The sequence below is a fragment of the Vicia villosa genome, unplaced genomic scaffold (genome assembly GCF_029867415.1).
Source record: "Vicia villosa cultivar HV-30 ecotype Madison, WI unplaced genomic scaffold, Vvil1.0 ctg.001848F_1_1, whole genome shotgun sequence".
In the NCBI taxonomy this organism is placed as follows: domain Eukaryota; kingdom Viridiplantae; phylum Streptophyta; class Magnoliopsida; order Fabales; family Fabaceae; genus Vicia; species Vicia villosa.
In genome coordinates this window covers 183,767-255,855 of record NW_026705750.1, presented here as the reverse complement: position 1 = coordinate 255,855, position 72,089 = coordinate 183,767, and the positions used below count along the sequence as shown (strand labels likewise).

Here is a 72,089-nt window from a genome sequence, read left to right as displayed (position 1 = left end):
ATGCATATATTTGGGTTTCAAAATTGGTATCAAGTGACATATTCTTTTTTATTTTCATTCAAAGGAAAATTTTCTTTCAAGAGATGTCATATTTTTTCGGACATATCTTTCCTTATCAATCTAACTCACATGAAGAAAATCCAAAATATAAATGCATCTCAGACTTATAATCATGTTGTCTTAGATGATTTGTTTGATTTAATTTTCATGCCAAAATCTCATTCCCATATACCTATTTGTTTCATCTAAAAAACATCAACACCTATACATGTTCAAAATTTCCAAAATGAATTATCTCCAAATATCTCTCACAACTCTAAATTACCTATTCGCCATAATTCCACAAATTACAGTGATACACATAATTCCTTCAGTCCTACATATATTCTACCTATCAATGATCTTCAACTCAGAAGATCAGGTACAATTACTAAACCTCCATATTTACAAAACTATCATTGCAATCTTCTTGATGGTATAATTAATAACTCATATTTATATTACTCAAGCATTTTCACAGAGTAAGTATCTTATATATTCTTTTAGGTCTTACACTACTATAAATAATATATTTCATGACAAAACTTTCACCTCACTCAATAAAAAATTGAGGTATAATACTAAGGCACGCCATGTTTTATTTTTTTCAAAATAAAAACGACACTAAAATTGAGGGAAAAAACAATTCAGGACATGCTTTGAATCTCAGCTAATACAATTTATGTTTTTATAAATGGTGCCTTTATTTTTATTTTATTTTATGTTTGTAAACTAAATGATTTATCCCTTCGATTTCCATAATAATCGAGAGATTAAATAATTAGATTTTACTATAAAAGCACACGTTAAACACATTAAAGAAGACAAGCAAACAATGGAACACAAACCTTCCTGAAACTCTAATCAATTCTGGCTACATGCAATCCAAATCTAATTACTCTTTGTTTACCAAGAAAATTTTGCATAATTCATTATGATCCTAGTCTATGTGGATGATTTGGTCTTAGGAGGGGCTGATATTGCTGAAACTGCATATATTAATACTTTATTAAATGACAAGTCCAACATCAAAGATTTATTAATTCTCAAATATTTCCTAGGTTTTTAGGTTGTTAGAAGAAAGATGGTATTTCATTATGTTAGAGGAAATATACTTGGTATCTTTTATAAGATACTTGTCTAATTTGAGAAAAACCATGCAATACTTCTATGCAACCATACTTGCAACTTCATAAAAATTACGATCAATTACTTTTTGAACATACAACTTACATAAGATTAATTGGAAGACTTTTATCCTTTATTCACTATAGACTAGAAATTTCGTAGATTGTAAGTAAACTTATGTTAGATATTGTGTTGGAACTGCGCTGCAAAACATGGACAAGAAGATGAAAATAGTACGATAAAAGTTGCACAAAATATATTCCAAAGCGTATGTTTACACTAAGCTTTAGGTTCGATTCACCCCCACCAATTTAGGCAAATTGGATGTAAATGGGTTAACCGGCGAATCCTCTTCAGGATACTTTGGAACCCTTAACATGAATCACACATTCAAATTAAGCATATCAATGAATAATATTTTACCAAATAAAGTTCATTCATTTATTCTCGTGCACTAGTAAAATAAAGAAATGACTTAGATTTGTTTTTGGCACTTGAAACAGGTTAATTTTTGTATGTTTTTTATGCCTACAAATATCTCTATTTATAGAGAAATCCATGCCATTCGGTGAAGGGAAACAACCATTTGAAGGATTTTGTTCATGAATGGTTACATTGCTTCAATTGTAAAGCATTACACCTTTTCTATCAAAGGTCTTTTTTAACCATTGCAACTTTCCTAATATATTTTAGAAATTTCTTTCACAACCCCCCACCATTTTCAAAATATATCTAAATCCATTATTCAAGAAATTTCATGGTTTCAGGTAAAGGTATCTTACGATTTGAACCATTACTTAGTAAGTCAAGTTTTCACTCATCCCCTAATAGATTGATAGACAAGCTTTGAACCAATTATTCATTAGAACAAGTGTGCATAACTCACATATGAAATCTCGATACCATTGATCGAATTAACAATATGACACGTTTAATAAGGCATTGTGTCTCATATCTCGATGGTGATTTTATTTATTTCATCATCTACACTAACTCTAAAATGATTTTTTGATTCTGATTTGAGAGCAGATCTAGTTACTAAGAGATCCACAACAAGCTTTTTTTTATTTTCCTTAGAATGTTATCAATTAGTTGGAAAATAAAAAAGCAAATAGTTGTATTAAGATCCTCATATGAAGCTGACTATGGAGCATTGTCACAAGCAACATGTGAAGGACAACGACTTCTTTACTTATTTCAATACTTTCATATCACACAATCATCACCAATTATCATTTACTATGACAATAAGTCAGCTATACACATAAAAACTAATCTTATTTTCCATGAGAGGACAAAGCACATAAAGATCAATCATCACGTAGTTAGAGACAAAGTACAAGCAAAGATCTTAAATTTACAGCCAATATCATCTAAGGATGAAGTTGCGTATATCTTAATTAACAAAATCATTACATTTAGGTCATTTAAATAGTCCGCGTGACAAGCTTGAAATGATTCACATATATTATAACTTGATGGGGGTGTTTAATATAAATATATGAAGCACACAAAAAATTACATAAGAAACAAATTAACTCTTTTTAGCCTAACCAATTAGTTTGTTATAAATAATTTCTATAATTAGTTATGATTAGTTATAGTTGATTATTGTAATAACAAATATTAACTTTGTAAAACTTAGATATATACGTTAGCTTGTTAACTATCTACGAGGGTAACGACTATCTAACTTAACACGATCGAGGACTGAGGTATCTGATCATGCTTATTAAAATGGATCAACTCGTCACATGCATTTCAAATCAAAATTCAATTAAACAAAAATGCTTAGTAATAATTAATCATAATTTATATTAATTTTAATTTATAATAATAAATTATATCAATCTAAAATTTATTAGTTAATAATTAATCTAGCAAAATTTTATTTCAATAACATGACCAATTATTTTAAGTGAATTTTTATAAAGTCCAAATGTAATGTAGATACAGATTTGGTACAAAATGAAAACGTGGATATTAAAAAAAATATTAAGATATATTAAGATCTAAATATTTTAATAACTTTAATATGAAAAAAGTTATGTAAATGCAAAGTAAATGTAAGGAAATAGATAAAAACATTTTTTAAAAATTAAGTAGATGCAAAGTATATATAAAGAAATAATATAAAAATATAATGATTTCATTTTACACAGACGAATCTTTCAAAAATGAATTTGGTAACATTTCAAAAATTCTATAAATAATCGAGTAAAAAATTATGGAAAATAATTTTCAAAACGCAATAGTATTTTTAATGATCGACATTAATAGCGACATACAACTATAGTAAATTCTAAGAAGCCCAAGGAAAACAGTAATATCAACTTCAAATTATCCTACTCTCATTTTTTCTCATTTTCTTTTTTTCTCTTTGTACTTTGCATATCTATTTAACCAAATAATAGACATTTTTCCAATTTTCATTTCAATTTTCAATATCTTTAAAAAATGAGAGAAAAACGTTTAAAAAAACTCAAAACAAGTTTCATCTCAATTCACAAATCCAATGGAAAATTAGGGTTAGGTTTTTAAAATAAGGAATCTCCACAAATATCATGTGTTAGGTGTGGCACGGGCTACTGTGTTAACGCTCATATTATCAAACTTTTGAAATAAGACATCTACCTTAGTGTTTATATGGTCGAACACACTCACTTCGTATAAGATTCCTTTTTGGAGAGCTTTCTTAGTAGGAACACATACACATCTCCATTGGTAATTGTTTCACGCTATTTCTTCTATGAATGCATAAGAGTCTTCATTGTTCTTATTCATTAATTCCTTGTACAATTAATTTATGAGTGACTCAAACATTTTATAATATTCAAGTAACTCAGACACCGTACTAAGCGGACGACATATTAGGTGAGACTTCACACTTTCTCTCTTTTACAACTTTGAAGCTTCAAGTTCCTTCCTACATTATCTTTGAATTTAGCACTTCACTAGAACCTTTAGGGTCCGTTTGGGAGTTGGTTTTTAGAGGGTTTTGGTGGGAAAGTCTTTGGAGGGTTGCATATATATCTTGAAATGTGTTTTATAGATTGTAGTGGTTAAACTCCCCCTAACAAATATAAAGAGTATAGCCTACTCATCTTAGAGTATACTTCCCCCCTTTCATTATCAAAAGGTAGAAAATAAACACAAGCAAACATTCCTAACTCAGTTCTTATGAAAATGAAATTTTCTTTAGGAAGAGGTTTGGTAAAAATATATACGAGTTGATTATATGAAGACTTGTCCTCAATTAAGCAATCCCTTTTTTCAACATGATCTTTAATGAAATGATGTATAACATTAATGTGCTTAATCCGAGAGTTGAGTACTAAATTTTTCATGAGGTTTATGGCGCTAGAGTTGTTGCATTTTATCGGGATAACATCAAAATTAACTTTGTAATCACTTAGTTTATGTTTCATCCAAATAATTTATGTGCAACAACTACTCACATCAACATATTCTATCTCACTTGTGAATAGTGCAACACTTACGCGTTTCTTGTTGTGCCAGGAGACAATTGAGTTACCAAGTAATTGACATGTACCACTGGTACTCTTCTGATCTAATTTCAACCAACAAAACTTACAGTCAGATTACCCAACTAATCCGCCCCTTTGGGGTACAATAAACTCATATGTGGTGTGCTAATGAGATATCTAATACGTTTTATCGTAGAGAGATGTGATTCTTTCGGGGGTGTTGGAAAATATGCATTAAGACACACATCAAACATAATGTTAGAATGAAATGCAGTGAGATAAAGGAGAGAACCAATCATACATCTCTATTTTCTTTCCTCAACTTGCTTTCCTTCCTCATCTTGGAGTATCGATTACTTTTTACTTCTTCATACCAAACCTATTAAGAAATTCCTTGTAGTACTTAGCATGATTTATGAAAGTTCCTTCTTTTGATTGATGAATTTGTATTCCTGAGAAGTAGTGAAACTCCTCCATCATGGATATCTCGAACTGATATTGCATTATCTTAAAGAAATTCTTGTACAAGAATTCGTTAATAGCACCAAATATAATGTCCTGAGCTATTTTCTTCAATTTTCTAATCTTTCTCCTATGTTCTGTGCTTTTGGTTTCAACGACTTTACATATAACTTATATTCACCTAACAACCACTTTTTTTTAAATACCAAAAAAAAAACAAATCAAACAATACAGAAAAAATAAATTAATTAAAAAAAACACAAAAATTTACATAAAACACGACAAAATAAACTTATCAACAAGTTTGATAAAAAAAAACATGAATATTATGAATTTCAAAATTTAAGATTGAATAAGACATAATATACTAATAAATTTAATAAAAGAAAGTTAGGATCATAGTATACGTAAGGATATAGATAATAATATTTTTAAAATATAAGATAGAATAAGATAAGGTTATAACAAAATTATATAGATGCAAAGTATATATAAAGAAATAATAATAAAATTTTATTGTTAATATAAAAATATACTTATTTCATTTCACACAAACAATCTTTCAAAAATAAATTTGGTAATATTTTAAAAATTCTATAAATAAACGAGTAAAATTTATTTTAAAACGCAATAGTATTTTTATTACCGATAATAGTAGAGACAAATATAGTAAATTCTAAGAAGCGCAAAGGGCAACACAGTAACATCAACTTCAAATTATCCTCTTCTTCTAGTTTTTTCTCATTTTCTTTTCTTTCTTTCTGATACCCATTTCACCGAATAACAGTTTCTCAAAATTTTCAATTCTCATCTCAAATCTCAATATTCTTAAAAAAAAAATGAGAGAAAAACGTTAAAAAAACAATCTCATTTCAATTCACAAATCCAATCGAAAAATTAGGGTTAGGTTTTTTCAATTTCTTCCCCAAAAAAAGAAACGCGTCGAAGAAAACTAGAACAAGAATCAATCATTTATGATTCTTTCTTCAATCGGAAAGAGAATTTTGATCGGCGTAATAATCTTGCTATTGTTGTTGGTGGTGGTGGTGGTTCAATCCTCTGCGGCGGCGTTAAACAGTAACACCATGAAGATTCACCCTGCTCCGAGAAAGCGCAACATCACAATCCAATTCGGAACCAACGGCGGCAACCCCGCGTCGGAAGCTCAGGCTCTGTTAGGAATCTCCGGGAAGAAATTACGGCGTCTGCCGCACGTTTTCAGCCGCGTATTGGAACTTCCGTTTCGATCGGATGCTGATGTTGCGATTGAAGAGGCGCCTGATTGTTTCCGGTTTGTGGCGGAGACGGAGGGAATCGGGGAGGTGAGGACTCATACGGTGGAGATCCATCCTGGCGTGACGAAGATCGTTGTGAGAGATGGGGAGTCTTTGGAGTTGTCGCTTGATCAGTTGGAGATTGATATGTGGAGGTTTAGGTTGCCGGAATCGACAGTGCCAGAGCTTGCGAGTGCGGTGTTTGTCGATGGGGAGTTGATTGTTACGGTGCCGAAGGGAGATGAGATGCAGAATGTTGAAGGTGGTGATAATGATAGAGGTATGGGTGGTAGACTTGTGCTTGTACAGTGATGATGATGATGATGATGATGATGATAATCATGATAACGATGATGATGACGGGGATGATGATGATGGTGAAAATTCTTTTGCTTAACACCTTTAAAATGCGACTTTTTAGTATATGTGGGTTAGCTTTCATGTTTATTGTTGTCGGGTGTAGCTAATTTCTTTTGTATGTGAATTTGATTGTTGCTGCAACATTAATGTTCTTTTTTCAATAATGTTCTATATTCATGGCAATGTCAATTTTCACAATTAGTTTTTTCCTAGTTTTCAAATTGTGCTTTTGGTTTATGATTATCAATTACTATTGGTATATATCTGCCTTATAGGAATTAGGTGACTTTTTTGCCTGATGCTTTTGAAGATCCTTTATTTGAGTATTATGATATACTTTTTCTATTTAAATCAAAGTGATTATGATCTAACTTTTTGGTGAATCTGATAATGTATACTCAAGTTTAGAATAATGTTATGATTTTATATTTGATGGAGGAAGGGATAAAGGTTTTGTGATATGCTTCAATATGATAATGTATTTACATGGACATGTATAATTGATCATGTCATGTGTGTGAAAAGGTTTTTAGTCCCCCCTTCACTCCACTCATGAAAATTTGAGGACTTTGTACTTTCATGGGAAAGATGAAGGATCTAATGTAAACTATGTTTTTTCTGAAAAGGCATAGATTAGTTCTACTGCTTTTTCAAACTTCATAAAGTTTAGTTTTTTGAGTGCAAAATTAATATAACTATTGCTGCTACTTTCTTTAGATTTGTTAAGTTTGAATGTTAGAACCTTTTAGAAACTTGAATCACCATTCCTCAACAACGGATTAGTATTTTCTAGGAATGAAATTGAGTCATTTGAAAGTATGTGGGGCTAAAATTTACTGCCATTTTCATATCTACTAGGGTAGTAGTCCCCCATGTCTTAAAAATTACATGCATTTAAATGTCTTGGTTCATGTTTTGGATATCAATTTTTCTGTTGTCTTTATCTGTTTTTGTCTGTCTTGAATTTTAATAAGAGGGACCAGGTCAGACTCACCCATCTCTTGCTTAATTGAAATATGAAATAACTATATCGGTAGCCATAAAAAGTGTCTACTTAAACTAATTTAGTTCATCTCCCATAGAAAAGTTGATCCTTTATTTTAAAGAAACACATTTGGAAATGATCCTCAATAAAGGTTGGAATTATTTGAACAATGGCAAAGGGGTTGTTATTTAATGATTATACCTTTACATCTCTATAGTTAGAGAAAGTATAGAGATATAAAGAGAGTGTTTTTATACTTTTGTTAGTATTTTATATCATTCCCCCTTTTCTCATTTGAGTTCCATCTGATTCATTAGATGAAACGGAAATCCTAATGTTTGGGCATTCCATGGAGAACTAGGCAAAAAGTGAACTCACTATGTTACCAAACTTGTTATTTCCATTGTGTCATCAACTTACACAGATGATAATTTGTATAATAATGATTTACAAACCATAAATAATTATACCAGTAATTTTTTGTAATATATTAGTTTGTATTCTATTTATTTTCTAAGTAGTTTCTCTTCTTCCTCTCCTTAGTTTCACAGCCCTGATTTTCTTATTTGCATTATAAAACTTCCTAACAGCCATGCAAACACTTCGACCATTCCCAATATGGGTGTTCAACTACTTATAAACACATTATACTATGCATTTCTATGGGTTACAAAATTGCAATTTGGAAGACCAGTGATTTCTACTGCGGAAAATGTAACACTAGAAGGAATAAAGTTGTGTTGTTATAGTTTCTTGACGTATTATTTAAGGCAAAATAGGTCAATTATCTGAGTGTATTTTTAAGGCAAAATTATACATGTGATTTACAAATGTTGGTGTTGATTATTCATCAAAACCATTTAATCATTCAGTGATTTCTGGTAAGTTATTTGGAGCTCAAATGATGGCACGAATCTGAACAATGAAGAGTTTGTGGACTCCAGTTCTCTTGTGGCTAATAGAAAATAGAAAAATATGTTGTGTATTTTTGAAAATGGAGTTAGAGTTTAAGGTGTTATTGACGTCTTGGTGCTGTTTTCAATAATTTTGAACATCAACTTAAATATGTTACTCCCTCCGTCTCATAATAAATATCCTATTTGAGCAATGCGCGGTTTTTAAAAAAATGATTGAATGTATTGGTTTTAGTAAAAAAGTTAATGTCATTTACTAAAATACTCCTATTAATAGTAGTTGAATAACGTGAAAGTTAATAAATAGGGGTATAATAGTGGAAAAATAATAATGATTGATGCATTGGAATTATAAATGGACAATTAATTTGAGACAAGAAAAAAATGCAAATGAGACACTTATTATGAGACGGAGGGAGTACCATTGATAGGTCTAGTGTGAAAAATATTCAGTTCAAGCCGTCAATAACCAAGATTTTGGGCTTTTAGTAGGCCAGTTTAGTGAAGAAGTCAAGGAAACCGTTTGCACTGTAATAATTACAAGAATCCATGATCATATGGTGTGAATTTTAGTTGGGAATGGGTTGTTCCACCCTAAATGATGGAAAAACACCATAAAAAATTCAAAAATGTCTCTTAAATTTTGGAAATGCATGTTTATACGCACCTTGGTCACACCAAAACACGTCATAACTAACTCTCACCTCAAATTTTCTCCAAAATTTAGTCTAAAAATGTATCCTCGGACCAATTCCATTATTGTTTTTCTAATTTAACAACTCAGTGACAGATCTGGAAGTATACTTCCGAATTTCAGACACAGGAATTTGAAAACATGCCACTTTTGCATGTCAGCTACAATTTCGAAAATGCATTTTTGGATTTGTCAAACGTGATTTTCAATAAAACATAACTCTGCATGCTTTTCTTCTTCGTGATCAAATATTCAAATTTTCTCTCAAAACCCTTAGAAAAATTCTTCCATTCTCAATTAATTTTTGCACTCCAAAATTTCATTCATGTGTTTCATCACATCAAAATGAACAAAGAAACTGAAATTTAATATAAAGATCAAGTATTGCATTCCTTATTGCTCACTTTGATCTGATTTTTGAGTTGAAAAAGTTATGTTGCGTCCAGAAATGCATTTTCAAATTCTATGTGAGTTAATACAAAAGTGCATTTTCGAAATAGTTCAGAGTTTATTCCAAACAGTTTTTTGATTATTTTTATTATAGTTTGTCTTAGATATGGTGCACCCTAATGTTATTCCCAAACCTATTGTGTCTACGGATGGCAAATGTGTTGATGTTAAGGAGGTAGATGTTGGCAACAAATTTACAAATGGACAAGAGTTATGGGTTTGTGATCATATGCTCCAATGGATTCGCACGAAGGCATCCAAATTGAGGTATGATGCTGTAATCAGAAAGCCCGGTAATGGTTCAGATAGGAGATTTGTATTTGTAGCACTAAGATGTGAAAGAAGTGGTAAGTATAAAACTTCTATCTGAAAGTTCAAACGAGATGACACCGGTTTGAGGAAATGTGACTATCACTTTAAGTTGTGTGTATATCTTATGACAGATAATAAATGGAAATTTAATGTGATTTATGATTTACATAACCATGATATGTGTGACAAGTTAGCCGGCCATTCCATTATATGTCGCTTTATGCCTAAAGAGAAGGAAATCGTTTTGGACATGCCATTGAATATGGTGCAACCCAAAAACTACTTGCAACTTTGAAACGTAAAATACTCGGAAATATCTCAAATATCAAGCAAGTATACAATATTCTTGTCCTTGACAACAAGGCGTTAAGGGGATATAGTACTAAAATGCAACAACTGTTGAAACTTTTGGAGGATAAAAATTATGTATCTAGATACCGAGCGTGTGAGGATGGAGTTAACCATTGGAGATTTATTTTGGACTCATCTTGATTTCATAAAGTTGTTCAACATGTTTTCCATTGTACACGTCATTAAATCAACGTGTAAGACCAACAAGTACAAGTTTCCATTATTGGAAATTGTTGGTATTTCCTCTACCATGAATACTTAATGGCTGGGTTTGCATTTTAGGAGAGTGAAAAAGACAAAAATGTTACTTGGACTTTAGAAGTGTGTCGGACAATGTTGAAGGACAAGGAAAACACTCTGAAAGTCATTTTTATTGATCATGGTACGGGTACCACATTGATGAATTCGATCGCAAAGGTTTTTCCTACTTCATACGCATTACTTTGTAGGTATCACATCACAAAGAATGTGAGAAGTCGGGTTAAACCTACGGTAGGGACCAAACAAATAAAAGGTGAAGACAGAAAATTGGTCAAAGTTAACGTGATATTGGAAAGAATATTGGATGTATGAAATGTTATAATAAATTCTTCTACAGAAGAATTATATGTTGATGATGTTATACTTTTCAAGAAGGTGTGTAAGAAATATTCAAATTAGTTGAAATATGTTAAAAGTGAAATTTTAGACCAGGTGAAGGAGAATATTGTTGGTGTTTGGTTTGATCAGGTTAAACACCTTAGAAATACAACAACTAACCTAGTTGAGTCTACCCACACTACACTGAAGAACTAGTTGGGAAATGGCAAGGGTGATTTGTGTAGAGATTGAGACTCTATGAATCAAATGATCCAAAATCAGCATAATGAGATACAAACATCATTTGGTCGTAGCATCACAATGTTGGAACACTGATTTAAAGACAACAATCTCTATTCACAGTTGGTCGACAAATTATCTCGAGTGGGATTAAAAGGACTATGGAAGATATTGTGACACGAGCATAATGTTACATCAAGGGAGAAGAGAGCAACACTAATAAAAGGACCAAGGACGCAAAAGAAAAGGGATCCCCAAGATCAGAACTCGGCGGACAAAGGAGGTCCAAGGAACAAGATCGTCATTGGGAAAAGGCACAACACGTCGGGCAAACATAAAGAAGGGTGTTCGAACACCTTACCCTATTAATCACCTGGAGGGAGAGGATTCTATAGAAAACATATAATGCAAGACTCATCTCAGAACCCTATCCTTTAAAGGGGGAATGGGCATGAGCACTGAAAAATGGTGCAAGTACCATAAAGTACGAGGGCTCCACACTGAAGATTGTCATCATTTGCAATAAGAGATCGAGAAGATGATATAAAGGAGGCGCCTTCAAAAGTAAGTTCCGAATGGAAGGCGGGAACCAGATCAAGGACGATCCCTGCCCTATGACATCCAAGAAAGGGCATCCCCGACAAAAAGAGCTTTTATCGTTCAAAAGGAGCGAGAACAGAGCGTTCAATGCTACACACTGAAGATTGTCATCATTTGCAATAAGAGATCGAGAAGATGATACAAAGGAGGCACCTTCAAAAGTAAGTTCCGAATGGAAGGCGGGAACCAGATCAAGGACGATCCCTGCCCTATGACATCCAAGAAAGGGCATCCCCGACAAAAAGAGCTTTTATCGTTCAAAAGGAGCGAGAACAGAGCGTTCAACGCTACACCTTAAACATGATCGTCGATGGTTTCACGGGCGGTGGAGCATCTAGTTTGTCACCCAAAAGATATGTTAGGCAAGTAATGGACATAGCGAATGCCCCTCTTACTGAATCAAAATGCCCCAATTTGGAAATTAGTTTTTCTAGGCGAGATTCAGAAGACACAATCCCTCACGAAGACAATCCAATGATGATCAATCTCTATGTCGAAAGTTGGAACGTCAAGAGAGTATAGGTTGATCCGGGCAACTAATCAGATATCATATATTGGGATGCTTTTTAAGGCTTTAAGCTAGATCAAAAGCTTTTGCAGCCTTTCAAAGGATCTCTAGTTGGTTTCTCAAAAGAGCATGTACAGGTGTTAGGCTATGTTACCATAAGAACCAAGTTCAGGAGTAAAGGAAATGCTAAGACAATAAAAGTATGATACAAGGTAATCAACACCCCTCTCCTTATAACATAATTATCGGAAGACCAACTTTCAATGTGTTGGAGACGGTTTTGTCAAGACTATATACATAACAATAAGATATCCCTGGACAACAAATGGGTTGGAGTGGTGAAAGGAAACTAGGAATTGGCTAGGCAATGTTATTGAGACAATCTAAAACGAGAAGAAAAATGACTCTAGGTCAACATCAAATACTTGATTCAAGAGGTAATCCACCGGAAGATAGCGTGACGCCCCTTAAAAAGCTAAAGGTCATTCATTTCAGACCTAATGACTACCTATATTAATAGTGAACATCTGTTCGTCATTTAATAGACAATTGTACGAGGGGAAAAAGAACTCTTCTTTTAGACTTTTCCTATTTGTTCCAATTTTTAGATATTGGTACTAACAAATGGCTACAGAAAATAGATTAAACGTGTGTTTTCTTTGATAGAATATGTAAGTTTTTTAAATTAATTTGGAATAAGAAATTTCCACTCAAAGGATCTTTATGTGCTTGGCATCTTTTAGAGAGTAGATTATAGATCATTTAGCAAGGCATGTAATTTTGGTTAATCAATCTTAGATGTGCTTGAATGGAAGCAACAAAGGTGAAATATTTGCAACGTTTATTTTTTTTATTGTGTTATCTCTGGCAGAGTGCTTCGAAAATTATACTTTTTAGATTAGGAATTTTAATCTCAAATTGATGACAAGGTGAATATCCACTCTGGGTGGTGGTTCAAAGCAAAATATTCATAGTTAACTACATACATTCTCTATTAACGATGATCAAATTTGTTTGATTTTGATCTTGATCGACAGAATTATTATTTTTCTCATATTTCTTTCTTTTTTTTTTTTGCGTTCACTATTTTTTTCAGGTGTAATTAATATGATAAATTCAATTACAATTTGAACTAAATTATTTTCATGATTATTAAAATTTTATCAAATCTATTTAATTTTATAAATTTCATGCAATTTAATAAATCAAATTTATTTAAACATCTTTTTCAATATATATTGGAAAAGTCAATTATTTATTCAAATTAAATACTATTTTAATAAAATAGAAAATATATTAAAAATAGTATTGTTAGATAGTGTAAAATTAATTAATAAATAAATAACTATTTAATTATTACATTTAAATACAAGTAATAATATTAGGGAAATGCTAACAAGTGCCCCAGGGGCACTCTTTAATAGCTTTAAAAAGTAAGTTTTTCTTGGAAATATGCGTAATTAATGCATCGAAAATTGAAATGGTGAACTTTTGAAAGAATATTTTCTTTATTTAGAATGCTTAAAGAGTGCCCCTGGGGCACTCGTTAGCATGACCCATAATATTAAAATACCATTCTAAAAACTAATATCTCCAAACTTGTTATTTCATAGACTCTTTAACCAAAAATAAAATAAAATATTAAAGGAGAATATGAAAAAAAAAAAAAAAAAAAAAAAAAGGACTATTAGAAGTATTTACAAGCGCAATACAAAATTACTTAATTTGCAAAGTATGAATAAGCATCAATATTGCTCAAACAAAATGCATCATTAGAAAACTAACAAAAAAACAGTATTATTTTGAAAGAGTACTTTCTATTTAGTTCGTTGTGTTGGGAGTAAAAAAATGAAAAAGAAAGAAATTATTACCAACCACATCCTCCCCAAGAACCACAACTCCATCAAATCAAACTATTTATCTTTCCAACTTGATTGATGATATAGGCCTAGCTTTTTCCTCTTCAGTAAGCTCATGACGAAAATGGCATCTATCACCAAACGGACAGACAATTCCAGCAAGGACCATCCTGCATGGCTGGCGGATCACTGGGCGAAGCTTCCCATTGCCGTGAGCGTATTGGCAGTTGTTTCCGTAATGGCATGTTCCAGTTTTCTGCCATTTATTGCACAGTTCAGTCTTATTGTTATTCCAAACAGCACAGCTTTCTTTTCCATCGCCAACATTCAAGCGATTGAAATTGTTCAACAGTGTCTGGAAGGAGGAACCACAACCGCCAAATCGATTCTCCAGTGAAGCCTGAAGTAGGACGTTCAGATTCTTCTGCATCTCTTTCATCACGCCACGGAGCTCTCCGATCTTTTCCTTCATAGATTCAACCTCATTGGAAGTCTCCACGAGGCTACTGAGACACATACTCAAACAATTCACTAAATCTTGGCGCTCCTGTATCACGCAAGAGTCGTACTCAGTTCCAGACGAAGCAAACGCGTCGGCGTCGGTGTGCATGTTGCCGGCAGGCTCGAGGCCGTTGCCGAATCCGGTTTGGGAGGAGGAAGAACAAACGCCCTTGGTATGCATTTTGACCGGTGAAATAATGCTGTAAAACCAGAAAAGTATTCAGAAACACATCGATTATCAGAGAATGATTCACGCATTAACTGATGTGTTCATTTTCAGATCAATAAATTGAAAATTAAAGAAACTGTTTCACGATCGAAGAAATAACGATAAACATAATGGATTCAAGAAAGTGTACAATTGAAAATGATAACGCTAACAAATATGATTGAGAGTGTTGGAAGATAAATTAGGAGAAAGCATTCACCGATGAAGATTCTGGATCGTAACAGAAAGGATGAGAAACGAAGAGAAGCTCCAACTTCCAACTTCACAAGCTGAGCTTCTCAATAGAGAGAGAAAGGAAGAGAGAGGTGATAGAAGCAGTTTATATAGTGGTACTAGCAATGCAGAGTCAGAGTGTGTGTTTGGTGCGTGGGAAAATCGTCTTCAACGATTTTTTCTAACAGAATTTTCTTTGGACGTTGTGCGACTTTCGAGGCACGGGAGTTAATTTCCATAACTACCCCTGATAATTTTAAACAACGGTACCGTACACTCTTGCATTACGGTAGGTTATGAAAAGGGTAAGAATGAGAGTTAATTTCCATAACTACCCTGATATTTTCACCGTTGGATTAGAGTATATTATGAAAAGGAAAAGAAATGGGAAATAGTGAAAGAAAACGGAAAAAAATAAGTGTTAATTATTCTTTCAAGTACAATAATATCCTTAAGTTAAAAGCATGTTGAACAAAATTAATTTAATTTTTACTTTAATTAAATTAATATAATAATTTTGATATGTAATAATTTTTATTTTATTAGTTTTATTATAAATTAGACCAACTTATTTAATGATTACTTAGTACTAATATAACATAAAATAAGATGATAAGTTTAATTGCAACCTAGTTTTTTTCCAGAATTAGTTTATTATTTTAATGGTTTTTCAAATTAGATTTTAGTGGATAAAGTATATAATATTACTACACAAAATTTAGTCTATTATTATTAGATTTTTTTTTATGAAACCGTTATTTGATATACGGACTACAAGTTAATAAATTGGACATTGTTAATAAGAGAAGGCCAGTATAGGAACAAAGCAAAATTTAGTTTTTTTTTTTTTTATTTCTTCGCATGTGTGTGAAGAAAAAGAAAAGCATAACCTTCCGTTAAATCAGTTTTGTTTTCTGAGCTGTGCTATATATACCAACAATGACACGTGACATTTACACCATAGCTATTAAATTGAGTGAGACACAAATCCCAAGACATACGTATATAATTAAAATAAATTCTTGTGCCTTGGTATTCTTTAAGCATATTAAATAAGAAAAATATTTTTTATAAAAATTAACATTGTAATTCCCAATATAATTTCAATGCATTAAATACACGTATTTTAATAAAAATTTATTAATTTAATCACTTAAAAAATATCCTAAAAATACTGAAATAGACAGTATAATAATATAAACGTAGGGTGTATGTGTCATATTGTAAATATATCATTTATCTTATTTTTTTAGACTCTCTTCTCCTCCAAACAAAAGAAGTGTCTTCTCTTCTAAAACAAACAACCCTTAAGTGGTTTTTCTAATTCTTTGGTACAGATAACTTTAATAAGTTGTGTTGATATTTGTAGTTTAAATTATTTTAGATTTTAATTTAAGGGTATCGAAGTGTCATTTTTAAAGGGTTACAAATTTTTTGTTTAAAAATTAATTAAATAAAAACTAATTTAAATATTTTTTATAAAATATTATTTAAGGTATTTTATTTTTATCATAACTTATTTTAGATATTAAATTTTTTAAAAATCGTGTAAATTTAAACTTATTTTAAATAATTTTTATAAAAAATCATTTTTGAGATACATATTTTAAAAAAAAAAAAGTGATTTTTACTATGTTTTAGTCTTCAATGATATATATTTACATTATTAAATTCTAAAATAATTTTTTTTAATTATTAATTTTTTTTTACTATAGTTATCAACCGCTTTAAAAAAACTTCACAAAACAAAACCCGTACTTACTAAAACGTCCTATAGGTGAAGAATTTCAATTTTTTTTTAAATTTATGTAAAATTTATCCTGCAATATCAGCTTCTTAGCGTCATTCTACCATAAATATTTTTACTTTTTGCTACCCATGACTCTATAGGGCTCATTCACGTTGAGCCAAGTTTGGATCAGAGACCGAGTAGGAACAGTTTCCCTCAAGCCTACTCCAAACTAGTTTGCAATTTTGTACTGTTCTTGTTTACCTTTTTCTTTTTGAACTTAGGGTTTTCTTTTATCTATTGGTTCTGGACTGCCATTTCTTGTCCCTAAATTTGAGGTGTAACAAGTTTATTTTTTATGTGTTGCATTCCAAATTTGAGTATCAACCGTGATTTTTGAATTATTGCCTAGATTTTTTAGTATTAGTATCTGTTTGTCATTTACCATGATGTATTTCAATCATTTCCCTAGTGCCTAGAGGTAGGAGTAGGAATAGACGGGACCGAGTTAGTCTTTGTCAAGCCTGAGTCTGACTTGTTAAATTTTTTGAAGCCTAAACATGGCTTGTAGCTTATCATATACTTACTTTTAGGCTCGAGTCTCATCTTTTCGAAAGTCTGATTGGCCTATTAACCTACTAAAAAATCTATTTCATTTGAACATTAGTAAATAAGCAATTCAACTAATGTTTCAATAGGCTAACAATTTAAAAGATGAATAACACAAAGTGTTTATTTGCATTGACTTATTTGGATTTGCCTAGTAGCATAAATAATGTCCATTACCTCATTTGAATGTTAATTGCTATCAAGTCTGGTGCTAGCTCTTTTTATGATTTTTCCTCTTTCTTGGAGTTACATTTAATCTTTTCAACAAACATTTGTATGCTCACCTTTAGATATGCCCCCAACCACAGTATTTTGTGCCATTTCTCAAATTACGTGGGAATTCCCTATTAATAAATATGTCTGGTTAATTTTACGTCATTTTCCCTCTCTTTAAGCCTTTTCCTTCACCTGTTGAGGTCTTGTACCGTCGTTTCATAGTTCTTTACTCGTTGTCTCAAATTGCTCACGAGTCTATATGTGATGTTGGTAACCCTTGTCGGTCACATTTTCTTCATTGCTGAGCGAATGATCATTTCATAGTGTTTTTAGAGAAGTTCCATTTCGATCTCGAGAAATTGTAGGATAAGTATTTAGTTTTCTACCAGATGATTTAAAGTTGTTATGATTATTTGTTTGGGCATGTTCTATTTACAACTTCTCAATTCTTTGTTGCATCTTTCCATAATGATGAATAAAGACTCCAACTAACTCTAGAGTGTTTCTACTAATGTGATTTATGGTGCCCCTTATTCTTTTTTGTTACTTTCTTTCTTTCTTGAATCAAGGACGTCTGACAAGTTAATTATTCAAGTTCAAATGGGATACATAGGTGATCTTCCAAGTTTTGGTTCTAATATACTAGAGCATGTCCAGCCTTTTGTTTCATGGAAGAGGGGAAAACACCAAATAAAGCCATGGGGGAAGGGACGCTACCGCCTACCAAGCGAACCATGAGTAATCTTTTTGTGGCTTCCTAGGAGACTATTGCTTTTGTTTCTTCTTAAGATTAGGTGGTTCGACGATTTTCTACCTCGTTTAAATAGGAACTTCCTTAGGATTTGTTTCCAATACGAGCTATAGTCACTGAAGTAGATTTCTCGTGGAGTTTCATATTTAAGGCCTCTCGATTGTCAATCTACACTAGCATCATGTATTCCATATATGTTCAAATTTATGACCTTGATATGTCATTATCTTGCTTATAATGGCACTAAAACATTAAAAAAGGTGCAATTTATTGCCAAATTGGAGCGGATTGGGTCTAAAGCCCAAATAAAAAGTGACATACTCCTCCGAGTTCGAGCTGGACTTGTTGAAGAAAAAAGGAAACACGAGGATGATTTCCTCGATTTTTGCGATGATATGAAGATGGTTGTTGAATATCACTAGTCAACCGAGAATAAGCTCCAAGAGAACATCCAATTTCTAAATGAAGAGAGGAATTAATTTGATGTCTTATTGGCTATGTATACTCAAGAGAATAATATAATTGATGCACAATTTTTAGACTTCTGGATGAGGTTCTTATCCCTTCATCGGAGAAGGAGTTTCTAAAGAGACATTTTGGTCAACATAGATTTTAGGAACCGAACAAGCAAGTTGCTTTGTTGGTCTTGGATAACATGGAGTTAGATTCATAAGTTCTTCACACATGGGTATGGTGTCTTTAAACTTGAGGTGGAAGATGCTAGTGCGGATATATGAGATTTTGAAAAGTGACTTCATTCACAATATGAGGTGAATTATGATATTTAAAAATTGTGATTAATTTTTAAGAGTTTTCTTAATTTTTTTGTGTGTTAGTAAAGGAAAAAGTAGAGAGAAATGCAGCGGAATAAAATAAAGCAAGAAAATAAATGATAAAATTTAAAGAGATAGAGTTAGAGAGACGAACATGAGATTTATACACGTTCGACGAAATATTGACCTAGTCTTGTTCCCAATAGATCTTTTAGAGAGTTCACTAAACTACTTAGGCTTTTATAGGTTATGCCCACAAACCCTTGATATAAGTGAATCGTGAGATTTTACACTGGCTTATCCCCATAACTAAAAGAGAGTTTTTATCACGGGATGAACTGATGAACCAAGTAGAGATTTTACCAGGTAATCTCAATAACAAAACATAAATTTTACCAGACTGAGTTCTTTAACCAAACAAAGATTTTCAATGGTTGATTTCAATAACCAAACTCGAACCTTCAAGAGTATCACAATCTTGAAATAAAACAATCACATGACACTAATACAACACTTTCCTCCAAACAATTTTCACTCACAAGGCATTAAAACAACTTTTGTGAACTAAGTATTTAAAGAGAGAAAGAGAATGATAAAATGTTAAGAAAATGGAAAATTTTGAATTTTGGTGTGATTTCTAATGAGGAGATGTCTCCTTTATATATAATAAAATTAGGCTAATAAAGAAAACAATCCATGAGCCGAATTAGTGAGATAATCAATTAGCCTAATCGATTACTCAAGCAAAAAATGGAAGATTTTGATTTGTAGTCACTGTCAATCATTAAGAGAATGTCTGATACGATTATAGACTCAACCAAGAAAAATAATCAATTTGGTTTATAGGTCTAATATATTATTTAGTGGAAAAAGTCTTCAAATTAATTCACACACTCTCTTAATTAATTGGCTAGGCTTCAAAAAAAATTTAAGTGATTTTATCAAATAAAGAGAGACCTTAAAGATATTTTAGGTGTGTGTCCGAGTTTCCTTAGTATCTCAGGTGTTATTCTCATGGACATACCAGTACCATAACATATATTAAACTGATAACTGCATATGCATAATGAACCTTATTCATATCTAATTGAAAGGGATACTTGAGGTGTCTTCAGTATTCGGTCTTTTACTTGCTCACTAGGGATCTCCAAAACACATTAATGAACTTGGATAGTTGAAATGTTACTTGTTTGTGCATCTTCGATCAAATCTAATTGCATTAAATATATAAAAAAAAAACAAATTTTTTGTTTTATTAATTTCTCTCCAACCTTGCTAGACAGGGAGAAGTTTTGTGCCATTTAATGGCCACCTTCATTCATGCCTCTATCACAACAATCATCATACTACTTTCAACCAAACCAGTCATTTCCACGCCAGTATTTAACAGAGCATAAAAGAAGTCCAATAAAAAGGACCACAAACATAATATAGCCTATTTTTAAGAGGCTATATCAGATAGAGACTTGGTGGTATAAATGGTGAACTTGAGTCTCAAAAGATAATCCATTGTAACTAAAATAAACAAATTCAGGCAGTTTTTGTAGGAATTAGTTCCTACATAGTATTTAAAAACTATTGCCATGGCCCATAGGCAATTTATTCAACCCTTGTCTGTAATCACTATAAATCTTTCATTTTAGAATGCAATTTACAAGCCAAAATGCTTTTCTAAAATTTCTTTGGATGTGCTGCCAAAACCATTAGCCACCTTCTTCATTTCTTCAAATTTCTTCAGTTCCTGCCTTAATTGTTCATTTCTTTCCTCAACAATTTGAAGCAAGGTACTTGAATGAGATGGACCTGCTGCTAACTCAGACTTCTGTTCATCGAGTTGCTGAGAAATATTTAGTAAATAATCCTTTTGTGTATGAAGGCTTTCCTCTGCCAGCTTATATTCATACTTTTGAGATTTTTCCAGATCCTCCATAGCCTTATCAAACTCAGCATCAAGTTTTAATAATTCAGATTGATAATTAAAAGATTTTGTTCCTTTTTGAACATTTAAATTCTTTACAGGACCTTCGTCATCTGAAGTATCCATCGCAGCATTGCCGTTACCGGAAGAACCTGTTGGTTACCAAAATGTTAAACACTTAGCTGAAGTATTAAGCATACAATCAGTGCAAAAGTAATAAGTAATATTAATAGAACATTTACCTGAAGAATTAGCAGTAATTTTGGCATCAACATTCAGGATATCTTCAGTATTAGTCCCATCATGTTTAAGCTGAAGTAAAAGACCGAATTCGTCACGATGTTGTCTTGTAAGATTTAATCAAGGAAACGAAAGAAAGAAATTTTTTAAGTATCGCTTGAAATTAATTTAACAATACCTTTGACATGGCCAATGTAATAAGGCTCATAAGCTCCTTTGCAGCGGTTTTCTCTGAACCGCGCAAGAGACAAATGCCAAGCCCTAGAATTTTTTCTTTTGTAGCATCATCATCAGCATGGATAGCTTCACAAGTTTGTAGAAGCTTATTTGCATGAGCAATCAGTTCAGTCCTCCCATCACAGCGCCAACAGAAATACTCAGCGTCCAATCCAATCTCTCCTCCAACAGTACCAGCCGAATAAGATCGAAGAGCGCACTCCAGATGACAAACATGGCCGCAAATATTATCGCCTAGTTCTTTTTTGCACATGATATAGCTATAGCCGCCATAAGCTGAATCAACTGATTTGTAGCAGAGAATGCAGCAACATTCACGGCAAAATCTCGATTCAACGCAGCAGATATCACACGGAGCAAATGGTGAGTTTTCTTTTTCTTGTTCCGAAATCAAACTGCTGCAGGTCTTATTCCCAGCTTTGCATCCACCAATGTCGGAATCAGATTCAGGCTGCTGTTTCAATTCTAACTGACGAAGAAGTCCATCAGCTGCAGCAACAGGATTCATATTGCCTACAATGCAGAACAACCTTATACGTTACTGAACAAGTTTTACAACAAGAAGAAAATTCAATATTCAAAAGCCCTACAATTTCAGAATCACAAGATAAAATTAACAGTATCATGAAAAAGGCCTTCGTTTTCCGAACCACATGATGAAATTAATTAACAGTATGATTAAAAACAAAATGAGATACCAGGAAGACCAGAGGGAATGCTCCAGCTGAAAGAAGCAAAGAAATCAACAAGACTAGCGTCAGGGAAGAATTCTTTGACGTAGCGTTCAACAGCAAGCTTGCTTTTGAATCCACCGCGGTGAGAGGCAGCAATACGCCGAGGAAGATACAGATACCGGTCCCTAAAGTTACCGTTGGACGAAATCCTCTGGCCAGCTTTCCACCGCCAAATGTCGCCGGGGTTCGGAAAATTTTCTGGTGCATAAGGTAAACCGTCGCCGGATCCTTCGGGTGCCACCGGTGGAAGATCGGAAGCCCCGTCATTATCAAACTCCATGTCTGTTAGGGTTTATAGGAACAGAGAGATTAGATTTCGATAAATCGATATGTGATTTTTGTTTTTGTGAAAAGGGTAAAGTTGAAAACGATTGAAATTGAGAATGAAGCGCCAAGAGAGTACGAGTAGTAGTAAGCTTGACAGCTTCAGACAAAAGTCATAGAGTTGCTCAAACTCCGCTCTTCATGTTTTTCAACATCAGCACATCGGACGGTCTTGGTTTACTTGTGATATTTTTAAATTATAAAAATCTTTTTTTTTCTCATCATCATACTAGATTGATGGTGCTAATGGCTCATGATTGATTTAGAGATTTCGTCAAATTCTCACACAAATTGTCTCACTTGATAAACATAGTATATACAATTTTATCAAATGTATGTAAAAATTTATTTATATATCATTCATAAGAGATATGGAATTCATTAAAATATTTATATCTTACTCTCTCAATAATGCATCATTTAAACTTACTCGAGTAGGACATAGCATTGGACCATAAATAAACAAAATTTATCGATTTGTCATAACAAAGTCTTATCTAGAAAAGAAATTAAAAACTTCACTAATTTTATTTTTTCGAAATTTGTAACCAACCGCATTGCTCAAAAATTAGCACCAATTAAAATTGCCTACACTTTTTGAGTTTAAGAGACATACATTGCACCACAATCCAACATAATCAGGGCACAATAATTTCAACGAGTAATGGTAAAAGACACAAAGGGCAAAATCATTTCAATAACTTCAATGCGCATTCATATAAATCCAACCAAAGTTCCCTACTTAATAGTAATATCTATGGCACAAAGAACAGTGTTTGCAAAATTTCTTAGAAATAAAAGTTGTGTTACTAAGAAGAATTTATCTAAATTTTGCATTATTCAATAATTCTTGTAAATATGCTATGAAACAGTAATTTATATAATTCTAATAACAAAAAAAAAGTTAATTGTGGAGAAGTAGACAGGTGCGTACCTGGTCTCCACCACATATATCGGGTTTTATAAAAATTGTTGGGAAGATTTAATCGAGGCATGAGATCCTTTGTTATTCTCGTTGTTCTTGCTATGACGGTAGGATGAGAGCCTTAATCCAGACTCGTAATAACTCGTCAAAGTAAATACTGAACACCTATCCAGTTGTGATTCCTAACACAAGCGACACCACTGTTGATAATAATATTAATTAATAAAATTCATAAAAACAAATATTGAAATCGATATCTGATGCAACAACACTAAATCGCAAGCACAAGATGAGTGGAAATTAAATTTATAGAATCTTCATATAGATCTATATCTAGAATTTTCTTCTAAGGAGGAAGCCAGATCTTGAAAATAAATCTTTTGTATATATGCCATTGTGAATGAATCTACAAAATCTTCATCAATTTTCGCATGAATGTATAGATATAATGAGAGTATGAATTTCAACTAGAGGCCGCTGAGCCGGAAGGTATGAGAAATGGGAAAATATGGAACTAGTTAACAAAACCTAATCTAAAATGGTATTCATTTTATGTTGGGCTTAGATTTGTCGGGTTCGATTTTTTATTCATAAAAATTGTATGGATTTTTAAAAATGGATCAATTCGGTTCTTGGGTCAATTAAGGATACCCAATTTTTTATGAAGAAGTCCAAAGTTAACCTCAAACATTGAAACATCTTATTGCTCGTATATAAATATATATGAATTAACAAATTAAAGTTAGAATCTATTAAAAAAGAAAATTATTTTGTTTAATTCGTTTATGCACTTGTCTGGATCGTTTCCCCCTGATATCACGCATTAACCCTTGCTATTTGATACAGATAAAGGTGATTTAGAATCCTAGGGTTTGGATGTTCTTGAGCTTCATATGTTTTCCATAATTTTTTGGATTTAAAAATGTGTGCACAGTTTGAGTTTGATTTGTTGTAGTGTTTTAGGTTGTGATTGATTTTTAAAATGTTAACATGATCATTGTTGTTTTGGGATGGAGGAGTTTCTGTGTGGTTGTTGTTGTGTTCTTGAGAGATGGAGAGTTGAGAGAGAAGAGAGAGGAAGAAGAAAAAAAAACACCCATCTCTTCTCTTAAACTCGAATTAGGATTTTCCTACCCTGGCCCCATTCCTCTCAACACAATGTCTCCCTTTTACTTCTACACCCCCAATCCCATTTGATTGGCAGACTGAGCCTTAGGCCCAATATATTTCTCCTTACCATCTTTTTCCACTCACGCACCCCTGCTGATGCTAAGTTAGTAGAGGTTTGGGCCTGGGGCGTGTGCACCACCTCTCTTTTTTTTGTAATTTTTGGCCTTAGACCCAATTTATTTCTTTTTTTCTTTCTTACCAAAAACCCCTATTTCCATTTCTCACACCCGTTTTTGTTCTTTTATTTTCATTTTCTAATTGATTTATTAAAATAGATTAATTCAAAACATTATTAACATGAACATTAAATAATCAACGCCCCACTTTATTGTCAAATAAAATCATATTATCTTCACAACTTAACTAATTTATTTTCACAAATCAAACCGGATGAAAAAGGACTAGTTAGATGTATATCCCTCTTTTCCCCGAGTATTTGGATACATGTCGTATAGCTTGCCTTTTGAATATTTGTCATCCTCTCAAAACTTAATAACGCAATTTAATTCAACTTGTTCCTTCATGGATGAAAAATGATTAATTAGACGTAATATCCACCTTTTCCCCGAGTATTTGAATACAAGTTGTATAGCTTGCCTTTCGAGTGCTTGGCATCTTATAGGAATTTTGACTCGATTCATATTTGAACCTCTTTTTACAATAAAAATCGGATGAAAAAGGATTAATTGGATGTATATCCCTTTCTTCCCTGAGTATTCTAATACAAGTCGTATAACTTGCCTTTCGAATACTCATCTTCTGTTTAAAAATATAATAATTAACCGAATTTAGTTCATTCTTTAGTGGAAGAAAATAAACTAATTGAATATATATCCCTTTTCCCCGAGCATCTAGATACAAGCTGTTTAGTTGACCTTTTGGATGCTTGTCTTCCGTTAAGGAATCGTAACTCAATTCGTCTCACATATTTTTTAATTAAAATCGGATGAAAAAGGAATAATTGGACGTATATCCCTTTTCCTGAGTATTTGGATAAAAACCATATAGCTTGCCTTTTGAATACTCGTCATCCACCTAAAAACAACTTCAACCAATCAAACCAACTTTTTCCGCCTCGGCACAACCAAAAACTTTTTCATAAACAAACGGTGTTTTGTCCATTCCGAAGCGAAGCAAAAATAAAGTTTCATTTCTCCGATTGTTTCATTTCTCCCGTGCGTGAGTACCAAACAAATTTTCTCACCTAAATATGGTTAAAACACGATCTAATGGACTTTCGGATCAAGTTTTATCCATTCCGATGCAAAGCACAAACAACGTTCACTTCTCCCATATGCGAGTAGCAAGCAATGTTTTACCGCTCGAATATGATATAAACATCTTTCTCTAAAATTAAGGGTGTTCATTGGTTCAGGTAAATCCGAACCAAACTATAGTGTTTGGGTTGGACATTTTTTTAGTTCGGGCAAGAACCGAACCAAACCAATGACATCCAATGACAATCGGTTCGGGCATTGGATTTTCAATTTTCTACCCGCAAGCCCAACCCAGACCAACCATAATTAATTATCATGAAAATTACTACCAAGCATTCAACTTCAATAAGAAAAAAATAAAATGTTCTGTGTGGACAAATTATGCTATTTTAATTTGTTATTAGAAAATTGATAGTGTAATATGATAAATGAACATAAAATTATAAAACATGTTCATTATCATATTAATTCAAGTGACTAGTTATAGATTCAAAAGTCTTAATCTTAGATATTTTTCTTGTTAGATATTTTTGAATCTATTACATAAAAATTTCTAGTATAATATTTAAATTTGAACACTATTAATACTATAATTTTTATAATATTATGAAAAATTAATTTTTGTAAATAAGTTATTTTTTAAAAATATTTTTTTTATTTACCCGATCAATCCAATCCAAACCAATCCGTTGTTTCTCAGATCGGTTCGGTTTGGGCTTTATCGCAAAAATTTGTAAATCCAATCCAAACCAATCTATTTAATTTTAATCGGTTTGGGTATCGGATTCTCTCAAAACTGAACCAAATCGGCCCGCGAACACCCCTATCTAAAATCAACCAACCAACAAACTTTTGCCACGCAGAACTACATAGCTTTGAGTTCCCCATCGCACATGGAGATACGTAGGAGCGAGATTCAACTTCTCGTCAAACACCCTAATAAAAAACGTATTTGTGGGGTGCTAATGCCTTCCCTGCGTGTAATTGACTCCCGAACCTGAATTTGGTTGTGATGACCATATTTTTGTTCTTTTAGGGTTTTATCGATGTATTTCCCTTTAAAAAAACTTTGGTGTCGACTTCATTGAATTTATAGCGTTTATTCGCTTGAGTATTTTTCGCGCCGCGACAATAAGGAGATAAATATGACATTGTATCTATAAGCAATAAGGTAACCCATATCAGGAATCGTTATCCATTTATCCATATCTTGCACAGCCATGGTAGCAACTTATAACATACTCCTAATTGTAGAGATCGTGTCATAGAAAAATTTTGGAATACAATTAAGGGTGTTGATATACTTGAGTATCTAATTGCGTCCAAACCAAAGAACATGACTCTTTGCCTTATCCAAGTAGAACTGCAATAGCACAAAAACCACAATTTCCATTGTCAGTAACATCAACAATGTCATTAATTTATGCATGTAGGAAATCAGGAAACTGAGACAAGTAAACATCTCTTGAAGATTAGATGGATACTTTTAGATGCTTACCAGTTTTTTAAAAATTTTCGATAATTTTTTTGTTTTTTCAGAAAATTACCAGACTTTTCAAATTTTCAGGTATTCCTTCATCGGCAATTTCAAAAAATCTGGCTAAATTGCATGTTTTTTTCTAGAATATACCAGATTTTTCGTATATTTTCAATATAAATGCAAAATTTTCACAAAATGCGAAAAAATTGTACCAAAAATTTTAAAAGCAACTATTGAAAATTTGGAAATTATAACTTAAGAAAAGTGAAAATTATTGACCAATTATAATTTTTCGATGGTAAATAATACAAAGTGCATTTTTATTAGTATTCAAATATGTGGGGTGAAAATATAATTAGGGATGGCAAAATAATCTGTACTGGCGAATTAAATTCGTCATAGATACGAGTCGGATGGCTTAATAAATATCTACAGATAAAATAAATTGATATGTAAATATCCGTTATTTAATTAATACGGATACAAGTTTAATGATACTCGAGTCTGCGGATATTCATATTCGTTAATAAATATAAAAATTATATAAATATCATTAGTTTAAATTATTTTAAAAAATAAAATAAAATTGTGATGAACGAAATTAAGTGTTGGCAACTAAACTATTTGTTGTATACAAAATGGTTTTAACACCAAAATAGTTTCCTAGCATAATATTAATTGGTCCTAGTTCTTTTGCTTTCAATTTCTGTTTCATCCATTATGCATAGAGACATATAAAAGTTCTATTTTAAAAACTCCTCCCAGTCACATAGTTTTTAAGAATCGAAATTGGTTACGAATTGTATAGATCCTATGAGATAATTATTTGTGTGTCTTTAAAAGAAGTTGAACAATTTTTTTCAAAAAAAAATTGGAAAAAAATGTTATCCATAAATAAATATATAAATCAGTGTTTTAAAAATCAGATTGAACCGGCTGGTCGGATCGGGAATCGGAGGGGTCACTAGTCTGATATAGAGTAGGTATGCTATTGAACCAGTGAGAACCGGTCAAAACCAGAAAAACCCGGTGAACCGGCGGTTTTAGAAAATCGTTGGTTCAATGTATGCTTTTTTTCTTCCGCACAAAACGACGTCGTTTTCATGATTTTTTTAAAAATATATATTTTTTTTTTATAAACAATGAGATATATTAATAAGAATTGAGTACAAAAAGTACTCAAGACAGTAACATGTTTAACAGCCAGCACCACAAACCACCTACCCTTTACATAAACTTAAGCAAAATCTAAAGGATTGTGGAACCATTCATAGAAATTACAAAGCACTCTCTGTTTTGAACCTAGTGCTAACCACCACTAAGTGAACATCTTCACACTATGAACAATTTCATCTACATCACCTACAGCATTGTTAAATATAATGTCGTTACGTTGTTTCCATATATCATTAAATTTTATTCAAACCTTATTTGGAACAACTTTTCCCCTGTTTGCAATTATACCTGATTTAAAATTTATTTAAATTTATATTTTATAATATTTTGTTGCGAGTGATGATTATATTTAGAATTTGAATGTAAAGAATAAACATGTGAAATTATGATATCTTAAAATTTTAAAATTTTGTAGGTGTTGTGATATTTTTTAGATACTAAGTCATTTGATTCGACTGATTTAATAAATATATAGTATTGCAATAAAGACTGGTTTATTCAACCGAGTTATCTGGTTTAGCCCAATTTAGTCATGCGATTCGATCAGTGACCCAGTGGTTCAACCAATAAACTAGTGATCCAGTACCCTCACCGATTTTTAAAACACAGATATGAATATCCGCGAATAACTTAAAACCCACATAACATATATCCAGATATGAGACAGATATAAATGTTATATTTATCTAAAAGACGGTCACCATATCATACTACCCGTCCTTTACATCCCTAGGTATAATATGGGTGGGAATGGGATGTTAAATTCTCATCAAAGTCCCGTATGAGTCTCTAAGATTATCTATGGATAGAGTAAAATGAACGAAGCGGAATTGAGTGGAGTGGAACGAAGCGGATCAGAATAGAATAAAAATGACATTCCATTGTTTAAGTATTTTATGACGGAATAGATAGATTTTGTCATTCCGCTCAAATCGGAGGGTATAAAAAATGATTGAAAATGATGAAATGATGGAAAATTATTGTTTTTATATTAGGAGTTTTAATCTCAAATTGATGACAAGGTGAAAATCCACTATTAGTGGTGGTTCAAAGCAAAATATTCATAGTTAACTACATTTTCTATAAACGATGATCTAATTTGTTTGATCTTGATCTTAGCATACAGAATTATTATTTTTCTCTTATTTCTTTCTTTCTTTTTTTTGGTTCACTATTTTTTTTCCAGGTGTAATAAATATGATAAATTCAATTACGAGCAACTACCATAAAACAATTTGAATTAAATTATTTTCATGATTTATTAAAATTTTATCAAATCTATTTAAATTTATAAATTTCATGCAATTTAATAAATTAAATTTATTTAATTATCTTCTTTTTCAATATATATTGGAAAAGTCAATTATTTATTCATTTTAAATATTATTTTAATAAAAATAGAAAATATATTAAAAATAGTATTGTTAGATAGTTTAAAATTAATTAATAAATAACTATTTAATTATTACATTTAAATGCAACTAGAAATATTAAAATACCATTCTAAAAACTAATATCTTCAAACTCGTTATTTCATAGACTCTTTAACCAAAAATAAAATAAAATAAATTACGTAATTGTTAAAGGAGAATATGAAAGAAAAAAAAGACTATTAGAAGCATTTACAAGCGCAATACAAAATTAGTACTTAATTTGCAAAGTTTCGAATACGCATCAATATTGCTCAAACAAAATGCATCATTACAAAACTAACAAAAAAACAATTATTTTGAAAGAGTACTTTCTATTTAGTTCGTTGTGTTGGGAGTAAAAAAAGAAAAAGAAAGAAATGATTACCAAGCACATCCTCCCCAAGAACCACAACTCCATCAAACTATTTATCTTTCCAACTTAATTGATGATATAGGCCTAGCTTTTTCCTCTTCAGTAAGTTCATCACCAAACGGACAGACAATTCCAGCAAGGACCATCATGGCTGGCGGATCACTGGGCGAAGCTCCCCAATGCCGTGAGCGTATTGGCAGTTGTTTCCGTAATGGCATGTTCCAGTTTTCTGCCATTTATTGCACAGCTCCGTCTTATTGTTATTCCAATCAGCACAGCTTTCTTTTCCATCGCCAACATTCAAGCGATTGAAATTGTTCAACAGTGTCTGGAGGGAGGAACCATCACCGCCAAATCGGTTCTCCGGTGTAGCCTGAAATAAGACGTTCAGATTCTTCTGCATCTCTTTCATCACGCCACGGAGTTCTCCGATCTTTTTCTGCATAGTTTCAACCTCATTGGAAGTCTCCACGAGGCTCCTGAGACACATACTCAAACAATTCACTAAATCTTGACGCTCCTGTATCACGCACGAGTCGTACTCAGTTCCAGACGAAGCAAACGCGTCGGCATCGGTGTGCATGTTGCCGGCAGGCTCAAGGCCGTCGCCGAATCCGGTTTGGGAGGAGGAAGAACAAACGTCCTTGGTATGCATTTTGAGCGGTGAAATAATGCTGTAAAACCAGAAAAGTATTCAGAAACACGACGATGGATTATCAGAAATTGAGAATGATTCACGCATTAATTGATGTGTTCATTTTCAGATCAATAAATTGAAAATTAAAGAAACTGTTTCACGATCGAAGAAATAACGATAAACATAATGGATTCAAGAAAGTGAACAATTGAAAATGAAAACGCTAACAAATACGATTGAGACTATTGGAAGATAAATTAAGAGAAAGCATTCACCGATGAAGATTCTGGATCGTAACAGAAAGGATGAGAAACGAAGAGAAGCTCCAACTTCCAACTTCACAAGCCGAGCTTCTTAATAGAGAGAGAAAGGAAGAGAGAGGTGATAGAAGCAGTTTATACTTTATATAGTGGTACTAGCAATGCAGAGTCAGAGTGTGTGTTTGGTGCGTGGGAAAATCGTCTTCAACGAATTTTTCTAACAGAATTTTCTTTGGACGTTGTGCGACTTTCGAGGCACGAGAGTTAATTTCCATAACTACCCCTGGTAATTTTAAACAACGGTACCGTACACTCTAGGTTATGAAAAGGAAAAGAAATGAGAGTTAATTTCCATAACTACCCTGATATTTTCACCGTTGGATTAGGGTATGTTATGAAAAGGAAAAGAAATGGGAAATAGTGAAAGAAGACAGAAAAAAATAAGTGTTAATTATTCTTTCAAGTACAATAATATCCTTAAGTTAAAAGCATGTTGAACAAAATTAATTTAATTTTTACTTTAATTAAATTAATGTAATAATTTTGATTTTATTAGTTTTATTATAAATTAGACCAACTTATTTAATGATTACTTAGTACTAACATAACATAAAATAAGGTGATAAATTTAAGGGATAATAGCTATTTTACCCCCTGCTATATTAGCGAGGTTTGAAAAAAACCCCTGTAAAAAAAAATTTAGATTCCATCCCTAACATATTCAGATTCATGCATATTGGCCCCTCCCCCCAACCAGTCACCAGAATCTTCATTATTTTAATAATTTATTAAGTTTTTTTAGTAGCACACATGGATTAGATGATGAGTTGGCACGGTAATTGAAATCAGTCGCGGTAAAAAAATTGGATTAGATGACAAACCTTAATCCCAATCCGAAAACCCTAAAACAATATTCGCAGCTTGTTAACGTTAAACCTAAATGTTCATCTTCCACATCAACCACCTGCAAATCGATATTTGAAGCAAGGCACAGACGATCTTCCGTTCCTAAGGTAAATTTATTTTTAAACCTTGTTTTTGTGTGCGTTAAAAGATTGAGTTGTTCTGAACATTTTTTAATTCTGTTGTGGTCCCAAACCAATTTTGTGGTCCCTAATGCGATTTGTTTATGTTAATTTTCAGAAATGTCCACGATCAGTGTCGTATTTCACCATGGGGGTCAATTTGTGCGTGAAAGGTTCATCTTCTACAAGGGTGGGGACGAAACTACTGTTCATGAACAAGACCTGGATACTTTGAGCTACTTTGAAGCTATTAGTTTAGTTAAATATTGGGGTATAGATGGTTTTAGACTGTGGAGGAAGATCCCTGGTGTTGACGATAGTTACTTCCACGTCACTGATGACAAAGAAGCTATGGAAATTGCCACACATTGTATCGATAATAACGTAGAAGGTCATATATGGGTTGAACACAATGTTGTGGATACCGTAAGCAAGGTTTCTGTGCCAACCATTTGTAACCCTATGCAAGAAAATGATGGCAGCAGCAGTGATGACAGTGATGTTGAAGGAAAATTGTTTGACGATAGTGAAGAAGAGAGAACAACAGTAGGAAATGAAGGTTACGAGGAAGAACAAGCAGCCCCTGAAGTTGAACAAGCAGGCCCTGAAGTTGATGTTGATTATGCTGAAATGGAAGTAGACAATTCCACAGAGGGTAGAAGGCTTGTGGTGAATGGCAATTCAGTTGGTTACAAGAGATGTGCTAGCAAGAAAAGCAAGATGACTGAAAAATCACCCAAAGTCAAGGTATTTGTTCCATCTAATCTGTTTGGTTGTACCTCAAGCAAGAAACCCACTAATATCCCAAGAGATGATGTTGATTATTATAGTGAGGAATTGGACAGTTCTGATCCCGATGATAGTGGTGATGAAAAGAATCCAAAATATGAAAAGTTTAGAAGTGAGTTGATGAATAAAGACTTCAAATTCAAGTTAGGAATGGAAATTAATTCTTTGGTGGAGTTCAAAGATGCTATTAGGGAATGGTCTGTTCTTAATGGAAGAGAGATAAGGTTTGTAAAAAATGAAAATTATAGGGTTAGGGTGGAGTGTAAGGGCAAATGTGGTTTTTTGGCTTTGTGTAGTAAAGTTGGTGACAGACACACTTACCAACTAAAAACATGGGTGGGGACACATAGTTGTGCTAGGGTTTTAAATAACAAATCAGCCAACTCAAAGTGGGTATCAAAGCTAGTGGTGGAAAAAAGGAAGTCCATGGGAAAGGTAAAAGTGTCTGAAATAATGTCTGAAATGAGGATGAAATATGCTGTGGGTATCACTAAAGGCAAAGCATGGAGAGCACAATGCTTGGCTGAAGAAATATGGTGTGGATGGATTCCATCTTAAATCAAAGTATGGAGGTCAACTCTTAGTAGCTGTGGCTAGGGATCCAAATGACCAGTATCATCCATTGGCTTTTGGAGTTGTGGAGACTGAATCAAAAGAAAGCTGGAGGTGGTTCTTGCAATTACTTATGGAAGATGTTGGTGTAGAGAGGAAATATGTGTTTATATCAGATCAACAAAAGGTTTGCTCTTTTATAAATCTTTATTTTCTTACTTCTTGTATATTGTTCTTTCTTTTCCTGACTAATCCACTACTTACAGGGCCTGGTAGCAGTGTTTGAGGAAATGTTTGAGCAGATTGAGAATAGAATTTGTCTTAGACATCTCTATGCAAATTTTAAGAAAAAGTTTGGTGGTGGTGCAGCAATTAGGGATCTTTTAATGGGAGCTGCTAAAGCAACATATTTTCAAGCCTGGGAGAAAAAGATGATTGAGTTGAAGGCCCTTGACAAGAAGGCATGGGAATGGCTTATGGGTGTTCCAACCAGATTGTGGTGTAAGCATTCTTTCTCTTTTTATCCAAAGTGTGATGTATTGATGAACAATTTAAGTGAGTCATTTAACAGTACAATCTTGCAAGTTAGGGACAAACCTATCCTCACAATGTGTGAGTGGATTAGAAACTACTTGATGAATAGGATTGTTAATAATTTAGAAAAGATAGGCAAGTGGAATCACAATATTATGCCAATGCCTAGGAAGAGACTAGACAAGGAAGTCTCAATGAGTGGTCAATGGCTCCCTACTTGGAGTATGGGTGACATCTGGCAGGTGCATCACCCATTCAATGGCCAACAGTTTATAGTTGATCTTGGGAAAAAAAACATGTTCATGTTGTTTTTGGGAACTAGTGGGTATACCATGTATGCATGTTGTGTCTGCCATGAGTTATCAAAGTTTGAATCCAGAGTCATATGTAGACGAGTGCTATACTAGAGAGGCATATCAAAAGTGTTATGAACATAATGTGAGCCCCATCAATGGGATGGAAATGTGGCCATCAGTAGATGTGGAAGATATGCTGCCACCTTTGTTTAAGAAAGGACCTGGTAGGCCAAAGAAGTTAAGGTATAGGGAACAAGATGAGTCTGGTTCAAGAATGAGAAGGCCTGGTATTTCATATAGATGCACCAAGTGTGATCAGTTTGGGCATAACTCAAGGAAATGCAAAAGCAAGGAACAAAACCCTAATGCACTAAAGAGAAAGGTAAAGCACTAAATACATTTACTCAATTTATTAACTTGTTGTAAACACTTGGTTGCTTATAATAAATTGCATGATTTTCAGAGAAAGGCACCAAGAGCCAAAGCTGCACCTGCTGGAAATAATAAAGATCTCCCTGCTGAAAATGATGAAGCTGCAACTGCACCTATTGGAAATGAGGAAGCTGCACCTACTGAGAATTATGATGATCCTGAAATAGATGCTGTAATTGAAGCTATGCTGCAACAAGAAGAATTATCACAATTCTGCAATCCCACACCCTCTACACATGTTCAAGCTGCAGCAGTCAATCCAGTCCCTGCATCACATGTTCAAGCTGAAACAACAACCATAGCAGCTGATCAACCTAAGTCTACTGCATCTGTTGCAAAAAAAAAAGAAAAGAAAAAGGGACCTGTTAACAAGCCTAAGAGGAAAAGGGTTAGTGAAAGGATTAAGATTTTGAAGAATTCAAGGCAAATTAGTGGGCCTGGCTCAACTTCAAATGCACCATTGGTGATTGATGATGCATCAGAAAAATGGGAGGACATTGCAAGAAGAATGACTCAGTAGTTTATTTGTCTCCTATTTTGTAACTTTAAGGACCTCTAATTGAAAGAAATCTGTCCCAATGATATTTTGTAATGAACATGTTATTAGGGGAATTCATTGTTTTTGGTGACTGTTTGCAATGAATATGTAATAGATGCTGTAAGGTTTCTAAGCCTCTTTTTGTAATGAACATGTAATGATCATTGTAATGCAACTGTTATGAATATTATAGTGTTATTGATCATTGTAATGCAACTGCTATAGCAGTCTGTTATGGCATACCATATGGCATTATGGTATTTTGATATGTGGTTCAATTGTTTCTGCATTCCATAGATAAGTTGGTAGAGTTTATTACTTTGAAAACTATACTAAACTAAACTAATATAAACATTGACTGCCAGGTGTGTATTATGGCATTATGGTATTCTGATATGGTATTTTGATATGGCATACCATATGGTTTTGTTTTATAATAGTACCCATCAAAAAGTAATACACTATAGCAGTCTGTTATAGATCAGAAACAATTTCTCTGTTATAGCAGTCTATGGCATTATGGTATTTTGATATGGCATACCATATGGCAGTCTGTTATGGCTCATAAATTAAGCTTCATTCACAACAAGCTGAAATTAAGCTATCATATAAATTAAGCTTGATTCACAACAATCTGAAATAACATTGAGCAACATTGATTTACATTAGAAATTTGAGTTACACGACATTCATACATCATGTTTCTTACATTCTTCCTAAGCCTATAACAGATATCCTTACATTCTTCCAAAGCCTATAACAGATATCCTTACATTCTTCCTAAGCCTATAACATAAAACACCCAGTAACAAGCAACTATTGATATCACAAATTTCACTACTTTTCTAGTGTTGTCAATAGTAATCTTCAAGTCTTCCATCTCCTTCGTGAGCATCTTAATCTGGTGAGCCACAGTCTCGCACGTACAGACCAAACGATCTTCCTTTGAAACGTCCACTCCAAAATACTTATCATCCCATAGAAACAGCTCGCAATCCTCCTCTTTCTGCAAACACATAATACAGTTATGTTCCAAATAGCTGGAAATCAGTATAAGTAGAAGAAATAGAAAATTGGAAAGCTAATGAATCTAACCCCCCAGTGCTTGCACTTCCAGTATTTTCTCCCTGGATTTGCTTTGGATTTGGAAATAAACATTTTCATTGGGAGATCGTGTCCACATTTGGGTCTTGTTCTTCCATTAGAGAGGATGCTTGTGTTTGAGCTTTCTTCCATGAAGACGAAGATGAGAACGCAACGGCGGGAATACGGCAAAGGAAGATCGAGGGTTTTGCTAGTAGAAAGAAGAAGAAGATTGAGCTTTCTTATAAGAAGAAGAAGAAGAAGATGACTTTCTCGGGCTGCTGTGGAAGAAAGGAGAAGAAGAAGATAACCTAATTTGTTTTAGGGTATTCGGTTTGGGATTAGGGTTTGTTAACTCATGAAATTTTTTTACCGCGACTAATATCAATTACTGTGCCAACTCATCATCTAATCCATGTGTGCTACTAAAAAAACTCAAAAAATTATTAAAATAATGAAGATTCTGGTGACTGGTTGGGGGGAGGGGCCAATATGCATGAATCTGAATATGTTAGGGATGAAATCTAATTTTTTTTTTACAGGGTTTTTTTCAAACCTCGCTAATATGGCAGGGGGTAAAATAGTTATTATCTAATTGCCACCTAGTTTTTTTACAGAATTAGTTTATTATTTTAATAGTTTTCAAATTAGATTTTAGTGAATAAAGTATATAATATTACTACACAAAATTTAGTCTACTATTATTTGATTTTTTTTTTTATGAAACCGTTTATTTGATATTCATACGGGCTACAAGTTAATAAATTGGACATTTTTAATAAGAGAGAGGGCCAGTATAGGAACAAAGCAAAATTTAAAGCTTTCTTTCTTATTTCTTCGCAAGTGTGTGAAGAAAAAGAAAAGCATAACCCACCATTAAATCAGTTTTGTTTTTGAGCGGTGCTATATATGTACCAACAATGACACGTGACATTTACACCGTATATATTAAATTGAGTGAGACACAAATTCCAAGGCATACATATAATTAGAAAAAAATACAGTATATAGTAATAGTAGGGTGTATATGTCATATTGTAAATATGTCATTTATCTTATTTTTTAGACTCTCTTCTCCTCCAAACAAAAGAAGTGTCTTCACTTCTAAAACAAACAACCCTTAAATGTTTTTTCTAATTCTTTGGTACCGATAACTTTAATAAGTTGTGTGTTGATATTTGTAGTTTAAACTATTACTTTAATAAGTTGTGTGTTGATATTTGTAGTTTAAACTATTTTAAATTTTAATTTAAGGGTATCGAAGTGTCATTTTTTAAAGGGTTATAAATTTTTTGTTAAAAAATTAATTAATTGAAAATTAATTTAAATATTTTTTATAAAATATTATTTAAGGTATTTTATTTTTATCATAACTTATTTTAGTTATTAATTTTTTTAAAAATCATGTAAATTTAAACTTATTTAAAATAATTTTTATAAAAAATCATTTTTGAGATACATATTTTTAAAAAATTATGTGATTTTTACTACGTTTTAGTCTTCAATGATATATATTTACATTATTAAATTCTAAATAAATTTTTTTAATTATTAAAATTTTATTTTATTTTTTTACTATAGTTATCAAGCGCTTTAAAAAAACTTCACAAAACAAAACCCGTACTTACTAAAACGTCCTATAGGGGAAGAATTTCAATTTTTTTTTAAATTTATGTAAAATTTATCTTGTAATATCACCTTCTTAGCGTCATTCTACCATAAATATTTTTATTTTTTGCTACCCATGACTCCATAGGGCTCATTCACGTTGAGCCAAGTTTGGATCTGAGATCGAGTAGGAATAATTTCCCTCAAGCCTACTCCAAACTAGTTTGGAATTTTGTATTGTTCTTGTTTACCTTTTTCTTTTTGAAGTTAGGGTTTTCTTTTATCTATCGGTTATGGACTGCCATTTCTTGTTTCTAAATCTGAGGTGAAACAAGTTTATTTTTTATTTGTTGCATTCCAAATTTGAGTATCAATCGTGATTTTTGAATTATTGCCTAGATTTTTTTAGTATTAGTATCTGTTTGTCATTTACTATGATGTATTTCAATCATTTCCCTAGTGCCTAGAGGTAGGAGTAGGAATAGACGGGACCGAGTTAGTCTTTGTCAAGCCTGAGTCTGACTTGTTAATTTTTTTGAAGCCTAAACATGACTTGTAGCTTATCATATGCTTACTTTTAGGCTTGAGTCTCGCCTTTTCGAAGGTTTGATTGGCCTGATAACCTACTAAAAAATCTATTTCATTTGAATAGTAGTAAATAAGCAATTCAACTAATGTTTCAATAGGCTAACAATTTAAAAGATGAATAACACAAAGTGTTTATTTGCATTGACTTATTTGGAATTGCCTAGTAGCATAAATAATGTCCATTACCTCATTTGAATGTTAATTGCTATCAAGTCTGGTGCTAGCTCTTTTTTATGATTTTTCCTCTTTCTTGGAGTTACATTTGATCTTTTCAACATTTGTGTGCTCACCTTTAGATATGCCCCCCGGCCACAACATTTTGTGCCATTTCTCAAATTACGTGGGAATTCCCTAGTAATAAATATGTCTGGTTAATTTTACGTCATTTTCCCTCTCTTTAAGCCTTTTCCTTCACCTGTTGAGGTCTTGTACCGTCGTTTCATAGTTCTTTACTTGTTGTCTCAAATTTCTCACGAGTCTATATGTGATGTTGGTAACCATTGTCGGTCACATTTTCTTCATTGCTGAGCGAATGATCATTTCATAGTGTTTTTAGAGAAGTTCCATTTCGATCTCGAGAAATTGTAGAATAAGTATTTAGTTTTCTACCAGATGATTTAAAGTTGTTTTGATTATTTGTTTGGGCATGTTCTATTTACAACTTATCAATTCTTTGTTGCATCTTTCCATAATGATGAATAAAGACTCCAACTAACTCTAGAGTGTTTCTACTAATGTGATTTATGGTGCCCCTTATTCTTTTTTTGTTACTTTCTTTCTTGAATCAAGGAAGACTGACAAGTTAATTATTTAAGTTCAAATGGGATACATAGGTGATCTTCCAAGTTTTGGTTCTAATATACTAGAGCATGTTCAGCCTTTTGTTTCATGGAAGAGGGGAAAACACCAAATAAAGCCATGGGGGAGGGGACTCTACCGCCTACCAAACGAACCATGAGTAATCTTTTTGTGGCTTCCTAGGAGACTATTGGTTTTGTTTCTTCTTAAGATTAGGTGGTTCGCCAATTTTCTACCTCGTTTAAACAGGAACTTCCTTAGGATTTGTTTCCAATACGATCTATAGTCACTGAAGTAGATTTCTCGTGGAGTTTCATATTTAAGGCCTCTCGATTGTCAATCTACACTAGCATCATGTATTCCATATATGTTCAAATTTATGACCTTGATATGTCATTATCTTGCTTATAATGGCACTAAAACATTAAAAAAAGGTGCAATTTATTGCCAAATTGGTGCGGATTAGGTCTAAAGCCCAAATAAAAAGTGACATACTCCTCCGAGTTCGAGCTGGACTTGATGAAGAAAAAAGGAAACACGAGGATGATCTCCTCGATTTTTGCGATGATATGAAGATGGTTGTTGAATATCACTAGTCAACCGAGAGTTAGCTCCATGAGAACATCCGATTTCTAAATGAAGAGAGGAATCAATTTGATGTCTTATTGGCTATGTATACTCAAGAGAATAATATAATTGATGCACAATTTTTAGACTTTTGGATGAGGGTCTTATCCCTTCATCGGAGAAGGAGTTTCAAAACAGACATTTTGGTCAACATAGATTTTAGGAACCGAACAAACAAGTTACTTTGTTGGTCTTGGATAACATGGAGTTAGATTCATAAGTTCTTCACACATGGGTATGGTGTCTTTAAACTTGAAGTGGCAGATGCTAGTGCAGATATATGAGGTTTTGAAAAGTGACTTCATTCACAATATGAGGTGAATTATGGTATTTAAAAATTGTGATTAATTTTTAAAATTTTTCTTACTTAATTTTTGTGTGTGTTAGTGTTAAGAGCCTAAATGTACTTATTTTGTATATATGTTTTGTGGCACTTATCAAGACTTTTGTTGATATTCGTGGAATAATTCTCCGTTTTGTGTATAAATACATATACTTTGTGAATTGTTGTATTTTCATATTATTTTATACCATTTTATAGTTTTTGTGTCTTTTTGTAGGTATTCTTGCGTATTTGGAGCATGAGCAATAACGTGTCGAAGACACGACTTCAAACGCGCGATTTTGAGCAACGGAACCAACTCGTCAACGAATAAAGCTCAAAATCAAAAATAATAAATCATCAATTTGGTTGATATTTTGTCATTGTTAGATAGGAAATTGTATAAGCTTTCCAACGCTTCGAACCGGACGCAAATCGGAGTTACGGTTCTCAAGTTATGGCAAAAACACTAAAGCTGATTTTTTCAAGTCAGCGCGCGGCGCGCCCTCCTGCGCGCGACGCGAGCTACACTAGATCCATAATTGCATAAATAGGGGGAAAAACACATTTTCTAGGTTATGGTTTTGGGGTATTTGTTCCCAATCCATCAAACCTTCATTTTTTGGTCTAGATAACTTAGAAAACACCATTGGAGCTTGTAATCGGATTATCGGAGGTCGAATTTCTCATCGATTGGTGTTGACAAACCAAGAAATGTTTGGTTCCTCTTTTTCTTTTCTCTTTGTATTTCTCTTTTAGTGAGTTTGTATGTAAATTACTCTAAACCATGGATGTTTGTTGCTTTTTCTACTAGTTGTATAAAGTTTGCTTTATAAATCTTAATAAGTGTTTTTCTGATCTTTTTGCTTAATCGCTTCGAATTTATGTTGTTATAGAGATATTCTTCGTGAATCTTGATTAGGAGAATACCTGTTAGTTCTAGATTCTGGACATAGGGTTTGGGGTTAACATCCACATAATATCTAAGTTTAATGTCTCTGTGTTGTTCGATCGGTTGAGACATCGTCGAAAGAGCAATATAGTTGAACTCTCGTCGGTGTTGCAGAAATGGACATTGATGTGAGGGATATGTGGTGATTCTGATGAGTATTGTAGATTGAGTACGGCGAAGTGATAAATCTAAGTTTGTGAGGAGTAGGTTAGATTCAAACCAGATAAGTTATTCTTTATCAAGAATGAATTTATTTTATGTTCATATGTTATATTTTTCCTGTTTACTTAAAACCCATTTAATCCAAACTCAAGAACTCAGAATCCATCGAACGACATTTCAGTAGCACTAATCTCTGTGGACACGATAATTTCCGGGATAAATATTTCCAAAACTTGTGTTGCTTGCCGCTTTACCGTTTCAACAAAATGGCACCGTTGCCGGGGATTGGTGTTTCTATTGAATTCGCATTGCGATAGTTTTTTTGTTTTTGAGTTTTGTGAATATCGTATATTTTGTGCATACATACTTGTATATTTTCTTATATTGATACATGTTTATATTTTCATACTTATACATGTTTGTGTGTTTGATTTTATTCCTCTTTACTTTTGCTATTTAGCAAGGTGATGTTGGCTAAACAAATTTAACTCGGATAGTTCGAAAATTCTAAATCTTCACTTTTCAATTTGTTTAGCCAATTAAGGATTTTGTAAATATTGCGTTTTATGTATATTTGTGTTTTTACACATACTTGTGTATACTTTTACTTTTGATTCGTTTGTTAAGTGTTTGGGCAGGTCGCTTTCTTTAGGTTGCGTTTGAGGCAAAAGCATTGGCTTACCGCGAGGAAGTTACTTACCATTCGCGAAACAATAAAAGGAATCGAGCTAACGACGTAAAACGAGCGCTTGTTGGGAGGCACCCCAACAGTTGTATATTTTTCTGTTTTAATTTTCTGTAAATGAGTAGTATATGTGTTAAGTGGTGGCGCACTAGAAATACAGGTTTTCTGAACTAGTTTGGTTTTTCTGGTGTAGTGCGTGTCGCGCGCAAAAATTGCGCGTCGCGCGGCCTGGGACCTGAATAGCTTGGTTTGGCAGAACTTAGCGCGCGTCGCGCGGTTTTGTGGGCGCGGCGCGCGCGCCCTGTGGCTTTTGGCCAGTGAACTCTTTTTAATGGTTCACTTGACCCGCCTTTTTCCCACTTACACTAAGGCTTTATATTATAGTATTTTATAGTTTTATTTTTTAATTCTTTTTTGTTGTTTAGACTCAAATTTTGGCCCGATTACTCGGAGTCGCAATTGGTAATTCTTTGATTTTGATAGATTCAACATGCCGGTTGTGCGGTAATGATTGTTCAAATTTGTACGTAGTAAGGTACTCGTTTATCGCTTTCTATAGCATCACATATTTATGAGATTTTTCATTTGTACAAATTTCATATTACTCATTCTTTTTGCATAACTTGCTCATGACTTGAATTACAATTAATTTTCCCTTTTTACCAAAAATGTGAGGTGGCTTTCCATTGTGTATATATGAGAGAGACCGACATTTCTTGTTTTAACTGGATATTATTATGTTTAATCTTTCGTTTGTATTGATTTTGTGAATGCGTGAAAGTGATCAAGGCACTTGTTTGATTTTGAGCACAACTACCATAGCTAAATATCAATTCACCCTGTGAGTGTGTGAGCATTAGTAACCTCCTTTGAGCCTTTTTGTCAACATCCATATTGTTTTTGTTTAATTCTTGTTTATGAGCATTTGATTCTCTATTGTGTAGGGATGTTTGATTCTTTGTTTTCTTGAACCCTCAACTATGATTTATAGTTTGAATTTTTGCCTTGCCTTAGAAAGTAGGGAGTATTTGTATTATGATGATGGTTGTATTCAAGTTGGGGAGAGGATCTTTACCTACTTATGTTTTGATTGGTATGAAGTTGTGGAAAGAAAAGAAAAAGAAAAGAAAAAGAAAGAAAATAAAATGAAAGAAAAAAGATAAAAAGTTTTGAAAAACAAAAACAAAACAAAAAAGAGTATGTAACAATTGTGCTAATAAGTAGTATGTATTGGTTTGACAATTTGTGATAAAGAAGAAGTTTGATCGAGATTTTGGTGCGTGAAACCTTGTGGATTGATCACTCCCTTAGGTTTAGGCAAGTTTTTTGTTTCGATTAGCTTTAGGACTTATCACTTGTTTGTTAACCGAGCCACATTACAACCTTGAAAACCCTTGTGATTTGTGTCGTTGTATTTTCAATACTATTTTTGGATGAATGCATAATTTTGGATTCTTTGAGTGTTTGGCCTTGTTTGAGTATAAAGAGGTTTAAGTTGGGGAGAGTTTGTTAAGAGCCTAAATTTACTTATTTTGTATATATGTTTTGTGGCACTTATCGAGACTTTTGTTGATATTCGTTGAATAATTCCCTATTTTGTGTATAAATACGTATACTTTGTGAATTGTTGTATTTTCATATACTTTTATACCATTTTATAGTTTTTTTTGTGTTTTTGTAGGTATTCTTGCGTATTTGGAGCATGAGCAATAACGTGTCGAAGATACGACTTCAAACGCGCGATTTTGAGCAACGGAACCAACTCGTCAATGAATAAAGCTCAAAATAAAATAATAATAAATCATCAATTTGGTTGATATTTTGTCTTTTTTAGATAGGAAATTGAATAAGATTTCCAACGCTTCGAACCGGGCGCAAATCGGAGTTACGGTTCTCAAGTTATGGCCAAAACACTAAAGCTGATTTTTTCAAGTCAGCAGTCAGCGCGCGGCGCGCCCTCCTGCGTGCGACGCGAGATACACCAGATCCAAAATTGCATAAATAGGTAAAAACACATTTTTTAGGTTAAAGTTTTGGGGTATTTGTTCCCAATCCATCAAACCTTCATTTTTTGGTCTAGATAGCTTAGAAAACACCATTGGAGCGTGTAATCGAATGATCGGAGGTTGAATTTCTCATCGATTGGTGTTGACAAACCAAGAAATGTTTGGTTCCTCTTTTTCTTTTCTCTTTGTATTTCTCTTTTGGTGAGTTTGTATGTAAATTACTTTAAACCCATGGATGTTTGTTGCTTTTTCTACTAGTTGTATAAAGTTTGCTTTATAAATCTTAATCGGTGTTTTTCTAATTTTTTTGCTTAATCGCTTCGGATTTATGTTGTTATAGAAATATGCTTTGTGAATCTTGATTAGGAGAATACCTATTAGTTCTAGATTCTAGACATAGGGTTTGGGGTTAACATCCATATAATATCTAAGTTTAATGTCTCTATGTTGTTCGATCGGTTGAGACATCGTCGAAAGAGCAATATAGTTGAACTCTCGTTGGTGTTGCAGAAATGGACATTGATGTGAGGGATTGTTAGGAGTAAATTAATGGTAAATTCATGTGTTAATAGAAGTGATTTAGTCTCCAAACCAATGCAAAATGTGATGAATCCATAGGTTTTTATGAAGAATTGAACTGAATAAGTTTAGTTCATGTATAAAGCAAATCGAATCACTTGTGGGTGTTATTGTTGCAGGTTTTGAGCTGAATTGGAACTTAAGAAGAACATGAGGAGGATAGAGAGCTTGAAGTCTCAAAGGCAAAGGAAAAAGTTGGTTTTTGCAAAGGTCGCGCCGCGAGAGTTCTTCCTTGCGCCGCGAAAATATCTCTGTTCGAGGGGCGCGCCGCGCCAGCCCGTTGCCGCGCCGCGGCCTCGGCGTTAAAAGCCCAAAAATTCTGTTTAAAAGCCCTAGCTTCCAAGAGAAAAAGGGGTGGTTAGAGAACTTTGTGAAGAGCGAAATTAGGAGAGCATTCTGAGTTTGCAATCAAGAACAACAATTGAAGGCCAATTCTTTACCAATTGAAGACATTCCATTGATGAAGATGAATCCTTCTATTAATTCTTGTGTGTTCTTCATGTCTATGGACAGCTAAATCCCTCTTGTTGAGTCTAAGGTAGTAGTTAACCTATGATTATACATTACCATTGATTAATTTCTGTGAACAATTATTTGAATTCATTATCAATAAGAAACCTTGTTTTTATTCTTAAATTATCGTTGAATCTTTGATCGAAAGAAAGGATTTAACTTTTGCCCTAGGTTACTATATTGATTCAATTGCAATTTGCAGAGATGGAATTGGAATTGGGTTTTCATAATTATCGTTCTTAATCACTATTATCGATATTGATATTTGGAGAGATCGAATCTCATACCGGTAAAAGTTTATCTAATTTGATTTGCAGACATGGAATCTTATTTGAGGATAAGTGAAGATAGTGATTCAAAGGATTGTTCTATTGGGAATTAATTGATAATTGTATAGGATTAGGTTGATGAACTCTAAAGGCTCAACATCTTTCTTTATTTGTTAACACAAAGTCCTTTACTTACTTTTATTTTATTATTTGCTTTTGATATTATTAGAAGTATAAAACAAACCAAACCAAATTTCCTAACTCAAAATAAACAACTATAGAACGGCAGTGATATTAACCAATCCCTGTGGATACGATATATTACAGAAAATATTTACCCACAAATACTTTCAACAAATTGGCGCCGTTGCCGGGGAACAAATAAGGAGGATATAATTAAAGAAGTTGTGAATGAGTTAGAAACTTCAAAAGTTGAAACTTTTTCAAAAGAGAAGATGGTGGACTTAGAGTTGAAGAAGAGTAGTAATGCAAATGAGCATAAACTCTCATTGGAATTACCTCCTCCACAAGTTCCTAATAAAGAAGGGAAGGAGAGTCAGTGCTTTCAACCAATGAAAATGTTTAGCCGTTTACAAATCACCATCCCATCGTTAGAAGGTTTAGAGATAAAGCCAAAATTTGTCAAATTCATCAAGGATAAGTTTTCACCGAAGAAGAAATTAACGGATAAGGAGGTTATCTCTCTTGAGGAGAGGAAAAAACAAATGAAGGAAGAGAGATCGCGAGTTGAACTGGTAAGAATTAAGGATGAAGAAACCAAACAAGAAAACATGAAATACTTTTGGGGTTTCACATTGGTAAGAAAAGTACCAAGGAAACGAGACAATGGTTGATGATTCAACCATGAACCGTCGAGCCATGCGACGTTAAACGAAGCGCTTCGTGGGAGGCAAACCACACTTCTAATGTTTTATTTTGTTTTGTTTATTTTTATTTCAGGAAATAATAAGGGAACCTTTCTGGTGAAAGCTAGGAAGAGGCAATTGATATTGCAATACCCTCTGTGAGTCAACCCTCTCGGGCTTGTTACGAAACATTGAGGTCAATGTTTAGTTCAAGTTTGGGGGTGGATTTACTCTTTTGCATTTTTCAATTTTATGCTTTTATTTTTGTCATTTTATCCCTAGTAGAAAGAGTAGTTCCACAACATAATGAGAATCTCAAACAAAGCACCAACAACGGAGCAACATGCGTGAAAGTAGTAGTGAGTGAAGTGAAAATTTTTGAAATTTTTTAGTTCACTTACTTTTTCAATAAAGTGACAAAGCAGGTATGAATTTTCAAACTCAAACTCTTAATGTCTGCAATGAAACTTAAGGTGTTAGTAAATACTGTCAGAAGTTCTTTATGGTACATTGTTTATTGGATCAGCTTAGCCTTAACCATTGTGAGGAAAGCTTTCCATTGTTTACTATATGCAGGAGACCATCAATTGTTTTGACTTGTTTGTATCATGCTAAACCGTTTGTTGCATCGTCTGTGGAAATCTGTGGAAGTGATTTAGGCACTTGTTTGAATCTGAGAGTTCTTTTAGCCTATTCCAATGAAAAAAATTATTTTCTTCTGTGAGAGTGTGATCCTTTGCTAACCATTCTTTGAGCCTGAGGTCAAGGTAAGTATCATAATATGCACCAAGGAAATAGCTGGTGAGTTTTGATCTCAATAAAAAGTTTTGTTTTGGACCATCAACCATAAAATTTGGTGATGTGTTTTCTCTTTGACCTATTTTAGAAAGTAGGGGAGCATTCATATAATCTAAATACAGGTTGATCTCCAAGTTGGGGAGAGTCACATTTAAAAGAAGAGTAAGTACTTATGGTAATCGGTGAAAGATAAAAGAAGTCGTAGCTTGAAAAAAAAAAACAAGAGAAGTAACAACGTTAGAATATAACGGTTGTTGAAAAAAAAAAGTGAAAAAGAAAAACCAAGCTACGAATGAAAAAAGATGGACAGGTAAAGGAAGTAGAGTTTTAGAGAAAAAGAAATAAGTTATGAATTGGATGCTTCCCTATATTAGGAACAACCCTTGATTATCTTCTTTTCTTTGAATCTAAACCGCATTACAACCATAGAAAGACCTTCTGATTCTCAGATTCCACAAGACTTGATGCGAGCAATTTGGTGAACGTATGATATGGATCTTTGTTGATTTAATTGTTTGGATGAGTGTTTAACCCCTCTTTTATTCATCATACTTTTTGATGAGAGTGATTAGTGCTGATTCAATTACAATTGTGTAGTGTTTTGAACTTCTGGAGGTAATTTGCTTTCAACGTTTGTTTCATGTGGATGTTCTGAGTTTGCAGGTAGAAGAGGAGTATTTGACTTAGTTACTGGATTGAACCACTTGAGAAAAAACTTTTTGAAAAACTTGTTGCTTGATTGTCGGTAAACTTTGCTGGAGGTAAGTAATTTTGTTTAGGGACAAACAAAACTCTAAGTTGGGGAGAGTTTGTTAGGAGTAAATTAATGGTAAATTCATGTGTTAATAGAAGTGATTTAGTCTCCAAACCAATGCAAAATGTGATGAATCCATAGGTTTTTATGAAGAATTGAACTGAATAAGTTTAGTTCATGTATAAAGCAAATCGAATCACTTGTGGGTGTTATTGTTGCAGGTTTTGAGCTGAATTGGAACTTAAGAAGAACATGAGGAGGATAGAGAGCTTGAAGTCTCAAAGGCAAAGGAAAAAGTTGGTTTTTGCAAAGGTCGCGCCGCGAGAGTTCTTCCTTGCGCCGCGAAAATATCTCTGTTCGAGGGGCGCGCCGCGCCAGCCCGTTGCCGCGCCGCGGCCTCGGCGTTAAAAGCCCAAAAATTCTGTTTAAAAGCCCTAGCTTCCAAGAGAAAAAGGGGTGGTTAGAGAACTTTGTGAAGAGCGAAATTAGGAGAGCATTCTGAGTTTGCAATCAAGAACAACAATTGAAGGCCAATTCTTTACCAATTGAAGACATTCCATTGATGAAGATGAATCCTTCTATTAATTCTTGTGTGTTCTTCATGTCTATGGACAGCTAAATCCCTCTTGTTGAGTCTAAGGTAGTAGTTAACCTATGATTATACATTACCATTGATTAATTCCTGTGAACAATTATTTGAATTCATTATCAATAAGAAACCTTGTTTTTATTCTTAAATTATCGTTGAATCTTTGATCGAAAGAAAGGATTTAACTTTTGCCCTAGGTTACTATATTGATTCAATTGCAATTTGCAGAGATGGAATTGGAATTGGGTTTTCATAATTATCGTTCTTAATCACTATTATCGATATTGATATTTGGAGAGATCGAATCTCATACCGGTAAAAGTTTATCTAATTTGATTTGCAGACATGGAATCTTATTTGAGGATAAGTGAAGATAGTGATTCAAAGGATTGTTCTATTGGGAATTAATTGATAATTGTATAGGATTAGGTTGATGAACTCTAAAGGCTCAACATCTTTCTTTATTTGTTAACACAAAGTCCTTTACTTACTTTTATTTTATTATTTGCTTTTGATATTATTAGAAGTATAAAACAAACCAAACCAAATTTCCTAACTCAAAATAAACAACTATAGAACGGCAGTGATATTAACCAATCCCTGTGGATACGATATATTACAGAAAATATTTACCCACAAATACTTTCAACAGGGATATGTGGTGATTCTGATGAGTATTGTAGATTGAGTACGGCGGAGTGATAAATCTAAGTTTGTAAGAAGTAGGTTAGATTCAAACCAGATAAGTTATTCTCTATCAAGAATGAATTTCTTTTATGTTCATATGTTATATTTTTCCTGTTTACTTAAAACCCATTTAACTCAAACTCAAGAACTCAGAATCCGTCGAACGGCAGTTCAGTAGCACTAATCTCTGTGGACACGATAATTTCCCGGATAAATATTTCCAAAACTTTTGTTGCTTGCCGCTTTACCCTTTCAACAGTTAGTAAAGGAAAAATTAAAGAGAAATGCAGCGGAATAAAATCTACTTTAATATATAATAACATAATATTTGCGAAATATTTTTTACTGTGTTGTTGTAGCCTGCAGTTCAGTTTCTAACTATTCAATGGACGAGCATGACGTAGGTTTCGACACTGACATTGAAGAAATAGATGTTCAAAGATCAGGTTGTAGATTATTTTATAAATATGTTTCTTTCTTTCAAATTTCATGATGTATTATGTATTTTACCTAACAAGTGTACATATTCATTTAGGAGAATACTACGATTTAGGTGACCCATCATTTGAGTGTCAGCAATGTGGTGCAAATATGTGGTATATGGAGAGGAAGAACAAGTGTCGACATTCTGCTAATCCTAAGTTCTCAATGTGTTGTGGAGAAGGAAAGGTTCAAATACCTTTGTTGAGAGAACCCCCACCCGTATTGCAGAGCCTGTTGTTCGACCAAAACAAAAGTGAATCAAAACTATTCCAACAACAAATTCGTCTTTACAATATGATGTTCGCATTTACTTCTCTGGGTGCTAAAATGGACAACAGATTTAACAACGGTAGAGGTCCTCCTAACTATCGTATTCAAGGTCAATCATGTCATCGTATAGGTAGCATGTTACCATTGCCAGGTGAAAAGGCCCGTTTTGCCCAACTCTATATATTCGATACTGAACATGAAGTTCAGAATAGAATTGATATTTTCAGGTTTATTACTTTAGCTACGTTTGTTTCATCACCGTTTATTATTTTGTTGTTGCAATTTTCAACAATCTGAACTTTATACGTTGGATGTTTGCAGAAGAAGGAACGAAGTTGATATTAATATAGTGGAAAATTTGTCTTCAATGTTATATGAACATAATGTTCATGCTCAGTCTTTTAAGATGGCAAGGGATAGACTTTCTGAAGGCAATGTGGCAGATCTAAAACTCCGTCTCATTTCTGAGCGCCAAAATGATGGAAGAATATATAATCAACCAACAGTTTCAGAAGTTGCTGCTCTCATTGTTGGTGATGTTGATACTGCAGAAAAAAGGGATATTATAATGCAAAAACAATATGGCCAACTTCAGAGAATAGATGAATATCATACGTCTTATTTAGGATTTCAATATCCTTTACTTTTCCCTTACGGTGAAGATGGTTACAGACCAAACATACGGCATCGCAAAAAAGGATCTAACACGGTTCGTAATGCAGAAACAACGGCTACGGTATCGGAAATTGAGGATGTTCCATGGGAGGAAGCAACCAAGAGAAACAGACTTACAATCAGAGAGTGGTTCGCCTTTAGGATCCAATCAAGAAAAAACGAGGCACAGACAATTCTCAGGTCAAGGAGGTTGTTCCAGCAGTTTTTGGTAGATGGTTTTACAATGATGGAATCTGAGAGACTTCGATGGTTAAGAAAGAATCAATCAAAACTACGAGTAGGGAAGTATGATCATCTTGCAGATGCTAGGACAAATGGACATACACGTGGTGCAGCTACAAGGAAAAGAGTTGTCCTACCTTCGTCGTATGTTGGAAGCCGTAGATTTATGGATCAGTTATACTTTGATGGCATGGCAATTTGTAGTTATGTTGGATTTCCTGATTTGTTTATTACATTCACATGTAATCCCAATTGGCCGGAAATACAGCGCGTATTAAGTTCTGCAAATCTGAAAGCGTCCGATCGTCCGGATCTCATAACAAGAATCTTCAAATTGAAATTTGATGCGTTGCTGTCTGATTTGACCAAAAAGAGTATCATGGGAAAGGTTCTTGCGTGTAAGTAATTTATAACTTTGATTAATTTAATTTCCTTATTCATTTTGAATGTCATATTATAAACCAATATCTGAATTTTATATTTGTAGATATGTACACAATTGAGTTCCAAAAAAGAGGTCTGCCCCATGCGCACATATCAATTTTCCTTCATCCGTCGAGCAAGTATCCAACACCTGCTGACATTGATCGTATCATATCAGCAGAAATATCAAACAAAGACACTGACGAAGAGTTATATAACTTGGTCAAATCTCACATGATACACGGACCTTGCAGAAATGCTTTTCGTAATTCTACGTGTATGAAGGAAGGAAAATGTTCTAAATACTTCCCTAAAGAATTCAGACGTGATACGATCGTTGATCAAGATGGATATCCGGTTTATAGACGAAGGGACAACGGACACACAGTTTCTAAGAATGGAATTGAGATTGACAACAGATTTGTTGTTCCTTACAATTCAAAGTTATTGTTGAAGTACATAGCTCATATTAATATGGAATGGTGCAATCAAAGCACATCCGTCAAATATTTGTTCAAATACATCAACAAAGGATATGACAGAATAGCTGCTGCAATTGTCATGAATGAAGATGGATCTGTTTCGCAACATGACGTCGTTGATGAAATAAAGCAGTATATTGACTGTAGGTACGTTTCTCCAAGTGAAGCTGCTTGGAGAATTTATGGTTTTTCTATTCATGGAAGAAAACCAGTTGTAGAAAGACTTCACTTTCATGCTGAGGGACAAAATTCTGTTTTCTATACTGATGTCAGCCCTATTACCACAGTCCTTGATAAACCGAGCGTTACTGAGTCGATGTTTACATCTTGGTTTGAAGCAAACAAGAAATACGACGGAGCACGCCAACTAACGTATAGCAATTTTGTTTCAAAGTTTGTATACGTTAAGAAAAAGAGAGAGTGGAAACCCAGACAAAAGGGATACACAATTGGAAGACTAATTTGGGTTCCTCCAACTACTGGGGAATTGTACTATCTCAGGATGATGCTAACACATGTTAAAGGACCGAAAAGCTATGATGAAATAAAGACAGTAAACAATGTTAAGTACAATACTTTCCGTGATGCATGTTTTGCTATGGGATTTATTGGGGATGATCGAGAATTCATATCTGCAATAACAGAAGCATTTCATTGGGGTTCTGGACATTATTTGAGATTACTTTTTGTTCACATGTTATTGTCAAGTAGCATTAATAGGCCTAAGCATGTATGGAGTAAAACTCGACATCTGTTATCTGATGGAATTCTTTATTCTCAGCAAAGGATTGCAAACAACAAAGGTATATTTTCAATTGTGATCAGAATAATTAATTTCTAATTTGAAGATATTTTCCTATATTTACCATCTATTTGTTTATATAATTTATTAACAGGTCTGCGGCTAACAAATGAAGAAATTCTCAATCTAACGTTGATTGAAATTGAAAAACTTCCTCGACGCAGTTGAAAGAGTTTAAATGATTTTCCTGGAATGCCAAAACCACATGGTTACATAATTGAGGAGCTTGGAAATAATTTAATTTACGAAGAGAGAAACTATGATCCTATTGGACAACTTCAAGAGTTTAATACGCTGTATAATAACCTCACAGGTCTAAATAGCAGTTAACATCAATTAGCCAGAAGAATTTCATATTACTTAGAAATTTATATTGCTAATATGAAGCATCTAAATTATATGTTCACTTAATTTCAGATGAACAAAGAGATGTTTTCAAACAAATCTTGACGGCTGTTGATACCCAGAACGGAGGCGTATTCTTTCTGTATGGATACGGCGGTACAGGAAAAACATACATGTGGAGAACATTAGCTTCCTACATAAGATCAAGAAGACAAATATGCTTGACAGTTGCCTCTTCAGGTATTGCATCCCCGTTGCTCCCCGGTGGTCGAACGACGCACTCTAAATTTAAAATTATGATTCCCACACTTGAATCTTCGACATGCGACATTAACAAGGGTAGTGACAGGGGTGACTTGCTAAAAGTATCAAAATTGATTATTTGGGATGAAGCTCCGATGTGTCACAAATTTTGTTTTGAAGCTTTGGATAAAACCCTCAGAGACATCATGGGTGGATCCAGGTCATCGGATAAAATCTTTGGTGGGAAGGTAATTGTGTTTGCTGGGGATTTCAGACAGATTCTACCGGTTATTCCAAGAGGCAGTCGTTCAGATATAATTCATGAAACTATCAATTCATCATACATTTGGGATCATTGTAAGGTTTTGAAACTTACAAAAAACATGAGGCTTCAGCAATCTGGGAAGACTACATCAGCATCCGAGTTAGAACGGTTTTCAAATTGGATATTAAAAGTTGGAGATGGAAAACTAGCAGAACCTAACGATGGCTATGCTGATATTGATATCCCAGCAGATATTTTGATATCTAATTTTGATGATCCCCTTCGAGCAATATTCGTAAACACTTATCCAAATTTTGAAGCTAACTTCAATAATGTAGCTTTTCTGCAGTCAAAGGAAATATTGGCTAGAACAATTGAGACAGTAGATGAAATAAATCACTATGTATTAGACAATCTTCCAGGTAATATTAAATTTTGTGTGAACATTTATCCGAAGATTTTTCACTTCCATCTTTAACAGATCGTAATATAAAGTCACTCCATTTTCAGGGGGCGAAAAGGAATATTTAAGCTCTGATTCAGTCGACACGCATGATGGTGATGGCAATGAATGTTTTGATGTTTTAACTCCCGAGTTTTTGAATGGATTGAGAACTTCGGGACTTCCTAATCATAAGATCAGATTGAAAGTAAATACTCCAATCATGCTGCTCAGGAATATTGATCAAGCAGAAGGCTTATGCAATGGAACACGTCTAATCATTACAAGATTGGCTGATCATGTTATTGAAGCCAAAATAATTTCAGGCAAGAACATCGGCGGTGTCATTTATATTGCACGAATGGACACTACTCCAACGCAGACGCCATGGCCATTCAGGATGACACGAAGATAGTTTCCTATAACGGTCTGTTATGCTATGACTATTAATAAATCTCAAGGTCAGTCGTTGGATCAAGTTGGCATATATTTGCCGAGGAGCGTATTCAGCCATGGCCAGTTTTATGTTGCAGTTTCAAGAGTAAAGAGCAGAAAAGGCCTTAAAATCTTGATCCATGATAAGGAGAAACATCCATTGACCACCACAACAAATGTGGTCTTCAAAGAAGTGTTTGAAAATGTGTAGTCTATATGTTTTTTCAATATCTATGGTAATGTTGTTATTGGTAGAGATTTTGTGCTCGGTTGCCTAAAATTAGGTTACAACTTAAACAACTTATTAACTGTCATGAATTAAAGATTTGATATGACCTTTGCATACTGATAACATATTTTCATTTGTAAAGTTGGATTGAAAAATGATGATGAATATTAGCTGGCATAATAACAATTATTACAGAACACCATCAATTAAAAGATTAGCAAAGGCAAAAATTGATGTTGATAACCATTCTTTAAATCCATTACAGAACCATCGATGATTACAATCTAAGTACCATCAACAACAAATTTAAAGCTACAAGTAACAGCTTTACATATTCATCAGCTACTTTTTTTCCCTAAGTACACAAACATCAGATCTAAAAATGGAATCATGGAGAATTCTATGAAATCTCCAACTTGAAGATTTTTTGACTTTGCAAAATCGTACCATCCAACTCCAATATGTTTTTCATACTCATTCCTTCCAGCCCTAAGAATACGACAGTGATATCCCTTACCGTCAATAAGATCTACCATCCTTATTGCATTTTGGTCTTTACGAAAACATGTCCTTGATATTTCCATTGGAATATTCTGCATTGCAACTTTCTACTTATTAATCTCAGATATCTATAGATCTATATACGGCAGTGGATTTAAGTGGGTTTTGAACTTACCAGAGCATTTTGGCCTCGCATATTCGCTTCTGTGACATTAGATTTCCACTTTACCTCCCCGGTGTGATCAGCCATGCATTCAGCTTCTGTAAGAAACCCATCTTTTATGAGTGTTCCAAACATCTTTTCCTGCTCTTCCTCAAACTCTTTGTTAATGTTACGTGCCCATTCAAGACTGTCTCTCTCAGGATCACTGAAACATATATTTTAAAGAATAACACTGCTATTAAGCAAAGAGATGAGAAATCAAGGGAATCCAGTTTTTTTATTACAAGATGCATGCAAACAATACTCACCTGCTTGTTGGAGAAGGGACAAATGGAACTCCCCACTTCACCATATCAAAATTAAATTTTATAAGACAATATTTTGATGCACTATAACAATAATTTCTATATATAGATAGTAATACTCCTTATAATTGGGCCAGACAACACTGATGGGCCTACATATTTTATATGGACAATTTCCCAAGATATTAGGTAAACGAGTTTTAACAACAAAAAGTAATTATATATATTATTTTAGTAGTTCATAGATGTTACAAATCAGGTCTTTAAATATCCATGGGCCTATATTTCCCTTTGTACATTTAATAAATATTTTGGTGTAATTTTTTTTTTTGCTACGTAAATTGAAGTTGCTATATATCCAAGTTGACTGTATAATATGTATTATTTATAAACTCTAATTTGGTTTTAACATGGTAAATTGTTTATCAAACAAAAATTTCTTAAAAAAACATTTCATATAAACTTTATAACTATTATATTTAGTTAACTTTTATAATGCATATAAATAAATTATTCTAACACACATGAGCCAATCATGATGGCCAATGTAAAGGAGCAACTATTAATTATGTAGAACATTAAGATGACCAAAACAAGTAACCATTAAAAATTTTCCAGGCCAGCAAAAAAGTGTTGATAGAGTTCTGTAGCATTGCAGTAAAAGTACCAACCCATAGGGTCATCAAACAACATTGTTCAAACAAGTTATAACAGTGACCACCAGATACAAAAAATTAAAAGAGTTTGGTCTTTGAAACTAATTAAACAACAGAACAGCAAGCAAGTTTCTTCCACAACTTTTCAACAGCCCCATCATTTCTTCTTCATTGTAACATAAATGAAAGTACCATGTCGCGCCAACTGACAAGTCAGTGTGTCACCTTTCTTGAACCCCTTGGCCTTCACATAGGCGTATCGTCCTTGAGTCATGTATTTCTCAGACGGACTTGGAGCCCCGTTGCGGTATGCCGTCTTCACAGTACACTTGAATTGTTGATACAAATCACAATCTCTAATAGTTACCTCCTTCTGATTACTTGCCAAGCAGTCTATTTCTATCTGCTTAGGGAAATGCTGCAACAACACAAAGATTCATTAAATAAACACCTGAGATCGGCAAAGTATTAAAATATGAGGAAGAATTTCAGTATGCTTACCTGGACATTATCCTTTTTTACTTTTGAATTCTTTATAGCAATATCCCAGCAGTACGTTGGCTTCCCCCCCCCCCCCCCCCCACATTCTTATCCTAACATTTGAAAGATTTTTTCCCTTCTTCGCAAGTTTCATTGTGCTCTTCTCATTCCCATCTGTAACGGCTCTTTTGTTGGCAGTCCTTCCCAGATTCTTGCTATTTGTTCTCTTCTCAACTGCAGTTGCTTTCTTCTCAACTGTTTTATCAACAACAGTTTTGGACTTCTCAGTCTTTTTGTTAGTTGGTACATTATCGTTCCCAGAGACAAGGGGGACATCATCTTCTTCAACCTTAACACTACTCATAGGAACAGCAGTGTTGTTGACATCTGGAACAACTGCAGGGGAATTCTTGCAAGTTTCTGCAAAGGTAACAGATTTCTTCGAATTTGCTTTACCCTTTCTAACTGACTTGACAGATGATTGTTACTGAACCCTCTGCAACCTCATCCACGAGTTTTTGTATTTCATTCATTGTTGTCTCCTCACTGAAAGAACAATTATAATTGCATGAGGACATTATGAATGCCAAATACAGAATAATAACCCCAAGTATTACTTAAGTCAGCGAATAATTGAAAGATTAACAACTTTAAAATATATATAAGATGACACTCTTGACTGAAAATAAAACACTTATACTTTATAGACTAACACAATCAGGCAAATAAATATGCAATAGAAGTTTCGCCACAATATTCCGAATACCGGATCTGGGAAATAGTAAACAATAAACTCCATTCACATTATTTTCTAAAAATTGCACAAATCTATTTTAGCATGCAGCAGAAATCAAAAAACCCTAAAACCTAAATAGATCGGACATGAAGAAAATGCCAACATAAAGAAATTAAACAGGAATTCATGTTTCTAACCTGATGACTTCTTCTTCGGCGTCTGATAACCACTCATACGTTGGCTTTCTTCCACCCCTCATTGTCGTCATTTCTTGCTATCTCCAGAAGTGATGTCAGTTTTTTTTCTAAACGAGTGGAATGAAAACGAGAGAAGTGGTGTAATGTGAACAATCCAAAATATATATGTGACTCAACTTTGCACGCTTCCTTTTCCCTAGACGTCTTCAGTAAATGACTCCTATCTCAATCAATCATAACTGTTACCTATGATCCACCGTGTAACCAAAGCATTTACTAAACCATTTGGAAACAACGCTTTGTAGTGTAACTAAAAAAAAGGCATTTAAGTTATCTTTATCTGTTAACTTCAAACATACATGCATACACGAATTTTTTTAGCTTTACCAATACCATGCAGTGTTTTTATATTCAGTTTTCCTTTGTTTTTTTTTATTACTTACTCTTTACTAATTTTTCCCGCGTTTTAAAATACAAAGTTTATATATTTTTTATTTATATTCTACCTTTTTATTAAAATCTACTTTTTAGGGATAATCAATATATTTTATCAACTGTTTTTAAATCAAATATTACTTTTTATCATCACATTTAATAATTCAAACATATGTTATCATAATTAAAAATTTAAGCAAATATTAGTTGATAAATACTCCATATATAATTATTTTAAAATTATTAAATACACGTTAGAATCAATTTTACAAACAAAAGTTGTCCAGTTGTTTTTTCCCACTCACCTAATAATTAAAAATCAATGACTCAATATAATATGAAATTTATATTTCAAATTAATATTATATCAAAACACTTTTTATTGGGTGTTAACTTTTGGAATTTTAAATTGGGTCATGTCATAACATTTATTAACTTCTTATATTTTCCAAATTGTTAATTTTCTTTAATATTTAATCTTATTCTAATAATATTACTTTGCATATTGATCCCACTAATTTTAATATCCTACGGAAATTAAATTTAAACAAGCTATTATTAATATTTTTTAACACTTACTATTATATTTCAAAAACAAATTCAATTTATATATCTTTTGGTATACATATTTTAGTGAACTATAATTCATGTTACAATATTTCTTATACATATTGATATCCTTATGTATATTTTTCAACATATATATTATTAACAGTTGTATCCAAAATTATCATCATGTTAACAAAAATACATACATATATATATATATATATATATATATATATATATATATATATATATATATATATATATATATATATATATATATATATATATATAATATATATATATATATATATATATATATATATATATATATATATATATATATATATATATATACATATTCCCCATTCTCCTATTAACTTTACATATAATTCTCAAATTAGTAAAATCTGAAACATAACCACATTATAATAACAGCAGTACATAACACTAAATGTAAACCATGCTCATCATTTTGATTTTCATGCATTACTGCAAATCATACCAGTATTATATTGCAATTATAAAGTAGCTATCATAACTGTTACAATCCAAATACAAACTATGAATAAGAAACATAAAAAGTCTGAAACATCACATGAAACCACATACAATTAAAACAAAAAAACTCAGCAACATCATTCAAAACAAACTACTGTTCTTCCAAATCTTTACACTCCTTCATCCAGTATAGCCATCAACACCTCAACAATACATATTCACTTAAACCTGCATTACACAAGAATCATAATTTCGAATAATTTCCAGAAACATACAGAATAACAAACAAAGTATTTAATGTGTAAAAGATATTCCTAACCATTGTTTTTAGCTTCTTCACCAACTCTGTCCATATCATCCATTCACTGTCATCCAAACGACGAACATAGACTTAATGCGTGAAATTGAATAAAAGTCATTTAACCTAATATCATGCTTTTTCGAAAATCTTTGAATAAGATTCTTATACCTTTCATTTTCAAAGGCAATCTTCCCAATATACACTGAATTGGATATTTCTATCATTCTGGGATTTATCTGCAGTCCGACACTTCCCAGAACATCAACTACAAATTCGACGTCTTCAAGTAAAGCAAACCTCAAACCAGCCCTCATTTCCTGATGCTTCCCCGACCACCTGATTCCAAGCATCTCATTCTGCCACACCCTTGATATGTTCTGAATCTTACTCCCCCTTTCCCAGCCGCATGCAATACCGTCCACTGCATGCAAAGCCCACTCAGTGCACAACTTGGTAATCCGTTGTTTCTTCATCTTCAACCTCATTCGCAGCAGCTTCGATCTTTGCTTCATCTTCCGTTTAATCGCGAATCGTTGCAGAGGGTCTTGAACCACAAGAAATTTCATAGATCTACATAATCAGAAACAATCATAAACGAAAGTCACATTTCATAAAAAACAAACGAAAGACAAAGATTGGATTACAGAAAAAAATGATCAAGGATCTGCAAGCTTTCGCAACTTGGGAGAAGCTACCCATTTTTCTTCCCACTTACGGATTAGGTTTCTTGCTTTAATACTTTAAGCGTGGGACTTAATAGGTCATTATCACCATATGTACTCAAAGGCCCATTACCTGTTAGACTTCCTTTTAGTAGGTAAACGTGCACAAGTTTTTGGAAACTGTTGAAATGCCTTTTTTCTGTGCATGCAGAACTAAATATAATCAACTCTTTTTAAGAGTAATAATTAATTTCACACTATTAATATATAACTCAATTTGTTAATTGTGTGGGAAAAAATATATTGATTTATATTTATTATAGAATGTAATACAAATTTTTAATTATTTGCTTTGATAGATTATTAAACGTGTTAGTTTACTTAACATGACTTTATATTTATAGCAAAAACAATTAAGAATTACAAATTAAATTTATATTGATTTGATAATCATCATTGAAGAAACTGTTTCTCTTAATTAATATATATTTTAATATAATTCTTTAACCATAACAATATTATATTTATTCATTATTTATACCGACTTGACGTGACCCGTGCGGGCGCACGGGTCCTTTACTAGTAAAGCAAGAAAATAAATGACAAAATTTAAAGAGATAGAGTTAGAGAGATGAACATGAGATTTATACAGGTTCGACGAAATGTTGGCTTAGTCTTGTTCCCAAGAGATCTTTTTGAGAGTTCACTAAACTACTTAAGCTTCTATAGGTTATGCCCACAAACCTTTGATATGAGTGAATCATGAGATTTTACATTAACTTATTCCCATAACCAAAAGAGAGTTTTTATCACTAAATGAACTGATGAACCAAGTAGAGATTTTAGGGATGTCAATGGGGCGGGGCGGGGACGGGGGATACATTCCCATCACAATCCACTCCCTCGAATTTATTCCCCATCCCCGCTTCGGGTCCCCGCTATGGGGGAATTTTCTCCCCCATCCCCGTCCCCGCGGATCCCCGCGGGTCCCCACGGATCCCCAAGGTTCATGCGGAGATCCATAAGCATGATTTTTTATTTATTATTCTAAATCAAATTAATAGTAAAAGCTTTAAAAACTAACCACAAAAAATTTAAAAATTATTCCTTTATGATAAATATATTGCTTTAACAATATTTAATCTATGATATTGAGTGTCATGACCACAAAAATTTCAAACTAAAAAAATATTGAAATAATAATTTAGATCCTACTCTTTTACTAACAAAACATATATATTTTAAATTTGTGTATAAGATTAATTATATGAAATGAAAAATAAATTTACATAATAATTTAAATTTATACATAAATTAAGGACATTATGTTATTTTAGGCGGGGCGGGGACTCCACGGGGCGGGGGATATTTACGTCACCCCCGTCCCCGAAGTGCCTTCGGGGAGACTTTATTCCCCATCCCCGTCCCCGTGGGGAGAAAATCCCCCGTCTTTGGGGCCCCAAACGGGGAATTCCCACGGGGATCCCCACTAACGGAGGCAAGTTGACATCCCTAGATTTTACCAGGTAATCTCAATAACCAAACATAAATTTTACCAAGTTGAATTCTTTAACCAAACAAAGATATTCAATGGTTGATTTCAATAACCAAACTCGAACCTTCAATAGTATCACAATCTTGAAATAAAACAATGGCATGACAGTAATACAACACTTTTCTCCAAACAATTTTTACTCACAAGGCATTAAAACAACTTTTGTGAAGAAAATGTTTAAAGAGAGAGAAAGAGAATGATAAAATGTTAAGAAAATGGAAAATTCTGAACTTTGGTGTGATTTCGAATGAGGAGATGCCTCCTTTATATATAATAAAATTAGGCTAATACAGAAAACAATCCATGAGCCGAATTAGTGAGATAATAAATTAGCCTAATCGATTACTCAAGAAAAAATGGAAGATTTTGATTTCTAGTCATTGTCAATCATTAAGGCTATGTTTGGGAGTTTGGAGGGGAGGGGAGGGGAGGGGAAGGCTTCCAAAAACAGAATTTTAAAAAAATGTAGGAAAATATTTGACATTTTTTGAAAAAATGAATTTGTTTAGAATGATAAAAGAGTTATTATAATTAATAAATTTTTAATTTTCAAAATAGTATAACAACCTAAAAGATATTTGGAAAATTAGCCTAAGGCTATGTTTGGGAGTTTGGAGGGGAAGGGAAGGGAGAGCTTTGAAAAATAGGAGGAATTGGGTGAAAATGATAAAAAGATTTTGGGTAGGAGGGTTTTGGAGGGTTTGAGTTAATTCATAACACCAAAAACCCCATAAAATAGGGGAACTCAAAAATTGTATTGAATGAGGGTTTTAGAGGGTTTTGAAGGGCTTACATAAATTTTCCAAATATCTTTTAAGTTGTTATACTATTCTGAAAATTAAAAATTTAGTAATGATAATCACTCTTTTATCATTCTAAACAAAATCATTTTTTCAAAAAATGTCAAATATTTTCCTAAATTTTTTTAAAATTTCATTTTTGAAAGCCTTCCCCTCCCCTCCCCTCCAAACTCCCAAACATAGCCTAAGAGAATGTCTCATATGATTATAGACTCAACCAAGAAAAATAATCAATTAGGTTTATAGGTCTAATATATTATTTAGTGGAAAAAGTCTTCAAATCAATTCACACACTCTCTTAATTAATTGGTTAGGCTTCAAAAAGATTTTTAAGTGATTTTATCAAATAAAGAGAAATCTTAAAGATATTTTAGGTGTGTGTCTGAGTTTCCTTGATATCTTAGGTGTTATTCTCCCTCTTTCACAAGACTTTTATAATTCAGACAAACAATTTTATAGATTATAAAACAAAATTCAATTCTAAAATAAAACAAAAAATTAAAATCCCTTTGATTATCTTCACAAAAACTCTTCAATTTTCATAATTTTAAAGCTAAAAAATTCATTTGGTAATTCAATTTTATAAAGTTGTTTTTTTGGTAATTATTTAGACGCTTCTATGTACATGAACTTTTGTGAATCAAAATCACCAATCATATTTAGATTTTGTGAAGCATAAATATATTTTAAAAGTACCTGTAAGTTTATCTTTGGCAGAGAACTTGATATTAGCTCATGGACATACACCATAACATATATTAAACTGATAACAGCATATGCATAATGAACCTTATTCATATCTTCTCCATGTTATTATAAATTATAATTTTCTCATGTTAAATCTATCTAACATCTTCTCAATGTAATAATTTTTTAAGGATTCTCTTGCTCACTAGGGATCTCCAAAACACATTAATGAACTTGGATAGTTGAAATGTTACTTGTTTTTGCATCTTCAATCAAATCTAATTGCATTAAATATATTAAAAAAATCAAATTTTTTGTTTTATTAATTTCTCTCCAACCTTGCTAGACAGGGAGAAGTTTTGTGCCATTTAATGGCCACCTTCATTCATGCCTCCATCACAACAATCATCATACTACTTTCAACCAAACCTGCCATTTCAACGCCAGTATTTAACAGAGCATAAAAGAAGCCCAATAAAAAGGACCACAAACATAATTTAGCCTATTTTTAAGAGGCTATATCAGATAGAGACTTGGTGGTATAAACGGTGAACTTGAGTCTCAAAAGATAATCCATTGCAACTAAAATAAACAAATTCAGGCAGTTTTTGTAGGAATTAGTTCCTACATAGTATTTAAGAACTATTGCCATGGCCCATAGGCAATTTATTCAACCCTTGTCTGTAATCACTATAAATCTTTCATTTTAGAATGCAATTTACAAGCCAAAATGCTTTTCTAAAATTTCTTTGGATGTGCTGCCAAAACCATTAGCCACCTTCTTCATTTCTTCAAATTTCTTCAGTTCCTGCCTTAATTGTTTATTTCTTTCCTCAACAATTTGAAGCAAGGTAGTTGAATGAGATGGACCTGCTGCTAACTCAGACTTCTGTTCATCGAGTTGCTGAGAAATATTTAGTAAATAATCCTTTTGTGTATGAAGGCTTTCCTCTGCTAGCTTATATTCACACTTTTGAGATTTTTCCAGATCCTCCATAGCCTTATCAAACTCAGCATCAAGTTTTAATAATTCCGATTGATAATTAAAAGATTTTGTTCCTTTTTGAACATTTAAATTCTTTAAAGGATCTTCGTCGTCTGAAGTATCGATCGCAGCATTGCCGTTACCGGTAGAACCTGTTGGTTACCAAAATGTTAAACACTTAGCTGAAGTATTAAGCATACAATCAGTGCAAAAGTAATAAGTAATATTAATAGAACATTTACCTGAAGAATTAGCAGTAATTTTGGCATCAACATTCAGGATATCTTCAGTATTAGTCCCATCATGTTTAAGCTGAAGTAAAAGACCGAATTCGTCACGACGTTGTCTTGTAAGATTTAATCAAGGAAACGAAAGAAAGAAATTTTTTAAGTATCGCTTGAAATTAATTTAACAATACCTTTGACATGGCCAATGTAATAAGGCTCATAAGCTCCTTTGCAGCGGTTTTCTCTGAACCGCGCAAGAGACAAATGCCAAGCCCTAGAATTTTTTCTTTTGTAGCATCATCATCAGCATGGATAGCTTCACAAGTTTGTAGAAGCTTATTTGCATGAGCAATCAGTTCAGTCCTCCCATCACAGCGCCAACAGAAATACTCAGCGTCCAATCCAATCTCTCCTCCAACAGTACCAGCCGAATAAGATCGAAGAGCGCATTCCAGATGACAAACATGGCCGCAAATATTATCGCCTAGCTCTTTTTTGCACATGATATAGCTATAGCCGCCATAAGCTGAATCAACTGATTTGTAGCAAAGAATGCAGCAACATTCACGGCAAAATTTCGATTCAACACAGCAGATATCACACGGAGCAAATGGTGAGTTTTCTTTTTCTTGTTCCAAAATCAAACTGCTGCAGGTCTTATTCCCAGCTTTGCATCCACCGATGTCGGAATCAGATTCAGGCTGCTGTTTTAATTCTAACTGACGAAGAAGTCCATCAGATCCAGCAACAGGATTCATATTGCCTACAATGCAGAACAACCTTATACGTTACTGAACAAGTTTTACAACAAGAAGAAAATTCAACATTCAAAAGCCCTAGAATTTCAGAATCACAAGATAAAATTAACAGTATCATGAAAAAGGCCTTCATTTTCTGAACCGAAATTAATTAACAGTATGATTAAAAACAAAATGAGTAGAGAGGAAAGAGAGATACCAGGAAGACCAGAGGGAATGCTCCAGCTGAAAGAAGCAAAGAAATCAACAAGACTAGCGTCAGGGAAGAATTCTTTGACGTAGCGTTCAACAGCAAGCTTGCTTTTGAATCCACCGCGGTGAGAGGCAGCAATACGCCGAGGAAGATACAGATACCGGTCCCTAAAGTTACCGTTGGACGAAATCCTCTGGCCAGCTTTCCACCGCCAAATGTCGCCGGGATTCGGAAAATTTTCTGGTGCATAAGGTAAACCGTCGCCGGATCCTTCGGGTGCCACCGGTGGAAGATCGGAAGCCCCGTCATTATCAAACTCCATGTCTGTTAGGGTTTATAGGAGCAGAGAAATTAGATTTCGATAAATCGATATGTGATTTTTGTTTTTGTGAAAATGATGATGACAATGGAGAGTGTGGAGAAAAGGGTAAAGTTGAAAACGATTGAAATTGAGAATGAAGCGCCAAGAGAGTATGAGCTTAACAGCTTCAGACAAAAGTCCGCTCTTCATGTTTTTCAACTTAAGCGCATCGGACGGTCTTGGTTTAATTGTGATATTTTTTGAAGACTTAATTGCAATTTTTGTCCCTCTATTATTTATATTTTTGGGTTTTGGTCCCCCTATTTTAAAATCTGGAATTTTAGTCCCTATATTTTAGTTTTTTGAGAATTTTGGTCCCCCTGCAAATTTGAAGGCAATTTTAAATGAAATGACGCTCTTATTGATGATGTGTAAATGTCAGTTCAGTAGTAATCTGTTCAAAAAAGTTATTTTTATTTAAGATTTATGGTGGACATGTAATTAATCTGAGTTCCATTTTATTAAAAAATACCTTCGAATTTGTCGGGGACTAAAATCCTCAGAAAAACTAAAATAAAGGGACTAAAATTCCATATTTTAAAATAGGGGGATTAAAACTCAAAAAAATGAATAATAGGAGGATTGATGGTGCAAATGGCTCATGATTGATCTGAGATTCATCTAGGGCGTGTTTGGATTGACGGTAGACAGAATTGATTCTAGCAGAATTGAGTTTGGTAGAATTGATTTTATCATAATTGAATTTAGCAGAATCAATTTTAGAGGCAGAAGCTACAAATTCGAACTTCAAATAAAATCAATTTTGAAGACAAAATCAATTATACTTTTGACTAATCAAACATCTTAAAATCACTCAAAATCAATTATACATCTTTAGAATTGTTTTTGACCTTTTTAAAAGCTAAACCAACACATGCACTTAGAGATTTCCTCGAATTCTCACACAAATTATCTAACTTGATAAACATATATACAATTTTATCAAATCTATGTTAAAATTTATATATCTTTCTTAAGAGATCTGAAAAACATTAAAATATTTATATCTTACTCTCTCAATAATGCATCATTTAAACTTACTCGAGTAGGACATAGTATTGGACCATAAATAAACAAAATTTATCGATTTGTCATAACAAAGTCTTATCTAGAAAAGAAATTAAAAGCTTCACTAATTTTATTTTTTCAAAATTTGTAAACAACCACATTGCTAAAAAAAAATAGCACCATTTTAAATTGCCTACACTTTTTGAGTTTAGAGACATACATTGCACCACAATCCAACATAAGTAGGGCACAATAATTTGAACGAGTAATGGTAAAAGACACAAAGGGGCAAGGGCACAATCATTTCAATAATTTCAATGCACATTTATATAATTTCAACCAAAATTCCCTACTTAAAAGTAATATATATGCCACAAAGAAGAATGTTTGCAAAAAAAATTAGAAATAAAAGTTGTGTTACTAAGAAGAATTTATCTAAATTTTACATTATTCACTAATTCTTGTAAATATGCTATGAAACAGTAATTTATATAATTCTAATAAAATAAAGTTAATTGTGGAGAAGTAGGCAGGTGCGTACCGGGTGATCTTAGATTTGGTCTCCACCACATATATTGAGTTTGATAGTAACTGTTGGGAAGATTTAATCGAGGCATTAGATCCTTTGTTGCTCTTGTTGTTCTTGTTATGACGGTAGGATGAGAGCCTAAATCTTAACACCAAACTCGTAATAACTCGTCAAAGTGAATACCGAACACCTATCCAGTTGTGACTGCTAACACAAGCGACACCACTGCTGATAATAATATTAATTAATAAAATTCATAAAAACAAATATTGAAATCGATATTTGATGCAACAACACTAAATCGCAAGCACGAGATGAGCAAAAAATTAAATTTATAGAATCTTCATATAGATCTATATCTAAAATTTTCTTCTAAGGAGGAAGCCAGATCTTGAAAATAAATCTTTTGTATATATGCCACTCTGAATTAATCTACAAAATCTTCATCGATTTTCGCATGAATGTATAGATATGATGAGAGTATGAATTTCAACTAGAGGCCGCTGAGCCGGAAGGTATGAGAAATGGGAAAATATGGAACTAGTTAACAAAACCTAATCTAAAATGGTATTCATTTTATGTTGGGCTTAGATTTGTCGGGTTCGATTTTTTATTCATAAAAATGGTATGGATTTTTTAAAATGGATCAATTTGGTTCTTGGGTCAATTAAGGATACCCAATATTTTATGAAGAAGTCCAAAGTTAACCTCAAACATTGAATTGTTTTATTGCTCATATATATATATATATATATATATATATATATATATATATATATATATATATATATATATATATATATATATATATATATATATATATATATATATATATATATATATATATATATATATATATATATATATATATATATATATATATGAATTAACAAATTAAAGTTAGAATCTATTAAAAAAGAAAATTATTTTGTTTAATTCGTTTATGCACTTGTTTGGATCGTTTCCCCCTGATATCACGCATTAACCCTTGCTATTTGATACAAATAAAGGTGATTTAGAATCCTAGGGTTTGAATGTTCTTGAGCTTCATATGTTTTCCATATTTTTTTGGATTTAAAATTGTGTGCACAGTTTGAGTGTGATTCGTTGTAGTGTTTTAGGTTGTGATTGATTTTTAAAATGTTAACATGATCATTGTTGTTTTGGGATGGAGGAGTTTCTGTGTGGTTGTTGTTGTGTTCTTGAGAGATGGAGAGTTGAGAGAGAAGAGAGAGGAAGAAGAAAAAAAGACACCCATCTCTTCTCTTAAACTCGAATTAGGGTTTTCCAACCCTGGGCCATTTGGGCCCATTCCTCTCAACACAATGTCTCCCTTTTACTTCTACACCCCCAATCCTATTAGATTGGCAGACTGGGCCTTAGGCCCAATATATTTCTCCTCACCACCTTTTTCCACTCACGCACCCCTGCTGATGCTAAGTTAGTAGAGGTTTGGGCCTGGGGCGTGTGCACCACCTCTTTCTTTTTTTCTTTTTTGTAATTTTTGGCCTTAGGCCGAATTTATTTCTTTTTTTCTTTCTTACCAAAAACCCCTATTTCCATTTCTCACACCCGTTTTTGTTCTTTTATTTTCATTTTCTAATTGATTTATTAAAATAGATTAATTCAAAACACTATTAACATGAATATTAAATAATCAACGCCCCACTTTATTGTGAAATAAAATCATATTATCTTCACAACTTAACTAATTTATTTTCACAAATCAAACCGGATGAAAAAGGACTAGTTAGATGTATATCCCTCTTTTCCCTTAGTAATTGGGTACATGTCGTATAGCTTGCCTTTTGAATATTTGTCATCCTCTCAAAACTTAATAACACAATTTAATTCAACTTGTTCCTTCACGGATGAAAAAGGATTAATCAGATGTAATATCCCACTTTTCCCCGAGTATTTGGATACAAGTTGTATAGCTTGCCTTTCGAGTGCTTGGCATCATAGAGGAATTTTGACTCGATTCATATTTGAACCTCTTTTTACAATAAAATACCGGATGAAAAAGGATTAATTGGATGTATATCTCTTTTTTCTCTGAGTATTCAGATACAAGCCGTATAGCTTGCCTTTCGAATGCTCATCTTCTATTCAAAAATATAATTATTAACCGAATTTAGTTCATTCTTTAGTGGAAGAAAATAAACTAATTGAATGTATATCCCTTTTCCCCGAGCATCTAGATACAAGCTGTTTAGTTGACCTTTTGGGTGCTTGTCTTTGGTTAAGGAATCGTAACTCAATTCGTCTCACATATTTTTAAATTAAAATCGGATGAAAAGGAATAATTGGACGTATATCCCTTTTCCTGAGTATTTAGATAAAAACCATATAGCTTGCCTTTTGAATACTCGTCATCCACCTAAAAACATCTTCTACCAATCAAACCAACTTTTTCCGCCTCAGTGCAACCAAAATATTTTTCATAAACGAACGGTGTTTTGTCCATTCCAAAGCGAAGCAAAAATAAAGTTTCATTTCTCCCATTGTTTCATTTCTCCCGTGTGTGATTACGAAACAAATTTTCCCACCTAAATGCGGTTAAAACACGATCTGATGGACTTTTGGATCACGTTTTATCCATTCCGACGCAAAGCACAAACAACGTTCACTTCTCCCATATGCGAGTAGCAAGCAATGTTTTACCGCTCGAATGTGATATAAATATCTTTCTCTAAAATCAACCAACCAACAAACTTTTGCCACGCAGAACTACATAGATTTGAGTTCCCCATCGCACATGGAGATACGTAGGAGAGAGATTCAACTTCTCGTCAAACACCCTAATAAAAAACGTATTTGTGGGGTTCTAATATCTTCCCTGCGTGTAACTGACTCCCGAACCTGAATTTGATTGTGATGACCATATTTTTGTTCTTTTAGGGTTTTATCGATGTATTCCCCTTTAAAAAAATTTTGGTGCCGACTTTATTAAATTTATAGCGTTTATTCGCTTGAGTATTTTTCGCGCCGCAACAATAGGGAGATAAATATGACATTGTATCTATAAGCAATAAGGTAACCCATATCAGGAATCGTTATCCATTTATTCATATCTTGCACAGCCATGGTAGCAACTCATAACATACTCCTAATTGTAGAGATCGTGTCATAGAAAAATTTTGGAATACAATTAAGGGTGTTGATGAGCTTGAGTAGGGCTGGCAATGAACCAAACTAACTCGAAAATAGTTCGAAACTCGATTCGAAAATTAAATCGTTGAACTAGGTTCATGAACCAAATGAGCTGAGTATGAGCTAAAAACTAAGCTCGTTAAATAAATGAGCTGAACTTGAACTATACATAGTTCAACTCGTTAGGTTCATGAGTCAACTCGATTGTATATGAGATAGATTATATTGTCTTTAAGAGTAGGTTTGAAGATTTGCTCTAAATCTTAGTATCATATTTTATTTTAATCTAGTGAGATAAATATTTCTACAAATAATTATACAAATAAAATTAACATTGAATAAATTTCAATCTTATAGTAACTTTTATTTTATTTCAAATTTTTTATTTAAAAAATATTAATTTAAATTTTCAAATATATATATATATATATATATATATATATATATATATATATATATATATATATATATATATATATATATATATATATATATATATATAAATAAATATAAGTAGACTTTAAAAAATTACTTTTAAGTTGGTGAAATAAGCGGGTTGAACCTAACAAGAGTAATCTAACGAGTTGAACCGAGATGTTCGTGAACTTCTAACAAGTCAAGTTTGAGCTGGAAAAAAGTTTGTGATAAACTCGAACTCGAACTCAAACTCGGCTAATTCTTAAAGAGTCGAGTTTGAGCTGAAAAAAAGTTCATCTTAAACTCGAACTCGGCCAATTCTTAACGAGTCAAACTGAGCTGAGGCAAGTTCGACTCGACTCGACTCATTTCCAGCCCTAAGCTTGAGTATCTAATTGCGTCCAAACCAAAGAGCATAACTCTTTGCCTTATCCAAGTAGAACTGCAATAGCACAAAAACCATAATTTCCATTGTCAGTAACATCAACAATGTCATCAATCTATGCATGTAGGAAATCAGAAAACTGAGACAAGTAAACATCTCTTGAAGATTTGATGGATGCTTTTAGATGCTTACCAGATTTTTAAAAAATTTCGATAATTTTTTTGTTTTTTCAGAAAATTACTTGACTTTTCAAATTTTCAGGTATTCCTTCATCAGCAATTTCAAAAAATCTGGCTAAATAGCATTCTTTTTCTAGAATTTACCAGATTTTTCGTATATTTTCAATATAAATGCAAAATTTTCACAAAATGCGAAAAAAATCGTACCAAAATTTTTTAAAATAACTATTGAAAATTTGGAAATTATAACTTAAGAAAAGTGAAAATTATTGACCAATTATAATTTTTCGATGGTAAATAATTCAAAGTGCATTTTTATTAGTACTCAAATATGTGGGGTGACAGATATAATTAGGGATGGCAAAATAATCCGTACTGGCGAATTAAATTAGTCATAGATACGAGTCGGATGGCTTAATAAATATCTACGGATAAAATAAATTGATATGTAAATACCCGTTATTTAATTAATATGGATACAAGTTTAATGATACTTGAGTCTGCGGATATTTGTATTCGTTAATAAATTTAAAAATTATATAAATATCATTAGTCTAAATTATTTAAAAAATAAAATAAAATTGTGATGAATGAAATTAAGCTTTGGCAACTAAACTATTGCAGAAATAGTGTC

At 33.0% G+C, this 72,089-nt stretch overlaps 5 protein-coding genes and 1 pseudogene across 6 annotated transcripts; 2 read left to right on the top strand and 4 right to left on the bottom strand.

Annotated features, from left to right (window-relative positions):
• The first annotated feature begins 5,850 nt into the window (after positions 1–5,850).
• LOC131636893 (uncharacterized) lies at positions 5,851–6,934 on the top strand. Its single transcript, XM_058907487.1, has one exon. The coding sequence runs from the start codon at positions 6,092–6,094 to the stop codon at positions 6,701–6,703; it is 612 nt and encodes a 203-aa protein (XP_058763470.1). The 5' UTR covers positions 5,851–6,091; the 3' UTR covers positions 6,704–6,934.
• A 7,367-nt stretch (positions 6,935–14,301) lies between these two features.
• Positions 14,302–14,925, bottom strand: LOC131636885 (zinc finger CCCH domain-containing protein 14-like). The gene has a single exon (XM_058907475.1). It carries the CDS (start codon positions 14,923–14,925, stop codon positions 14,302–14,304), a length of 624 nt encoding a protein of 207 aa, XP_058763458.1.
• A 5,572-nt stretch (positions 14,926–20,497) lies between these two features.
• Positions 20,498–22,928, bottom strand: LOC131636873 (protein TITANIA-like). Of its 2 annotated transcripts, XM_058907461.1 has the most exons (5): positions 22,797–22,928; positions 22,358–22,675; positions 21,601–22,172; positions 21,425–21,494; positions 20,498–21,334 (listed from the first exon to the last, which is right to left on the bottom strand). In XM_058907461.1, exons 2-5 carry the CDS (start codon positions 22,671–22,673, stop codon positions 20,916–20,918), a joined length of 1,377 nt encoding a protein of 458 aa, XP_058763444.1. In that variant the 5' UTR covers positions 22,674–22,675; positions 22,797–22,928; the 3' UTR covers positions 20,498–20,915. The 2 variants fall into 2 exon arrangements, with proteins under 2 accessions (XP_058763444.1, XP_058763442.1); XM_058907459.1 differs by having other exon boundaries at positions 20,500–21,334; positions 22,358–22,866.
• A 7,669-nt stretch (positions 22,929–30,597) lies between these two features.
• On the bottom strand, positions 30,598–31,136 carry LOC131636869 (uncharacterized). Its single transcript, XM_058907456.1, has one exon. It carries the CDS (start codon positions 31,123–31,125, stop codon positions 30,616–30,618), a length of 510 nt encoding a protein of 169 aa, XP_058763439.1. The 5' UTR covers positions 31,126–31,136; the 3' UTR covers positions 30,598–30,615.
• An 18,668-nt stretch (positions 31,137–49,804) lies between these two features.
• Positions 49,805–54,717, top strand: LOC131636884 (uncharacterized; annotated as a pseudogene).
• A 9,097-nt stretch (positions 54,718–63,814) lies between these two features.
• Positions 63,815–67,526, bottom strand: LOC131636872 (protein TITANIA-like). The gene is made up of 5 exons (XM_058907458.1): positions 67,334–67,526; positions 65,430–65,747; positions 64,664–65,235; positions 64,488–64,557; positions 63,815–64,397 (listed from the first exon to the last, which is right to left on the bottom strand). The coding sequence occupies exons 1-5, from the start codon at positions 67,407–67,409 to the stop codon at positions 63,979–63,981; spliced, it is 1,455 nt and encodes a 484-aa protein (XP_058763441.1). The 5' UTR covers positions 67,410–67,526; the 3' UTR covers positions 63,815–63,978.
• Between the last annotated feature and the right edge of the window lie 4,563 nt (positions 67,527–72,089).

Bases quoted from the DNA above. Each gene is read 5' to 3' on its own strand.
- LOC131636893 (XM_058907487.1), top strand. From the start codon at position 6,092: ATGATTCTTTCTTCAATCGGAAAGAGAATTTTGATCGGCGTAATAATC.
- LOC131636885 (XM_058907475.1), bottom strand. From the start codon at position 14,925: ATGCATACCAAGGGCGTTTGTTCTTCCTCCTCCCAAACCGGATTCGGC.
- LOC131636873 (XM_058907461.1), bottom strand. From the start codon at position 22,673: ATGGAGTTTGATAATGACGGGGCTTCCGATCTTCCACCGGTGGCACCC. The intron at 22,173-22,357 runs GTATCTCATTTT...TCTGCATTGTAG, and splicing joins CATTCCCTCTGGTCTTCCTG to GCAATATGAATCCTGTTGCT. The intron at 21,495-21,600 runs GTATTGTTAAAT...CTTTTACTTCAG, and splicing joins TTACATTGGCCATGTCAAAG to CTTAAACATGATGGGACTAA.
- LOC131636869 (XM_058907456.1), bottom strand. From the start codon at position 31,125: ATGCATACCAAGGACGTTTGTTCTTCCTCCTCCCAAACCGGATTCGGC.
- LOC131636872 (XM_058907458.1), bottom strand. From the start codon at position 67,409: ATGCCTCGATTAAATCTTCCCAACAGTTACTATCAAACTCAATATATG. The intron at 65,748-67,333 runs GTACGCACCTGC...AAACCCTAACAG, and splicing joins ACCAAATCTAAGATCACCCG to ACATGGAGTTTGATAATGAC. The intron at 64,558-64,663 runs GTATTGTTAAAT...CTTTTACTTCAG, and splicing joins TTACATTGGCCATGTCAAAG to CTTAAACATGATGGGACTAA.